This window comes from Pseudorasbora parva, chromosome 13 (assembly GCF_024679245.1).
Source record: "Pseudorasbora parva isolate DD20220531a chromosome 13, ASM2467924v1, whole genome shotgun sequence".
NCBI lineage: Eukaryota > Metazoa > Chordata > Actinopteri > Cypriniformes > Gobionidae > Pseudorasbora > Pseudorasbora parva.
In genome coordinates, this window is record NC_090184.1 from 14,650,983 (window position 1) to 14,723,071 (window position 72,089).

The following is a 72,089-nucleotide window of genomic DNA, read 5'->3' on the forward strand; positions in this document are numbered from 1 at the left end:
TACGCATCTAGCACTTTCAGGCCCCAGAAACGATGTTAATTAACAAAGATTCGGGAGGAGGGCTTTCAGATAATTGACACAGGTGGATAGCACTCAGCTAATCAACGAGAGGTGCATATATATACACAGCAGTCTTACCTCCATTCTGTTGACAGTTTATCAGCACGGGCGGCATTTCCGACCATTCGCCCCGCCTGCCAGCCCCCTCACGCTGTCTACGGCTCCGCACGCCTCTTGAAGCAGTTCTACAAAGCTAAAATCTTTTTCTTTCAAAATTATAAGCTACCTCAAACCCCCTATTTGGGCCGCGTCGATCAGCATTCACGGTAAAAATAAACTTATGCTTTTCACGAGATGTAATCATTTCTTCGTCACGTTCACAAGTGCGTCTCTGTCTTCTAACCGATTGACAAAATCGTGGTGTGTTTAGAGCAGTACTCGGACAGCGTAAAGAGTGTACATCGCACAGACTTTCAACAGGGACAACAACAGTTCCTGTCTTTAAATGATGTGTACAGCAGCAAGCTTTTCTTGCGATCTCGCCGCCTCTTTATAAGTTACTACAGTACAGACGGTCACTTTCACACACGAGAAGTGTAAACACCATGGACGCGCATGCAGTTGCCGTGGTGATGAACAACAAACTTGCTGGTAAAGCAAAACGTATCGCGAGGCTTAATCGTTAAAATAACGGCAACGTAAACAACGCTTATTTTACCAAACAATCAGCCACTATTGGAATCAGCTGATAATCATTGCTTTGATTCAATACTTCCCAGCTGACGCTCACAAGCTCGGTCACAGCGTGACCATACTCTCGTTTGCGACTATGAACAGATGTGTGCGATCCATACAATGTAATTAGTGGGCACTTGAGCGTTCACGTTTCAAAAAACTGAACGTGGCACTGTTGTGTGTTCTACTAGCTTGCAAGTTTTTCAGAATGCTTCAGAGCACTTTGGATATTTATGCAAATCTCCTTATGAACAATTACATTATTTTATTAACATGATTTATATCGTCATATTTTGTATACAGTTGTAAGGCTGTATTCCATGTCCCTCATGAATTTTAATGAGTATCTTGCAATATAAGGCATATAGGCCTACATTTCAAAATAAGAGTCTCATCTTTTAGCCAAATCAAATTCCGATGCAGTATTGTCCCGTTTAACACCGTGAAGCTGCTTTGAAACAATCGTCATCGTAAAAGTGCTAAATAAATAAAGTTGATTTATCGATTGATTGATCTGGTTACACAACGTGTTTCCCATTTGTCCATCTAATTTTTTCTCTCATTTTTCTCCTACAGGAGATCAGTTTTTCTGGCTAATTTTCTCCACCAGCAGTGCTGTTCCTCTGCTCCCACAGGAATTAAGTTTCTAACTAATTTTCTCCATTGCAGCAGCAGTGCTGTTTCCTCTGCTCCCGCAGGAGCTCAGTTTCTCTGAATAATTTTCTCCACTGCACCAGCAGTGCTGTTCCCTCTGCTCCCATAGGAGCTCAGTTTCTCTGGTTATTTTTATCCGCGGCTACAGCAGTGCTGTTCCTTCCGCTCCCGGAGGAGCTCAGTTTCTCTAACTAATTTTCTCCACTGCACCAGCAGTGCTGTTCCCTCTGCTTCCGCAGGAGCTCAGTTTCTCTAACTAATTTTCTCCACTGCACCAGCAGTGCTGTTTCCTCTGCTCCCGCAGGAGCTCAGTTTCTCTGGTTATTTTCTCCACGGCTACAGCAGTGCTGTTCCCTTTGCTCCCGCAGGAGCTCAGTTTCTCTAACTAACTTTCTCCACTGCACCAGCAGTGCTGTTCCCTCTGCTCCCGCAGGAGCTCAGTTTCTCTAACTAATTTTCTCCACTGCACCAGCAGTGCCGTTTCCTCTGCTCCCGCAGGAGCTCAGTTTCTCTGGCTAATTTCACCACTGCTGCAGCAGTGCTGTTCCCTCTGCTCCCGCAGGAGCTCAGTTTCTCTAACTAATTTTCTCCACTGCACCAGCAGTGCTGTTCCCTCTGCTCCCGCAGTAGCTCAGTTTCTCTGAATAACTTTCTCCACTGCACCAGCAGTGCTGTTCCCTCTGCTCCCGTAGAAGCCCAGTTTTCTCTGGCTAATTCGTGTCTTTGAGAGCAGAGGAGACACAACATAAAATCCAACAGTTCAAAACGTGAATTTCTAGCCCTGCTTGGCCATTTAAACTTTGCAATGCACATCGTTCCGCAGGTTCGCCCCTTCATATCGCATCTCGTCTCGCTCGCGTCCTCCGTCCAAGCGCTAGAAGATCCCATCTCCATAACCCAAGCATGTCATGGCGATCTCAGGTTATGGTTAATATTTCTAATTCATTGGAAAGCCTTCTCTATTTTGCTATAGCTATCTCGTTTCGTGCCCCATCGATATATAATTGTTCACAGGCGCTACCCCCTCAATCGGTTTGGGGGATTTTATCAAGGTAGTTGGTTCGCTTCTCCATGGTCACCGGAGCTCAGGACATGACAGTCCTTAGCACTATTCAAGCTTTAACAGCTCATAGTACCAGCTTTCCCGTGGGAGAAATAATGGGCCACTAAAAGCATTTTTAAGGGCATTGCAACAACGACACAATGGTGCATTACATAAATTAAATCCATTCCTATGCATCTGCTATGATGCCATTTTTTAAGGTGCCTCGTTTGTGATCAATATTATAATATTATTATATTGCGAACATTTATAATATATTTAGTAACATATATTCATAATTGCTAAACACGTCCCTGGATCAGAAACTATGTTGCTGACTCCCTGTCTTGCTTTCTATTTCAGAAATTCAGGACGCTGGCTCCAGAGGCAGACAAATTCCCAACTCCAGTACCTCACTATTCGCAACTAATATTCCCGTAACCCACCCGCTAAGACCCCTCCTCAATGCATCGCTCGATGCCATCCTCCAAGTGATGTCTCCTAGGACCCTCCAATCCTATGTGACCGCTTGGAGAAATTTTAGAGCATTCCACATCTCCTACAACATACCGTTCCCCGATTTTACTCTCCTTTTAATCACCTCGGTTATTTCCCACCTCAATACTATAAAAGGCCTCTGTCGGGTCCATTAAAGGTTACCTGAGCGGCATTCAGTTTTCCACAAACTGATGTATGGCGCTCCTTCTCAGGAGATAAATAACTCTCAAACCTCCCTCGTGATCAAGGGATTCAAAAATCTCAGCCCACCTGTCCCGACACCAGACAACCTATAACATTAGACATCCTCAACAAATGTATCCGTACCCTACGCACAGGCTACCAACCTCTCAATACCGCCCGGACACTCGATTCCAAATTTATCCTTGCCTTTTCTCGGGTTTTTCAGATGCTCAGAACTCGCTATCACTTCAAAATTCGACCCTAAAAGCCATCTCACCATCTCAGACTTATCAGTACTAGATGGAGAAACAATCTCCATTGGAGAAATTCCCAAGCTGCCGAAGCAATTAATCTCCCAGTCAAACACTCATGCTGTTCTTTCATGTTTTTCAGTGAGTCCCCGGGAAGTTCCCACGCAGCACAAAAGAGAGTGGAATGTTCCCACACAGCACAAAAGAGAGTGGAATGTTTCCACGCAGCACGAAAGAGTGGAATGTTTCCACGCAGCACGAAAGAGTGGAATGTTTCCGAGCAGCACGAAAGAGTGGAATGTTTCCGAGCAGCACGAAAGAGTGGAATGTTTCCACGCAGCACGAAAGAGTGGAATGTTTCCACGCAGCACGAAAGAGTGGAATGTTTCCGAGCAGCACGAAAGAGTGGAATGTTTCCGAGCAGCACGAAAGAGTGGAAAGTTTCCACGAAGCGTGAAAGAGTGGAAAGTTTCCACGAAGCGTGAAAGAGTGGAAAGTTTCCACGAAGCGTGAAAGAGTGGAAAGTTTCCACGAAGCGTGAAAGAGTGGAAAGTTTCCACGAAGCGTGAAAGAGTGGAAAGTTTCCGAGCAGCACGAAAGAGTGGAAAGTTTCCACGAAGCGTGAAAGAGTGGAAAGTTTCCACGAAGCGTGAAAGAGTGGAAAGTTTCCACGAAGCGTGAAAGAGTGGAAAGTTTCCACGAAGCGTGAAAGAGTGGAAAGTTTCCACGAAGCGTGAAAGAGTGGAAAGTTTCCACGAAGCGTGAAAGAGTGGAAAGTTTCCACGAAGCTTGAAAGAGTGGAAAGTTTCCACGAAGCGTGAAAGAGTGGAAAGTTTCCACGAAGCGTGAAAGAGTGGAAAGTTTCCACGTAGCGTGAAAGAGTGGAAAGTTTCCACGTAGCGTGAAAGAGTGGAAAGTTTCCACGTAGCGTGAAAGAGTGGAAAGTTTCCACGTAGCGTGAAAGAGTGGAAAGTTTCCACGTAGCGTGAAAGAGTGGAAAGTTTCCACGTAGCGTGAAAGAGTGGAAAGTTTCCACGTAGCGTGAAAGAGTGGAAAGTTTCCACGAAGCGTGAAAGAGTGGAAAGTTTCCACGAAGCGTGAAAGAGTGGAAAGTTTCCACGAAGCGTGAAAGAGTGGAAAGTTTCCACGCAGTAAGGAAAATTTTTTATTGTTGTTGTTTCTCTCATGTTTCTCTTTTCCCATTTTTCTTCTTTTAGACAATCTACCACCTACGCACACCAAACCAACATCAGGGGCCCCCTGGTCAAGCAACCGGGCCCTTTCCCGAATGCCAGCCCGCCAAGCTCAGCTTTTTGGGGGGTAATTAGCCAGGCGGCTGTCCTATGCTCTCTGCATTTTGGGGGGTACTCTGGGTTCGGGCCAAGTTCGAGCTCGAATCCCTCCCCCCGGACAGCACGCCAAATACGCATTTATATTACTCTATATAATTATATGTAAGTGTGAACTCGTGAAACGATGTTAATTAACAAAGATTCGGGAGGAGGGCTTTCAGATAATTGACACAGGTGGATAGCACTCAGCTAATCAACGAGAGGTGCATATATATACACAGCAGTCTTACCTCCATTCTGTTGACAGTTTATCAGCATCCCTCCTCCACCCCTTCTCCACATTTTGCTCTTTTAGTTCTAACCACTTACACGAAGGGGGGGGTACTCTGGGTTCGGGCCAAGTTCGAGCTCGAATCCCTCCCCCCGGACAGCACGCCAAATACGCATTTATATTACTCTATATAATTATATGTAAGTGTGAACTCGTGAAAGGTAGTAAAGACATCGAGGTAATTAATGTGACTCGTAAGCCTAGTTCACACTGCCCGATTTTAGCCCCGATTTTGACTCGCCGACAGGTTTTGAGAATCGCCGACGAGTCGCCCGTGAGATAGTTGGCATGCTAAATATCTGGACCTGTCGGCGATTCAAACTCCTGCTGTGTGAAATGAGTTCGGACTGAAAATTACATCGGCGATGACCGACAGCCAAGAGAGTGAGATATAGGGCAGCTGGAGGTTCAGGGAGGAGTTATAGAGCTTTCAATAGATATATTTACAATTCTTTCAAACAGAAAAAAACCCCAAACATTTGCACATCCAGCCGAAGCAGCCGCACATTGCAAAGTTAATTATTTATTTCAAACTCTCTTTGCAGAACACAATCCTTGCTCCCTCTGTCTCTCCAACAATTTCCTCCACCATAATCTTTTTTCTCTAATAATATTTTCTCTCATAATCTCTAATAACAATTCCAAGTGTTGCATGAGAACTCTGGTCTGACGCACGTGTGATCTCGCGTTGTTTACTTCTCACATTTCACGTGTAGTTGGGAAACGTAGTTTGCACACCGGAGAGAGAGAGCGTTGTCGGCGACTGTTCCTCCTGTATAGTCATGCAGTGTGAACTCATCTGCTGTCGATCCATCAGTCAGTGTGAACTCAGCAGTGACTGAATGCTACTCCAGATAGTTATGCAGTGTGAATAGAGCAGTGACCCGACGAGTTTGAAAATCGGGCAGTCTGAACTAGGCTTTAGGGTGTTTTCACACTTGGTTCTTTTTCAGGGGTTAATGTGACTTTTGACCCATATGCGACACTCCAAACAAGCTCAGACCCCTTTAAAGAGACCCAAACTGAGACCATCTTGGGAGGTGTTCTGGGTTCGATCTCATCTTATGCTACGGTTAGCTAAAAACACACAATCTGAACACAAAACGCCCTGGGCTTATTTGATTTTTCTCCTTTCACGAATTCCACTGTTTTGTCATCAGATGCCTTCATACAAATCGGCTGTTCATCATGGCTGCTTCTTCTGGAAAATCTCTACAAATTATTTGTTCACAACTTGCTATTTCAACTGCTTCCGAACTATGTAAGAGAGACGCGGCTTCACATGTTCATTGTGAAGTTTCACATAAACATTGGCATTACTACAAATCTTTGCAAACAAATATCTTGGTTACAGAGGCACAGACAATGTAAGTGAATGGGATCAAATGTTGAAGGCCATGGGGTCAGCCATCAAACACTGAACTATCCAAAAAGCAACAGTATGAACACAAAGGGGTCTGAGACACATTCCTACTAAAGTGCACCAAAAAAAGGAACTCTTTCAGGTACAGGGACACCGTGAACATAAAGAGAACTGGGTCCATTTTCATTTGGTTTACCTCTTGGTCCACATTAAATTTGGTTCAAATTTGGTTGTTTTAAAGAGGACCGAAGTGTGAAAACACCCTTAACCCCCATAATTTACCACTTTATTTACAACATAGTCATCTATAACACATTCACGAGAGCACCACGACTCCTGGGTGTTGGTATTTGAGTAGGCTGTCAATGGAAGGACAGAAACTCTTCTCATGTTTTACAAAGAGGAATACAAGACTTATGGGTTTGGAACAACATGAAGGTGTGTAATTAATGACACTATTTACATTTTGGGGTAAATTAACCCTTTAATATTATGGGCCCTGTCATTCACCAGGTGCAATGTGACGCCAGGCAAGTGTTTTTGGCTATAGTTTCAGCCCAACACAGTTATGTGTGGGGGTGTGCTGGTCTAGAAAAGAGGTTTGTTCAGGTGCATTGTTGGCGTGTTGCTAATTGGAGACAGCTGAAAATGACTGTGCCATTGACGAACAAAAGCCTGGTCTAAAGTCAATAGCGCAGTATTTTTCATTTAAAGGGCACATTAGTAATATGCGCCTATAGGCGGGTGCACAATGCGTATACACTCTGCTTATTACACACACAGGAACTCGTAGCACACAAAAATGCCAAATATTATAAATAAAAGGATTACACTATGGAAAAGTGATCAGTATTTCCACTTGCAAATTCTGCCATGCAAATAGCGAATCCGCTATGGTGCAAGCACAACTGTCTTTTAAAGGGAATGAGAGATGAGACATTAACATTAAACATTAAAGGTTGTATTTACCTTGTTTTTGTTTGGTGCTAACACTGTTGTCTCCTCTGACAAAAAAAAAAAAAAAAAAAAAACGTAAAAAAAACATTACTTGGCATAATTGGGTGAAATTTTTATCAATGCACTTTTTTATAATTATATATATATATATATACTCTTTACCTAGATTATTGTGTAAAAATGCATGCCAGTGTCTGAATAATGAGAATTTCTGAATAGCAATATCTGGTGTACGGAAATCACCCCGATCATTTATGTGTGTGCATTACCCTCATGTTCTCAAATGTTCTGTATTTGGCCATATATCTGAAAGGCGGCATTCTGTTTGATCAGTTCAGATGGTGCATAGCATTGGATTTGATTTCTTTAAGCAGTGTTTATTTATGCAGCTTGCCTTCCCCTCAGCCTTCTACCAGTCTATTTATCAGTCACGAATTCACACAAATGTACAGCAGTGCCTTTAGGAACTAAACTGGACAGTGGGGTATTTTCAGAATGGCATTGCAGTTATATTTCCTCACTAGCAACATTTTAAAGGCAGGAAACACAGACCAGCTTTACAAGCAAAACATATTTTCACAGGCTGGGGCTGTGTTTCCCAAAAGCATTGTAAGCCTAAATAGATCATAAAACCATTGGCAACAATGCTCTCTATGATCTACTTAAACTTACGATGGTTTGGGAAACAAAGCCCAGATTCACTGCTCTTCTTTTGTAGTGGTTAAAGGGATAGTTCACCCAAAAATGAACATTTACTCAACCTTATGCTGTTCCAAACTCATGAATGAAAGGGGAAGGTTGCCAGAAGTGATGATACTACTACTACTACTTCTACTACTACTACTACAACTACTACAACTACTTTTACTACTATCATTACTAAAAAACAAATAAACATTAATTATATCATAATCAATTTTAGTCAAGCTTATCTGAATTCATATGATTCAGTTGTGATGATGGAAGTCTAAACTTTGAGATATTTGCTTAAAGGGATTGTTACGGTGGGCCAGTAGTGCAGAACACAACAGAATTTTAAAAAGCATACATAAGTTCACAACACAAAGCCACAATACAATGAAATCAAGCTACAACACAACGAAAAAGCCACAACACAAATAAATCAAGCCACAACATAATGGAATCAAACCACAACACAACGGAATCAAGCCAAAACGCATCGAAAAAGCCACAACATATTGGAAATGCTCCCGACCAGTAGGGTGCTCTCAGGTTGTGGTAAAGTTAGTTTGACCCCACTTTATATTAGGTGGCCTTAAGTACTATGTACTTACATCAAAACAATGTACTTACTGTGTTCAGATTGTATTGCAAAGACCTTTTGCCGATATTGAGGTGGAATACGGGTAGAGTTAGGGACAGGTGTGGTGGTGTAGGTAAGTTTAAGGGTAGGGTTGGGTGTAAGGGAAGTGCCAACTGTGTAATTACAAATGTATAAATTAATTACAGACGTAATCACATGCAGGTATTTTTTAAAATGTAAGTACAATGTAAAAACATGTAAGTACACAATAAGTGCTTAAGAGAAATAACGTTGCAAAGTTCACTCGTGTTTATTCAGAGCTCTCAGATACAAACAAAATAAACTTGTGCTCTCGACAACTTGGTACAATAACACTTTCTCAGCAACCTTTCCCCAGCTCTCCGTCTGTCTCTCGACTGCCAGTGCTGCAGCCGCTGCTTGCGCCCGCCTCGCTAAGCCACTCCCCCTCCGCCCCGTAATCTCATTTCAAATGCAAAGATGTCAGCCAATCCCAACAGTGGGTGTTTTCACTGAAGACTCACAGCAGACACGCCCCTTGAAAGAAAAATAGAAAAAAAAAGCCTTTCATTTCTAAATTGTGACATTTTTTATGTAAAAACCATACTAACAATATAAGTACACCACAGGAAACATTAAAAAGAAGTAAATAAATATCCATGCCATGGGGCCTTTAAGTAGGGGGACATGCCTGGCACTGCAAGATTTGAGTCCCTGGCGACGTAGTGTTACTTATGGTAGCCTTTGTTACTTTGGTCCCTGCTCTCTGCATTCTCTCATTCACTAGGTTCCTCTCGTGTGGTTCTGGGATTTTTGCTCACCGTTCTTGTGATCATTTTGCCTTCATGGGGTGAGATCTTGCGTGGAGCCCCAGAGTGAGGGAAATTATCAGTGGTCTTGTATGTCTTCCATTTTCTAATAATTGCTCCCACAGTTGATTTCTTCACATCAGGCTGCTTATCTATTGTAGATTCAGGCTTCTCAGCCTGGTGTAGGTCTACCAATTTGTTTCTGGTGTCCTTTGACAGCTCTTTAGTCTTGGCCATAGTGGAGTTTAGAGTCTGACGGTTTGAGGTTGTGGAAAGGTGTCTTTTATACTGATAACGGGTTCAAAAAGGTGCCCTTAATACAGGTAACTAGTGGAGGACAGAGGAGCCTCTTAAAGAAGAAGTTATTTATCAAATACTTATTTTCCACCATAATATACAAATAATAATAATAATAAATTACATTTTATATAGCACTTTTCTAGGCACTCAAAGCGTTTTACATAGAAGGGGGAATCTCCTCAACCTGTCACGATTCTCTGAAAGAGGACTCAAATGCAGGAATGAGTGATCAGGGGTTTATTGACATAACAGATGATGAAGACAGGGAATGGTGAGGAGGAGCACACAGTCCAAACAGTGGCAGATAAGGAACACAATAGCAGGCAGAAAGAGCAACCACTATAACCAGCTCCAGTAGATTGTAGACTGGAGAGCAGAACTGTCAGAGCACAGCAAGACCAGAGGAAACCAGCGATGGCTAGGCAGGAATCCTAGGGCAATGCAATCAGGTATCTCAGGAAACACACCAAACTGCTGCTAGACCAATAGAACAGGCTGCCAGGGAAGCTCTGCTTGCAGGACAGAAATTAGAGACACAGGAAACAAGGCAGGACCAAACAGCAGTACTCACATATAGCCTAACAGCACACGTAGGCACAACAAATAACGAACCAGCAACACATGAGGGAAAAAGCACACATTATAAAGGGAGCAGAGGACATGAGGAACAGGTGAACACACTCAGACAACCAAGGAGCAGGGAAGGGTGAGCACACTCAGATAAGGAACAGGTGAGCACACAATTAGTGAAACAAGGACTAAACAAGGGGGTGTGGAAACAGGAAACAAGGAGGTGGGACACAAGGAGCACAGGGCAAACACAAACTAAGACAGAGACATGTGTTCAAGCACAACACAAACAAAGACACACTAAACAGAGACAAAATAGACAGAGCTGTCAGAGGAGAACCCTGACAGTACCCCCCATCCAATGGACGCCTCCAGGCGTCCAAACCAGGCATCGAAATCCCCGATGACACCAACTGGGGGGGCAGGTGGGGCATAAACATTGAAGTCCCAAACTGGCCAGGGAACACAGAAGGAAAGGAGGGGCGGGTGGGAATAGAACCGGGCAAAATATTACTGGCTGGATTGGGAGGTGCTGGCTTAGGGAAACCATAACCAGAAAACACAGAGGGTGGGAAGGGGGGGGTGGGAACTTGACTGGGGAGACCCTTCGATACAGGGAATGGCCTAACGGGTCTGGGTTTCCAACTGGGCTTGGTAGATTCAGGGGAAATGACAGAATATGTAAAGGCTCCTGAAACAGACTCTAGGACTTCAGGGACCGACACAGTCTTAGGGATTAAACCTTGATTGGGGAAGGACTTGGGAGTGAACTCAGGGGCCATGGCCAGACTGGCAGGAAGGGTGTGTGTCAGGGGAATGAGTTCGGGAGAGACATAGACGGCCTCAGGCACTGACACAGAACCGTGCCCTGTGGCTGCAGGGATAGCTACTGGACTTAACTCTGGGGTGCCCTTGGGGACTGCAGAGATGCCCTCAATGGCCTCAGGAACAGATCTTGGGCTTGACTCGGAAAGGTCAGTCTGGGCTGCACTGGCGTTCTCTGGGACAGACTTGGGAGCGCCCTCCTGGGCCGCACTGGCCGGCTCGGGGACTGACTCTGTAGCGGTCTCCTGGGCTTGACTGGCAGGCACTGGGACGGCCACCTCTGAAGCGGGCTCTGGGACGGCCACCTCTGAAGCGGGCTCTGGGACGGCCACCTCTGAAGCGGGCTCTGGGACAGAAGGCGAAGCCCTCACTGGATTTGGAACAGGAGATGGAGCCGACACTGGACTACGCTTAGGGGCTGGAGCCTCTTGATTCAGGCCCTCCTGGAAAAATGGGCTAGGGACCCCTAGAAGGGCACCTGACCTGCCAATATAGGCCCTCCTCTTCCTCCACCTGCGAGGGCATGACAATTTGTACTCGACTGCGCTCTCGGCAGCGGGCTCGGGGACTGCGCTCTCGGCAGCGGGCCCGGGGACTGCGCTCTCGGCAGCGGGCCCGGGGACTGCGCTCTCGGCAGCGGGCCCGGGGACTGCGCTCTCGGCAGCGGGCCCGGGGACTGCGCTCTCGGCAGCGGGCCCGGGGACTGCGCTCTCGGCAGCGGGCCCGGGGACTGCGCTCTCGGCAGCGGGCCCGGGGACTGCGCTCTCGGCAGCGGGCTCGGGGACTGCGCTCTCGGCAGCGGGCTCGGGGACTGCGCTCTCCGGAAAATTTAACTCTGTAGCCAGGACAGGCTTGACCAAAACTTGTGTGGCCTTGATAAGACCTGCAAGACATTTAGAGAAAGCCTCAGCAGCACTGTCAATGGGCAGCTTGGGGACGGCCTCTGTGAATATTACAGGAATGGCAGAAATGGTCTCTGAGGGCATGACCTGACTGGTAACTGGCTTAAAAGCTTTCACAGGACTTGATACCGCTGGAGCTAGAGAATGGAGAATAGTAGGCTGCTTTGCACAGGCCTTTTTCTTCTTACGCTTTCGTCGGGTTGACCCTGTGTGCTTGACTGCCTCTGTAGTATCTGCAGCCAACTCGGCCAACCCAGGCAGGATAGCGGTGACCTTCATCGACTCAGTAACTGAAATAGGCCTGGCAGACTCTGAAGTAAACGGAACAGATCTAATTGACTCAGGGACAACACTTGACTTGCCTGACTCAGGAATAATCTTGGCAGACACCGGAAAACCAGAGGTTGATTTGGGAGACTCTGAAGTGGCTGGAACGGCCATAATTGTCTGAGGCGCAAGTGCGGTTGACTTGATTGGTTCTTGAATAACAGAGGTAGACAGGTCTGGTTCAAGAATGGCAGAACGTGACTTGGACTTAGTGACTGCAACTAACCTGGTTGCCTGGGAGAAGATAGCAGTTGGCTTGACTGGCTCTGGGGTAGCCAGAGCAGTCTCAGATGACTCCGTGGTAGGGGTGATGGACTGGACCACCTTTCTCTCTCTGGACCGTAGTCTCTTGGTAGAGGCCAGGAGAGGATCATGAACATGACGTGACAGCCGGGGAAGAGTGGAGAGTTTCCTGCAAGTAGATTCAGATGGAATTGGCATACCTCCATGACAGCGAAGACAAAGGTACCGGGAGAAACCCCAGAAATCTAGACTCCTGAGAGAATCCATCTCCCATGCAGGCAGGGGGTCATCTAAGCAGGTGTTAAATATGTCCTTGAGCGCAGCATCATTATAATCTAGCCCCACAGCCATGGTCCAGAAAAACTGGGCAAAACCCCCTATACCCAAGCCCTCCTGGCGAAGAGCAGACAGGCATCGATGGCGGGCCACTCTCTCCCGGAGGTTAGCAGGTGGCAGGATTCTGATACTCATTCTGCTGAGTCCAATGCTGGCTGGTTCGTTCTGTCACGATTCTCTGAAAGAGGACTCAAATGCAGGAATGAGTGATCAGGGGTTTATTGACATAACAGATGATGAAGACAGGGAATGGTGAGGAGGAGCACACAGTCCAAACAGTGGCAGATAAGGAACACAATAGCAGGCAGAAAGAGCAACCACTATAACCAGCTCCAGTAGATTGTAGACTGGAGAGCAGAACTGTCAGAGCACAGCAAGACCAGAGGAAACCAGCGATGGCTAGGCAGGAATCCTAGGGCAATGCAATCAGGTATCTCAGGAAACACACCAAACTGCTGCTAGACCAATAGAACAGGCTGCCAGGGAAGCTCTGCTTGCAGGACAGAAATTAGAGACACAGGAAACAAGGCAGGACCAAACAGCAGTACTCACATATAGCCTAACAGCACACGTAGGCACAACAAATAACGAACCAGCAACACATGAGGGAAAAAGCACACATTATAAAGGGAGCAGAGGACATGAGGAACAGGTGAACACACTCAGACAACCAAGGAGCAGGGAAGGGTGAGCACACTCAGATAAGGAACAGGTGAGCACACAATTAGTGAAACAAGGACTAAACAAGGGGGTGTGGAAACAGGAAACAAGGAGGTGGGACACAAGGAGCACAGGGCAAACACAAACTAAGACAGAGACATGTGTTCAAGCACAACACAAACAAAGACACACTAAACAGAGACAAAATAGACAGAGCTGTTAGAGGAGAACCCTGACAGTACCTCCCATCCAATGGACGCCTCCAGGCGTCCAAACCAGGCATCGAAATCCCCGATGACACCAACTGGGGGGGCAGGTGGGGCATAAACATTGAAGTCCCAAACTGGCCAGGGAACACAGAAGGAAAGGAGGGGCGGGTGGGAATAGAACCGGGCAAAATATTACTGGCTGGATTGGGAGGTGCTGGCTTAGGGAAACCATAACCAGAAAACACAGAGGGTGGGAAGGGGGGGGTGGGAACTTGACTGGGGAGACCCTTCGATACAGGGAATGGCCTAACGGGTCTGGGTTTCCAACTGGGCTTGGTAGATTCAGGGGAAATGACAGAATATGTAAAGGCTCCTGAAACAGACTCTAGGACTTCAGGGACCGACACAGTCTTAGGGATTAAACCTTGATTGGGGAAGGACTTGGGAGTGAACTCAGGGGCCATGGCCAGACTGGCAGGAAGGGTGTGTGTCAGGGGAATGAGTTCGGGAGAGACATAGACGGCCTCAGGCACTGACACAGAACCGTGCCCTGTGGCTGCAGGGATAGCTACTGGACTTAACTCTGGGGTGCCCTTGGGGACTGCAGAGATGCCCTCAATGGCCTCAGGAACAGATCTTGGGCTTGACTCGGAAAGGTCAGTCTGGGCTGCACTGGCGTTCTCTGGGACAGACTTGGGAGCGCCCTCCTGGGCCGCACTGGCCGGCTCGGGGACTGACTCTGTAGCGGTCTCCTGGGCTTGACTGGCAGGCACTGGGACGGCCACCTCTGAAGCGGGCTCTGGGACGGCCACCTCTGAAGCGGGCTCTGGGACGGCCACCTCTGAAGCGGGCTCTGGGACAGAAGGCGAAGCCCTCACTGGATTTGGAACAGGAGATGGAGCCGACACTGGACTACGCTTAGGGGCTGGAGCCTCTTGATTCAGGCCCTCCTGGAAAAATGGGCTAGGGACCCCTAGAAGGGCACCTGACCTGCCAATATAGGCCCTCCTCTTCCTCCACCTGCGAGGGCATGACAATTTGTACTCGACTGCGCTCTCGGCAGCGGGCTCGGGGACTGCGCTCTCGGCAGCGGGCTCGGGGACTGCGCTCTCGGCAGCGGGCCCGGGGACTGCGCTCTCGGCAGCGGGCCCGGGGACTGCGCTCTCGGCAGCGGGCCCGGGGACTGCGCTCTCGGCAGCGGGCCCGGGGACTGCGCTCTCGGCAGCGGGCCCGGGGACTGCGCTCTCGGCAGCGGGCCCGGGGACTGCGCTCTCGGCAGCGGGCCCGGGGACTGCGCTCTCGGCAGCGGGCCCGGGGACTGCGCTCTCGGCAGCGGGCCCGGGGACTGCGCTCTCGGCAGCGGGCCCGGGGACTGCGCTCTCGGCAGCGGGCCCGGGGACTGCGCTCTCGGCAGCGGGCCCGGGGACTGCGCTCTCGGCAGCGGGCCCGGGGACTGCGCTCTCGGCAGCGGGCCCGGGGACTGCGCTCTCGGCAGCGGGCCCGGGGACTGCGCTCTCGGCAGCGGGCCCGGGGACTGCGCTCTCGGCAGCGGGCCCGGGGACTGCGCTCTCCGGAAAATTTAACTCTGTAGCCAGGACAGGCTTGACCAAAACTTGTGTGGCCTTGATAAGACCTGCAAGACATTTAGAGAAAGCCTCAGCAGCACTGTCAATGGGCAGCTTGGGGACGGCCTCTGTGAATATTACAGGAATGGCAGAAATGGTCTCTGAGGGCATGACCTGACTGGTAACTGGCTTAAAAGCTTTCACAGGACTTGATACCGCTGGAGCTAGAGAATGGAGAATAGTAGGCTGCTTTGCACAGGCCTTTTTCTTCTTACGCTTTCGTCGGGTTGACCCTGTGTGCTTGACTGCCTCTGTAGTATCTGCAGCCAACTCGGCCAACCCAGGCAGGATAGCGGTGACCTTCATCGACTCAGTAACTGAAATAGGCCTGGCAGACTCTGAAGTAAACGGAACAGATCTAATTGACTCAGGGACAACACTTGACTTGCCTGACTCAGGAATAATCTTGGCAGACACCGGAAAACCAGAGGTTGATTTGGGAGACTCTGAAGTGGCTGGAACGGCCATAATTGTCTGAGGCGCAAGTGCGGTTGACTTGATTGGTTCTTGAATAACAGAGGTAGACAGGTCTGGTTCAAGAATGGCAGAACGTGACTTGGACTTAGTGACTGCAACTAACCTGGTTGCCTGGGAGAAGATAGCAGTTGGCTTGACTGGCTCTGGGGTAGCCAGAGCAGTCTCAGATGACTCCGTGGTAGGGGTGATGGACTGGACCACCTTTCTCTCTCTGGACCGTAGTCTCTTGGTAGAGGCCAGGAGAGGATCATGAACATGACGTGACAGCCGGGGAAGAGTGGAGAGTTTCCTGCAAGTAGATTCAGATGGAATTGGCATACCTCCATGACAGCGAAGACAAAGGTACCGGGAGAAACCCCAGAAATCTAGACTCCTGAGAGAATCCATCTCCCATGCAGGCAGGGGGTCATCTAAGCAGGTGTTAAATATGTCCTTGAGCGCAGCATCATTATAATCTAGCCCCACAGCCATGGTCCAGAAAAACTGGGCAAAACCCCCTATACCCAAGCCCTCCTGGCGAAGAGCAGACAGGCATCGATGGCGGGCCACTCTCTCCCGGAGGTTAGCAGGTGGCAGGATTCTGATACTCATTCTGCTGAGTCCAATGCTGGCTGGTTCGTTCTGTCACGATTCTCTGAAAGAGGACTCAAATGCAGGAATGAGTGATCAGGGGTTTATTGACATAACAGATGATGAAGACAGGGAATGGTGAGGAGGAGCACACAGTCCAAACAGTGGCAGATAAGGAACACAATAGCAGGCAGAAAGAGCAACCACTATAACCAGCTCCAGTAGATTGTAGACTGGAGAGCAGAACTGTCAGAGCACAGCAAGACCAGAGGAAACCAGCGATGGCTAGGCAGGAATCCTAGGGCAATGCAATCAGGTATCTCAGGAAACACACCAAACTGCTGCTAGACCAATAGAACAGGCTGCCAGGGAAGCTCTGCTTGCAGGACAGAAATTAGAGACACAGGAAACAAGGCAGGACCAAACAGCAGTACTCACATATAGCCTAACAGCACACGTAGGCACAACAAATAACGAACCAGCAACACATGAGGGAAAAAGCACACATTATAAAGGGAGCAGAGGACATGAGGAACAGGTGAACACACTCAGACAACCAAGGAGCAGGGAAGGGTGAGCACACTCAGATAAGGAACAGGTGAGCACACAATTAGTGAAACAAGGACTAAACAAGGGGGTGTGGAAACAGGAAACAAGGAGGTGGGACACAAGGAGCACAGGGCAAACACAAACTAAGACAGAGACATGTGTTCAAGCACAACACAAACAAAGACACACTAAACAGAGACAAAATAGACAGAGCTGTCAGAGGAGAACCCTGACACAACCACCACCAATGGTTATAAATTCTGTAAAAAGCAGAAAATGTGATTTTTGTTTTGTTTTGTTGTAATTTTTTAGTTTTTGCTCCTCAGTCTGTCTCTTATAGTTGAGGTGTGCCTATGATGAAATTTACAGGCCCCTGTCATATTTTTAAGTGGGAGAACTTGCACAGTTGGTGGCTGACTAAATACTTTTTTGCCCCACTGTATAGTCAATTGCAATCGCTAAGAAAATACTGCTATTGTCACTTAGTGTAAATAGAATATATCACTATTTGTCACTTAGTGTAAATGGCATATATCGCGAAGACAATATATGCTATTTTCACTAAGTGTAATGTAAACTGCCCATGTGAATTAATAACATTTTTATAATGAATATTCATTAGTTATGCTATGATCCTAGAAAAGTGTATTGGGTAAAAGAATCTTTACTAATCCTTAATCATTTTCCAGGAAATAACTGGAAAAGTCATATACATTTGTGGGTGGGATCCCAGAAGAACATTCAGCTCTTCTGGAATCCTGATATAAAATGTATACAAACTAGGATTGTTGGAGAACAAATGTGGGCCATAAAGTCAAAAGTTTTTTTGTGTCTTTTTTTTCTTTGTTTCAAAAGCTCACAGGGAGTGTGTAGCCTATCTGCACTTCCTCTGAATGAGTGAATGTGTCACCGGTGGAGAGGAAAAAGGGTTGCTGTTGAGAATAGTGCTATGGTGTGGCACTGACTAGAGAGAATGAAAGTAAAATAATCTGTAAAAACAAAGGGAAAAAGGTTGTAAATTGAGATGAAAGCACAGTGGAAATCTTTCAACATTTGGTGAAAGAAAAACATGTGGATAACTAGGATAGAACAGGCAAGCTGCTTTGAACATGGCGATGTAACTGTATATTAATATTCTGAGAGTTTAGTAGGGGAGTTAAAATTAATCGGTGCAGTTAAGGTGAGGGTTAGGGTTAGGGTTATATAACCAGTGTTTTTTTCCATAAGTCTGCTATTTTAGCGATTGTTGTTTGTTAACTTGTTTAAAGTCACCCACTTCAACTAATATGGCGATAAGCCAGTGTGAACTGATGGGCTATTATTGTAAATATACCACTGTGTTTGATTTTGCTCAATGCTATGTAGAAAAAAAAACAAGATAATTGTAATAATTATATTATCACATGGTGAACCTATGATAACTCATGATTTCATAATATGATAATATTGCTTCTGGTTGTTCGCCAGAAAAAATGACAGAAAAAGGAAAACCGGACATAAGATTTTTCTGTGCACCAAGACACCACACATATCCTTATGTGACCGTATGAATGAGGTAAGGGTGGTGATTGACACTTATGTCCACCAATCAGTAGCGAGTATGTACTATTTAAAGGCTGATTGGCTTGAGCCTGGGATGCGTCACGTCCGTATCCTCCCCTTGTTGGTGGTTTGCTTCAGCGAGTCTAGGTATGTGCTGTTAGCATGTAGCATTTTGCTAACTTATTTTCCATTGTACTAATCATTTGCTTGTTGTACACCAGCCTGTCTTTTCATCAATTGTGTCTCTCCGTTGGATGCTGTTTTGGATGCGATTTCTGCCCTCCCTTCAGTTTACTAGTGATGGCCAAATGAAGCGTTTCAAAGCATTATTGCTTTCTGATACAATTGTGTCGAAAATGGTTCGTTACTCAAAGCTTCATTCAGATAGAAATTGCAGCACCATCTCCTGGTGAAGTAAATGTAATGCAACAAAGCTGACAACCATAAAATGCAAGTAGGCTTATGTTCACGCCCCGTTTGTTTACCGAGGCGATCGAAGCTGAAACAGTGTTAGTGCTGTGAAGCTCGTTTATGTAGGTACATTTTACAGAGACTGATGAATTTCATGTGTTCACCTTGATAATAAAACATTAATGATGTGTGCGTGTATAATTATTTCTTTAGACAAGAAGATCAGACCAGCTTTAAAAAGCTGGAAACCATCACAGAAATTCTATTGGTTTCTATTAAAATGCCAATAGGAACCGTGGCTTTTACAATTTAAACCACTACAGATTTTTTTTTTCTTTGTGTGTGGGACATATTCCATTAGGATGTAATGCCCCCACCAATAGAACCCAACACATATCAGAAGAGACCCGCAGAGACCACAATAATTCCCATTACAACCAATAAAATTCCCATGAAAACCATTAAATGCAATAGAATTTCAGTAAAAGAGTTTGCTGTTTATTTTTGTGTTGTTTTATTTATTTATATATTTTTTAGCATGGTAATATCATACAGAAATACAGCCGGCAGGTTTCAAACCTGTCAACACTGATTGGGCTGTCAAAGCAGTCAGGTGGTTCACTACAGGAGTGAAGCAGTTTGTTTGCTTCAGAAGGCATTTTCACGTGACTAGTGACGTAATGATACAAGCTCCGAAGCAGTGGTTCATTTCAAGGACCGTTCGAGTTTGAAGCAAGCTTCGGAGCATCGGTGTCAGACGTAACATCACTACAGTTTACTGGCGGGTTATTTGAAGGCTGTGTATCCTGAGTGGTGAACTGATTGTAAAACTCATCTATCCGTGTTGGGTAAGTTTTGTTGGGTTTACCGGGTGGGGAATTTGGGCATGTGATGCGCGATTTATACTAATCTTGTTTGTTTGTATTTATATAGGATTCTCCCTTTCGTCTTGGCTGTTTATTACAGCCCGGTTTTTCCTTCGTTGCGTGCCGTACTAACAACATCGGATTACAATTATTTAGGGGGACTTCTGCTGCTGCCTCTGGTTTCTGTGATTTAGTTTTAAATCATATCATTTTTTTGGGTTACTTTGGGTTGGAGGATCGTGCTGTTGTTGGAGCTGGCCCAAGGTCAACGTGGGCGCTCCTTTCTGAGACCTGTCCCCCAAACTTTTAATGAGTTTTCGTTGTTTTCCTTTTCAAGATTTGTATGTTGTCACCTGTACTGTGCTGTGGTGACTGTTGACCATCGTTTATGGTGGAATTGTGACTTTGTCTTTTATTCATTTGTTTGTGAGACTTATTTTGTTTATGATTTTTTTTTTCAGGAGCTGGGGTCCCGACACGGGTGAATGATCTTTGTGGTGGTGGTGGTGGTGCTGCTACAACGTTTGCCGTGTGACACTTCTGAAGTGTACGAGTGTGTGATCTGAGTTCACGGTGGTGTGGAAGTGTGATTTTTGGATTACTAGTGTAGCAATCACTCCGTTGGGTAACCCCAGCCCTGTAATTAATTATATTCTATTTAGTTTTATTTGGAAATTGTGTAACTGGGTTTTGTTTAACTTTTCTTGTCCGTTTGTGTCAATTTGTTGTATTGTCACCAGAGAGAGTGCTGTTATGAATGGCACATATCAGAGCTGATTTTAAGTGATTTGTTTATCTTGAATTCAATTTGTTAATAAAACTTTTGTATTTTTATATGATGCCCACGTTTTCCTGCCCACATTTCTTTATAAGAGTCGAACCTGTGTGACCTAATAACAAATTGTGGGGTTTAATTCTATTTCCTGGGTGAAACCCTCCCAGGTGGCGTAGTCACATTTTCTATAAATAGTTAAACTTGAGCTTGTGTGTGTCAAGCTGTACAGTTCTCCCCGGCCCCGCCACATTCACAACTACAAATTTGGCTGTCAATTGGGTGTCCCCATCAATAACTGCTCATGATAAATTTTATGTTTATTGTCCCCCCAACTGTTGGATGAAATTTTAGCCCATACCTGTGACGATTCACACTACTAGAGTTGCATTCAAGTACTAAGCCATCAAGGTCTTTTCAAACTAGTGACAATTCATTTAAAATAATATTAATATAAAATCAGAAAATTAATAATTATATTATTAGAATATTTATATTCTAATCAATGATGAATCTGGATTTAAATTAAACCCTTTTTCTTCATCTTTTTTTTCTCTCAAAATCTTGAATTACAGGTTATAGCGCTCATCATCACTTTGGGACTTTTTGTGTGAGGGAGCAATTTAGAGGATAGCTGTTACGGTACATGGACAGGAGTTGCACATCGATGAGAGTCGTTTGAATCCGGGCCTCAACGAGTATAATGACGTAAATGTGGTCTCTCTGCAAACTGAGTTCAAGATGGTTGCAAGCCTGTTCAAATTGAGCACAAACAGAGATCGAATAAAGGCAAAATGGTCACACTGTGTAAATGTTGGAGAGAATGGCACTGCTCAGAGTGTTACTTCATTCTGTGGGAGCTTTCCTTTAAACTAAACTCTTTTTATTTGCTACGTCTGCCTTGCTTATCTACATTTTAAAGTCAGAAAATAATTCCATATGCAAACTATTTGTTTTTAGGTTATGTGCATGGGCTGTTCAGGGATATTAAAGCATTTTTTTGTGGTATAGGGTATAATGTTTGTAATGACATATTCTAAGAGCCCCATCCAGGTTGCGTTTTGGCAATTATGATTATTGTTGATGATGATAAATGATGTGCATGAGAATGTTTTGGATGGTAATGTGAGGAGTCTAGAATATGATTTCCTTATGTGATATGACCCTGCTGAAACTGAAGTTGCTCATGTGAGGGTGCAGCTGGCTTTGTGATTAAAGTTGTTGTGGTCATTGCATGTCCGCTCAAGGAGATCCGGTTTACTGGCTAGGATGGGACTGTGAAGTTCCTGCGGTGGCAAGTGGTGAAATATGTAGAATTTTTTGGGGGAAACAAGAAATAGATGTTGCCAAACAAAACCATATTAAGGAACAATATTGACAAGTGTCTAGACACCATATATTGTTTGTATCACTGACACCTATTCTCAGCCTCAGATGACTGTTCCAAAGTTTAGGTGCTAAATAGGAAAAGGATTAACCGCCTGCAGTTGATTTTGATATTCTCTGTATTATCAACTGGCCAGAATTTTGTGACCATGATAAACATGATGGATAATGCATTAAGAGCTCGCTCAAGTACTGGGGAGTCAAACCATTTAATGCTTTGTAAGTAATTAGATTACATTTATACGATCATAGGGAGCCAGTAACCACCCAGTAGATCATTACAATAATCTAGCCTTGAGCTCATGAATGCATGAATTCACTCTTTAGTCATTTGCATTGAAAGCAAATGTATCTTTTTATTTTTATTTTATTTTACAAGTGACATTTGAAAGATTTTGTGAATTTTTTTTAAGAATAAGACCAGAGTTATCTATCTGTCCCTGATGTGCCTTCATGGCATTTGTTAAGTCCATTGCCAAAATGATCAGGAGATTTACAATGGCAAACAAAAGCTTTAACCTTCTTCAGTTTGTACATTTCCTACTGTACCCAGGTACTGTTTTTCATATATTTGATCGTTACAGATTTATACCTCTTTTGGAGAATATTTTTAAAGCAGGTTTTCTGTTGGTCTTATTAATTTGACCTTCCACAATGTAAGGCCTTAAAATCTCACATTTAATAATGACATTGCATTAGGGGCCTGTGATTTCTGTGATGCAAAAAAGTGGATGAAATTGCAGAATCCATTCATAAAATTCCATAGGAATTTACTGTATTATGTCACGAAATTTGTAAAATTTAGAATGAAAGGGACATAAAGGTTCACCCAAAAATGTAAATTCTGTCATTATTTACTCAACCTAATGCCGTACCAAACCTGTAAGACTTCTGTTCATCATATCAAGTGAATGAGTCTCTTCAGATTTTTTTTTAAAATAATTTTGAAGCGTCCACGTTGCTTAGACTGTCAACGGAGGTATATAAATCTTTCTGATTTCATTAAAAATATATTCAGTTGTGTACTGAAGATTAATACAATTTGTATTTAACCATTAAAGCAGAGTCTAGAAAAATTAAAAACAGATTAATCTTATAAAATTATATATATATATATTTTACAAGAGTTTACAAGATTTTATAGGGCCATACATTGAACTGCAAAATTACATTGCATGCATTGCAAAAAGTTATGTTCTTTCTCAGCATATTTTGTTCATCAGTACAAATTTAAAACATCCTTAGATCAAGTTAGATCAACATACATTTACTTGACATCCAAAATGAAGACATTAAAGGCCCTATTTTAACAATCTAAAACGCAAGTGTCAAAGCGCGAAGTGCAAGTAACTTTGTGGGCGGGTCTCGGCGCTGTTACTATTTTCCCGGCGGGATAAATGGCTCTTGTGCCCGGCGCAAACCTAAAATGGGTTGGTCTTCAGTAGCTTCGTTATTCATAGGTGTGGTTTGGGCGTAACGTGAATAAACCAATTTAGAGCGTCATCCAACATTCCCTTTAAAAGCAGGTGCGCAAGTTCCATTATGGATTGCTATTATTATGGCGTATTTACCAGGCGCATGCCAGGAGCGGTTCACAGCCGAGGAGATTGATGTTCTTGTAAGAGCAGTGAAAGACAGAGAAGTTGTGTCGTATGGGAATGGGAGAAACCCACCCAAAATATTGTCAGTTAAACAGGCGTCGGTTAAACAGTTTTTTCAGTTATTCAGTCGATTTTTTTTTTTTTTTTTTTTTTTTTTCTGGTTCTTGACGGACAAACCAATTTGTCAGATGTCCTAATATACATATATGTCTTGTCACTATTGGGCAAACAGGTCTGATCCTTAATTACTACAATTAGCCTGAATAATTTGTAAGCTAGATTTATGCCTATTTTTTCACATCTTCGTGGCACACCACAACGATTTCCGTCATCTCGTGTTAATATGTTTTTTTGGTAAATTTTGGCTAATATGAATTTATGAATTGCAAAAATAACTGTTGCATCTGTGTAGATTACATGACACATGCGTTGTTGTACAAAGTCATTTGCGCTGGGTGCAAGATAGGGCCCATTGTCTTGTTTTCTGAGAAATTGAACAAAATTATGTAAGTTTATGCTTAAAACAAGAACAAATATCATCTATATGAAAATGACTTGCTTTTGAATTAAGTTAATTTGAATTAAGTATTATGTAATAATAATGTTTTTTATTATTTTAATTTAAATTTTTTTATGTATAATATTATAAAGTAAAGCATTCCGTCAAAACACCAGCCAAGAAGATCATCAGCCTAACCAAGCTGGTTATCAGCTGGTCGGCCAGCTGGACAAGTTCCCAAATCCCTCTCAAACCCTCAAAACATGCTAGCTTAGACTGGTTTGTGCTAGTTCTGGCACCCGTCGAGTAAACAGCTCCTTTATTCTCTTCATTCTTGCCGCTGAAGTGCCTCCTTTATTTTAGTTCCCTGAACACCCTCATTCGAGTCCTGCTAATCAATTGAGGCATCGTTTCTTGTGGAAAAAAGCAAGGTTGGACAAAATAACTTTTTCCATTTTATACTGACTCTCAACATTAGCTAACTCTTGGTTGCTGTTACAGTTGAGAAGTTTGATTAAAATTAACACCAAATATTTGTATTTTTACAGCGTTGTTGAGACTTTATGTACTGTCTGAGCTGTCAAAATAACCTGAATGTTTTTGCACAGGGCTTACTGGATGGCCTGTGCCATGTTCTTTTTCATACACTGCAGACGTTACCTAGGCTAGTGATCAAGGCTTGCATTAGGGAGTCAAGTTGGGATGGATGGAGAAGAAAGATGTGTTTACTTTCCAGTCTGCCGTCAAAACCCTGATGCCATCATCAGTGGTGTCTGGCTTCAACATCATTCCTGTCCATCAGCCAGGCCTACGTACTCCACCCTTATTAGACGGATACACACACACATGTACACAAACTGTTTACCTCTTTTTCTGGCCCCTCGCATCCCACCCTGGTTTGTTTCTCTGAATTCACCCGTGAGCCAGCCTTTAGATGTGATAAACCATTAATAATGCATTTAAGCAACACTGACAAAACATGCCTTTATTGGTAAAAGACAGAGGCTTCTTTGATTGGCCAAACCCATGAAGGGCTTTTCCTACAAATGTCCACTCCTGTGGGACGTGAGGACGTGAGGTCCCTTTGAGTGGACAGAGGATGCTGTCATATGTATGTGTGTTGTGTGAGGGAGAGGTGGGGTGCGTTATTCCATCAAAGTGGTCTCTTTATGTAGTTAAGCAATGTGGACCCAACCTTGTCTACGGTCTACAAAGCAAGCACAAACATATGCCAATGACATCCACTTGCCTAGATAGTTATTAATTGTGGCACTTATTAAACTAACATGACGTATTTTCAAATAATCTAAATAACTGAGCTAAATTGTCCTGTTGAAGGATAACATAAGGTGCAGCCTCCGGTGACCACAGTGTCAGATCAATTGAAAGAGTGTGCGAGAGAGACTAGTGTGTTTGCTGTGTAAAGCGACTAACAAATTTACCAAAATATGTCATCTTCAACCATGACACCTCTGACACAGCTTTGACTCTGTTTAAAAGAGCCGTGGACGGAGGTATTATATTAAAAGTAACAGATTTTAAAGGGGTCATGAACTGCGTTGTTCATTTCCTGTGGGGCAATAATAATGCTAGTATGATCTTTACATCAACAATTTCGCCACGCATTTTTCCTATGATGATTTTAGCTTCTGATTTGAACACTCTGTTTGAAGGGGCGTGTCTGATTTGAGACTTCAGTGTGAACACCCAGTGCTGTGATTGGCTGACATCTTTGCATATTAAATAAGTATTTCTACTTATAGAAACAATGTCAAGTTGGCGGTTTAGTCAGTTGTTTGATTTAATGACACATAGACAAAGAACATCTTATTGTACGTGAATCATTACATATTAGAAATCACCATGGTATGAAATCGGGAATTAGAATTAACACGGTTACTTACATGTTGTTGTGGCAATACTGAAAAGCCCATATCTTAAATTCAGATTTCAAAGCTTGCACTAAAATGGCTGACTGACTTACCAAAGAATCCACAGTGAAGTGTACCAAATACAAATAAATAATGTTCAACTGAGACATTGACATTGTCAAAAATAAATAACCAGATTCCTAGCATTCGGCCGCATGTCCACCAAAGCGTTTTTTTCACGCTGCTGGCTGGCGTTTTCAATTGTTTTCAATGAGAGCAACGCGCTTTTAGAACGCCTGGAGCACACCGAGGCGCTGAGCGAGTATTTCACGCTCATGCGCTGAACTCTCAGCGTTTTTTACTGGTCGCCGAGAGTTGAAGAATGTTCAACTTTGAGTAAAACGCAGCGCTCATCACTGTCACTTTTCACCTAGCCGTCCAATCACAGTGGAGGAGGGGCAGGACAAACACAACACAGACCAACTGCCACATTCTGCGTGTCATCATCAGATGACAACAAGCAAATAATAACGGAATAAAATAATTTAAAACAAAAGCCAGAGCAAATACTTTACATTGTATCTGCTTATATAGAATCAATACAGGAACAAAATATCTGTGAAATTAGAAAGACTTGCGCGGATTTTCCGTATCATAACAACAAGCAGAGTCTCAACTGAGGAGAAAAAACACTGCCTGCCAAAACGCTCTCAAGCGCTCACAGCGAGGCGTTTTCAGCAGAGCGCCTAGCTTTTTCAGCTGGCTAAAAACGCTTTGGTGGACACACGGCCTTAGGATCCTTTGGAAGGTAATGTTATTTTAAGTGCAGTGATCTTGTTTCTCTCCGCCTCATCTCACTAACATGCTAGTGATGATGAAGAAGATTATTACAATTTGTTCTGCAAAGGTCTTTAGTTGCAGTATTACATCATAGATAGGAACATTCCACAACGAGTCCTTCGCTGGGCTTGGTTGGAATAAAAGCTGTTTTGGACTAACAGTTCTGAAACTTACAGGATATTCTTATAGTAATAATATGGTGACCTCTTAAATCTCAAAAGCTCAAGGAAAACTTGATTTCTCAGTTTATTACCCCTTTTACTTTATATGATGGTCCCATTAACCCTCAAATGTATGATTGTTTCACCAATCATTATTACATATTCGGGTTATTAGGGACCCACAGCGATCTATAATAAGGATTGATCTCTAACTGGCACAGTAGTAATAAACTCTCCTTATATTTTAATAACTATTACAGAATATTTAATTAGAACATATCTGGTTACCATTTGGAAGGGTTATATTTGATGCTTTTTACCATCATCACTGTCATCATCAGAGCTAATTTCCCCAGTAGCTACATTCGCTATCTGGCTCATATAATAACAATCTATATCGTTTACAACGTCTTCAAAATTAATATTTTGATCGCTGACATCTTCACCAGTGACACTAATATTTTATTTTCTACAGCTAATGCTCTGCAGTAAATCGCTGGGCCATTTCAAGTTTTGCTGATAATACTTGTTATTCTTTTGTTTTATGTCTGCAGTAATTGAGTAAAACAGCACGTCATCACTGAGCATTATACATCAGTGGTTCTCAAACCTGTTCCGGACTACCACTAGCACTGCAAATGTTGTATGTCTCCCTATATCTGACAGACCCATTTCAAGTCTTACAGTCTCTAATGAGGAGCTCATGAGTTTAATCATTTGTGACAGATAAGGGAGACATACAAAATGTGCAGGGCTGGTAGTACTTCAGGACAGGTTTGAGAATGTCTTGGTTACTTGTATAACCCTCATTCCCTGAAGATAGGCATGCTATGACCATCCTTCAACTCAATCAGGCGAAGGTGTTCAGAAACATTGTGACACAGGGCACAGGGGCAGTGCTGACCCCACACTCATGCAAGGGCTGCATGCGGCTACCGACCTCGCCTTGTGGGTGACAAAGGTTACTGCATGCTCTCTCGGTCAGGTGATGTCCACTGCTGTGGTCAAGGAACATCATCTATGGCTCAAGGATATTGCCCCACAGTTATTTGTCCGCACAAAAGGAGAATGAGCCGATTTTAACCATATTCTACCCCGGCAGGCCACTTCTGCTCCCACCCAGCCGCCGGCACAGACGCCTCTTCCTGCTCCCCATCGGGGCTGCCCTCCTGCGGCTCATGTCCCTCCCCCTCCTGTCCAGCCCCAGCAGTAGCCTACAGTAAGCCAGGGTGTGGAGGAGGTTGCAGGAGGGCCCATTTCGTTCAGTATATTCACTCAGTGTTTAGTAGAAGCACCCTTTTGATCTAATGAAGCCATGAGTCTTTTTGGGAAAGATGCATCGAGTTTTCCACACCTGGATTTGAGGATACTCTGCCATTCCTCCTTGCAGATCCTCTCCAGTTCTGTCAGGTTGGATGGTAATCATTGGTGGACAGCCATTTTCAGGTCTTTCTAGAGATGCTCAATTGGGATTAAGTCAGAGCTCTGGCTGGGCCATTCAAGAACAGCCACTGAGTTGTTGTGAACCCACTCCTTCGTTATTTTTGGTGTGTGCTTAGATTCATTGTCTTGTTGAAAGTTTGGCCCAGTCTGAGGTCTTGAGGATTCTGGAGAAGGTTTTCATTCAGGATATCCCTGTACTTGGCCACATTCATCTTTCTCTTGATTGCAACCAGTCATCCTGTCCCTACAGCTGAAATACACCCCGCAGCATGATGCTGCCACCACTATGCTTCACTGTTGGGACTGTATTGGACAGGGGATATTTTTCTCCACACATATCATTTAGAATTAAGGCCAAAAAGTTCTATATTGAAAATCTATGGCCTTCTGCTTTAAATATATAATAATAAATACGGTTATATATATATATATATATATATATATATATATATATATATATATATATATATATATATATATATATATATATATATATATATATATATATAGGTTGCTAGAGACCCTATACACTGTCTACAAAATATGAATTAGAAAATATTATTATTATTATTATTATTATTATTTTCTTATTATAATATTATGAATTGTTTGAGGTCTGGGAAGGTTGATGTCTAGCATAAAAAATGTAATGAGGGGTAGTGAATGATGTCCTGGATCAATAAAGACCCGGGGTATGCGTTTAAGTGTCTTGGCAACCTTTTATTTATTATGTATTTTTTAATAATTTTCTAATGCCTTCTATGTATAATTTTATTATGTTGCCCTTGAGACCCAGACGTTCAAATTATTAAAATTATTATAAAATAATATATACACATGAATTGCCAATTTCTTTGCATAAATTGAAAATGAATTTCAATTTATGCAAAGATTGACATAAAATTAGTATCACATACAATTCTATCTATCCAAGCCTTACATTTTCTTCTCTTTAATGTAATTTCCATTACTATCATTTCCATAACAGAATGATATTAATCACAATACATGTGGTAATGTTGTCTATGTAGGTGGAAATTTCTATGTGCGTACAGTTCTGAGATTATCTAGTAAATTAGGCAACTGAATTATAACTATGTTAACTTAAGGGTTGGGTGCTCCGTTTTGTAATTAGTGCCTAAAACAGGCATCTAGTTGGCTGGTTTGAGCTGGTTCACAATAGCACCTAAATGCTGTAGGGAGAGGAGGGTGGTTGTAACATGTCAACCTCACATACTGTTACTCACCCCAGTTGTTTTACAGAACAGTTTAGAAAAACATCTACGTGTTTTTTTTTTTTTTTTTTTTTGATTATCAGATTTGATACATCAGGCTTTTTTCTTTGCCCTATCATAGGAAAATACAGAGCTCATACTTGAGGATGAGTTTATTCAAACTGCTCAAACATATTTAATTTGGTGCAGATGCGGATATTTATATGGCCAAAAGGTAAAGTGGCATTCTGATAGCTTACAATAAATCAAATGAGATCTTTAACAGTATACCAGACTAATTACTTGCATGCAAAATGCTTACAAATATAAGTTATCACTCTATATCTCTTAGTAGGATGATATTTAAATGCTTAGTTTTATAATAAAGCTAGTTTTTTAATGCAATGCAATGCAATACAATTAATGATTAGGAGATTTGTAAATAAATGTTCCTCAAAAGCCTGATGAATATTTCATATTCATATTTGAACTTGAAAGATTATGTATGGTTCAGTTCAGTTCAGTCTTTATTCATTTCCCGAAAAAGCAATTTGGTTGCAGCAAACAAGCATACACATAAAAACATAACACAGTGTCACACACACACACACACACACACACACACACACACACACACACACACACACACACACACACACACACACACACACACACACACACACCTATACGGGTTTATGTGGTTTATGAGGACACTTCAGCCCAAACCAGTTTTTTGGTGTATTACAGGGACACCCCTTTCCACTTGCTCTACAGTGATGTGGAGGGTATCAAAAATTTTGTTTTGAGCCAAACAACACAGATTTCTCTTCAGAATTTGTATACACACAACACAACTTATAATATTACCACCTGACAATATACATAATTATGAGGACACATAATTAAGTGTCTAAGCCCCGCCTATGACAAAAAACGAAATTATAAGGACAGTGGATACACAACACACATAAATGACATTAATGTGTATTAGAGGGACAAACATGAATTAATGGGACATTGCAATACACAAACACAAACGTGAAGGCATTGTGCATTAAAAGGACACACCTGATTTATGAGGACAAATGAACACAGTACTGAGACTGCAAACACATCCACACCTGTGGGTCATACTCCAACACACAACCATTCTAAACTATGATATTCTGATATCTGAATATGCAACTATGTCTTTTACACTGTACTGCTATTTGTGTGATCACATGACCTTTAAACAGACATGAGGACATACGACAGTGCACACCTTCAGAGAACAAGAAGTTTATTAGTGCTCGTTTACAACATTACAGCTGTTGCCCTGACAATATTACATAAATCACAAGATACTTAAAACCTCTCATAAACATAATTAACAAAAATTGCTGAAAATAAATTAAAGGGTCCCCCCTCATGTTTTTTTCTAAACCTGTATGAGATTCTTTCTTCTGCTGAACACAAAGGAAGATATTTTGAAGAATGTGGGTGAGCAGACGGGTGACGGTAGCCATGAGTTCAATAGCACAGAAAAAACACTTCGGCAGACAATTTCAACATCCCTTTAAAGCTTTCAACAGAAGTTTAAGACATAGCCATACATTTGAACAAAACAGAATAAACAGCAGCGGCAACAGAAGAAAAAACAAACATGGGTAACACTTTATAATAACGTTCAGTTATAAGTTTAGATGATGAACTAAATCATTTACAAAACATAACTATACATTCATTAATGATTAATAAGTGATATGCTAACCATTAACAAATGTGCTGTTTATTATCAAAACAGATCAATAGTAGATGTTTGAGTTATTAGATGATGTACTATAATTAACACTTAAACATTATTGGAGTATTTATGTCAAACTTGTTTTAGTGTCATCTCAAACAATGGCTAATCTTGAACAAATGATGAACAGACTATTAGTAAATGATCAGTAATGTATTGATGAATCCAAGTTTTCAGCTGGTGTGTGTTCAACTGCACACACATGCTAAAGCAGCATCATTGAGAAGAGCCGTTCCAGTCAGGGGACTGCAGTGTGTTCTGAATCTCTGCAGTCCTCTGTGTGGGATCTGGGATAATGTGAAGCGGTTTAATGTCCTCTGACACACACATCAGGTGATGAGCAGAAGTGTCAGAGGTCGAACCCTCACCGGTCAGCACTTACACTAGTGTTCAACACCTACTACAGGTGATGTGGAACTCATTTACAACTCTTTCTGCATCCCCTAATCTAAAGTGTACACTACAATTGTATACACATCACTTGTATATGAATATATGGTATAGCATTCCACTAAAAATGAATGAATGTATTAACCAATAACTTATAAATTACTTATAACTGAATTAACAAAACAGTCATAAAATGTTAGCATACTACTAAGTCATTTATGAATGTCATGTTTTGTAAATGATTAGTTCATCATTATCTAATAACTTATAAGTGACTTATAACTGAACATTATTATAAAGTGTTACCAAACATTTAGCAAGTTTCATGTAAGCGATAATCCCTGATTCCTGACAAAGGCTCGCTGTTTTGCTGAAGCCGGACGCTCTGCAGTTTACCCGGTGAACTGTGCTCAGTTCTGCAGACTCCGCTGGAGGCCATATCTGCCGTTTTCTTCTTGCCTCGCCCCTTCAGAAGATTCAAGAATCCCTACAAAAGAGGAAAACAGATTCTTTAACCCATGGGGTGAAAACCACTTCCTTTCCTCCCAACTCGTCCCACTGTCCTCACCCTCATCTTTAGTCTAGAACTGATTAATAATCGGAGACAAAAGTGATGGGCTGCTGTTTGTTAAATACTTGTGTTTGTTGTGTGTGTGTGTGTGTGTGGCCTACACCTGGGTTATGAGGACGTGTTTTGTGAGGACACGTGACTTATGAGGACATTATCATAAGATGATGTTCCTGATGTTTTACTTGACTGAAGAACCTCAGTGTTGTGTGTGTGTGTGGCTTACACCTGGGTTATGAGGACACATGATTTATGAGGACATTATCATAAGATGATGTTCCTGATGTTTGACTTGACTGAAGAACTTCAGTGTTGTGTGTGTATGTGTGTGTGTGTGGCTTACACCTGGGTTATGAGGACACATGATTTATGAGGACATTATCATGAGATCATGTTCCTGATGTTTGGCCTGACTGAAGAAACTCAGTGTTGTGTGTGTGTGGCTTACACCTGGGTTATGAGGACACATGATTTATGAGGACATTATCATAAGATGATGTTCCTGATGTTTGACCTGACTGAAGAACCTCAGTGTTGTGTGTGTGTGTGTGTGGCTTACACCTGGGTTATGAGGACACATGATTTATGAGGACATTATCATAAGATGATGTTCCTGATGTTTGGCCTGACTGAAGAACCTTAGTGTTGTGTGTGTGTGTGTGTGTGTGTGGCTTACACCTGGGTTATAAGGACACATGATTTATGAGGACATTATCATAAGATGATGTTCCTGATGTTTGGCCTGACTGAAGAACCTCAGTGTTGTGTGTGTGTGTGTGGCTTACACCTGGGTTATGAGGACACGTGATTTATGAGGACATTCTCATAAGATGATGTTCCTGATGTTTGACCTGACTGAAGAACCTCAGTGTTGTGTGTGTGTGTGTGTGGCTTACACCTGGGTTATGAGGACACATGATTTATGAGGACATTATCATAAGATGATGTTCCTGATGTTTGGCCTGACTGAAGAACCACAGTGTTGTGTGTGTGTGTGTGTGTGGCTTACACCTGGGTTATGAGGACACATGATTTATAAGGACATTCTCATAAGATGATGTTCCTGATGTCTGACTTGACTGAAGAACCTTAGTGTTGTGTGTGTGTGTGTGTGTGTGTGGCTTACACCTGGGTTATAAGGACACATGATTTATGAGGACATTCTCATAAGATGATGTTCCTGATGTTTGACCTGACTGAAGAACCTCAGTGTTGTGTGTGTGTGTGTGTGGCTTACACCTGGGTTATGAGGACACATGATTTATGAGGACATTATCATAAGATGATGTTCCTGATGTTTGGCCTGACTGAAGAACCTTAGTGTTGTGTGTGTGTGTGTGTGTGTGTGTGGCTTACACCTGGGTTATGAGGACACATGATTTATAAGGACATTATCATAAGATGATGTTCCTGATGTTTGGCCTGACTGAAGAACCTCAGTGTTGTGTGTGTGTGTGTGTGTGGCTTACACCTGGGTTATGAGGACACATGATTTATGAGGACATTATCATAAGATGATGTTCCTGATGTTTGGCCTGACTGAAGAACCTTAGTGTTGTGTGTGTGTGTGTGTGTGTGTGTGGCTTACACCTGGGTTATAAGGACACATGATTTATGAGGACATTATCATAAGATGATGTTCCTGATGTTTGGCCTGACTGAAGAACCTCAGTGTTGTGTGTGTGTGTGTGGCTTACACCTGGGTTATGAGGACACGTGATTTATGAGGACATTATCATAAGATGATGTTCCTGATGTTTGGCCTGACTGAAGAACCTCAGTGTTGTGTGTGTGTGTGTGTGTGGCTTACACCTGGGTTATGAGGACACGTGATTTATAAGGACATTCTCATAAGATGATGTTCCTGATGTCTGACTTGACTGAAGAACCTTAGTGTTGTGTGTGTGTGTGTGTGTGTGTGTGGCTTACACCTGGGTTATAAGGACACATGATTTATGAGGACATTCTCATAAGATGATGTTCCTGATGTTTGACTTGACTGAAGAATTCCAGTGTTGTGTGTGTGTGTGTGTGTGTGTGTGGCTTACACCTGGGTTATGAGGACACGTGATTTATGAGGACATTATCATAAGATGATGTTCCTGATGTTTGACTTGACTGAAGAACCCCAGTGTATGTGTGTGTATGTGTGTGTGTGGCTTACACCTGGGTTATGAGGACACATGATTTATGAGGACTTTATCATAAGATGATGTTCCTGATGTTTGACCTGACTGAAGAACCTCAGTGTTGTGTGTGTGTGTGTGTGGCTTACACCTGGGTTATGAGGACACATGATTTATGAGGACATTATCATAAGATGATGTTCCTGATGTTTGACCTGACTGAAGAACCTCAGTGTTGTGTGTGTGTGTGTGGCTTACACCTGGGTTATGAGGACACGTGATTTATGAGGACATTATCATAAGATGATGTTCCTGATGTTTGACTTGACTGAAGAACCCCGGTTTTGTGTGTGTATGTGTGTGTGTGTGGCTTACACCTGGGTTATGAGGACACATGATTTATGAGGACATTATCATAAGATGATGTTCCTGATGTTTGACTTGACTGAAGAACCTCAGTTTTGTGTGTGTGTGTGTGTGGCTTATACCTGGGTTATGAGGACACATGATTTATGAGGACATTATCATAAGATGATGTTCCTGATGTTTGACTTGACTGAAGAACCCCGGTTTTGTGTGTGTATGTGTGTGTGTGTGTGGCTTACACCTGGGTTATGAGGACACATGATTTATGAGGACATTATCATAAGATGATGTTCCTGATGTTTGGCCTGACTGAAGAACCTCAGTGTTGTGTGTGTGTGTGGCTTACACCTGGGTTATGAGGACACATGATTTATGAGGACATTATCATAAGATGATGTTCCTGATGTTTGACTTGATTGAAGAACCTCAGTGTTGTGTGTGTGAGTGTGTGTGTGTGGCTTACACCTGGGTTATGAGGACACATGATTTATGAGGACATTATCATAAGATGATGTTCCTGATGTTTGACTTGACTGAAGAACCCCAGTGTTGTGTGTGTATGTGTGTGTGTGGCTTACACCTGGGTTATGAGGACACATGATTTATAAGGACATTCTCATAAGATGATGTTCCTGATGTTTGACCTGACTGAAGAACCTCAGTGTTGTGTGTGTGTGTGTGGCTTACACCTGGGTTATGAGGACACATGATTTATGAGGACATTCTCATAAGACGATGTTCCTGATGTTAGACTTGACTGAAGAACCCCAGTGTTGTGTGTGTATGTGTGTGTGTGTGGCTTACACCTGGGTTATGAGGACACATGATTTATGAGGACATTCTCATAAGACGATGTTCCTGATGTTAGACTTGACTGAAGAACCTCAGTTTTGTGTGTGTGTGTGTGTGTGGCTTACACCTGGGTTATGAGGACACATGATTTATGAGGACATTATCATAAGATGATGTTCCTGATGTTTGACCTGACTGAAGAACCTCAGTGTTGTGTGGGTGTGTGGCTTACACATGGGTTATGAGGACACGTGATTTATGAGGACATTATCATAAGATGATGTTCCTGATGTTTGACTTGACTGAAGAACCCCGGTTTTGTGTGTGTATGTGTGTGTGTGTGGCTTACACCTGGGTTATGAGGACACATGATTTATGAGGACATTATCATAAGATGATGTTCCTGATGTTTGACTTGACTGAAGAACCTCAGTTTTGTGTGTGTGTGTGTGTGGCTTACACCTGGGTTATGAGGACACATGATTTATGAGGACATTATCATAAGATGATGTTCCTGATGTTTGACTTGACTGAAGAACCCCGGTTTTGTGTGTGTATGTGTGTGTGTGTGTGGCTTACACCTGGGTTATGAGGACACATGATTTATAAGGACATTCTCATAAGATGATGTTCCTGATGTTTGGCCTGACTGAAGAACCTCAGTGTTGTGTGTGTGTGTGTGTGGCTTACACCTGGGTTATGAGGACACATGATTTATGAGGACATTATCATAAGATGATGTTCCTGATGTTTGGCCTGACTGAAGAACCTTAGTGTTGTGTGTGTGTGGCTTACACCTGGGTTATGAGGACACGTGATTTATGAGGACATTATCATAAGATGATGTTCCTGATGTTTGACTTGATTGAAGAACCTCAGTGTTGTGTGTGTGAGTGTGTGTGTGTGGCTTACACCTGGGTTATGAGAACACATGATTTATGAGGACATTATCATAAGATGATGTTCCTGATGTTTGACTTGATTGAAGAACCTCAGTGTTGTGTGTGTGTGTGTGTGTGTGTGGCTTACACCTGGGTTATGAGGACACGTGTTTTGTGAGGACATTATCATAAGATGATGTTCCTGATGTTTGACTTGACTGAAGAACCCCAGTGTTGTGTGTGTATGTGTGTGTGTGTGGCTTACACCTGGGTTATGAGGACACATGATTTATGAGGACATTATCATAAGATGATGTTCCTGATGTTTGACTTGACTGAAGAACCCCAGTGTTGTGTGTGTATGTGTGTGTGTGTGGCTTACACCTGGGTTATGAGGACACATGATTTATAAGGACATTCTCATAAGATGATGTTCCTGATGTTTGACCTGACTGAAGAACCTCAGTGTTGTGTGTGTGTGTGTGTGGCTTACACCTGGGTTATGAGGACACATGATTTATGAGGACATTATCATAAGATGATGTTCCTGATGTTTGACTTGACTGAAGAACCTCAGTTGTGTGTGTGTGTGTGTGGCTTACACCTGGGTTATGAGGACACATGATTTATGAGGACATTATCATAAAATTATGTTTCTGATGTTTGACCTGACTGAAGAACCTCAGTGTTGTGTGTGTGTGTGTGTGTGTGGCTTACACCTGGGTTGTGAGGACACGTGATTTATGAGGACATCATCATAAGATGATGTTCCTGATGTTTGACTTGACTGAAGAACCTCAGTGTTGTGTGCGTGTGTGGCTTACACCTAGGTTGTGAGGACACGTGATTTATGAGGACATTATCATAAGATGATGTTCCTGATGTTTGACTTGACTGAAGAACCCCAGTGTTGTGTGTGTGTGGCTTACACCTGGGTTATGAGGACACGTAATTACGGGGATATGGAATAACACACTTGAACACAACTCATGGTTGACTCAAAGTGCTGTCCAATACACATGAAGACAAACATAATAGAAAGAGAACACAAACAATACAGTAGATAAGTTATACCTGGTTAAAAGCTAACCCTAACCCTAATTATATGTAGTAAAAAGTTACAGTTAACCTCTAGTCTGGCTAACTCTGACCCTGATCATAACAGAAGTAGGTAGTAAAAAGTTATAGTTAACCTCTAGTCTGGCTAACCCTGACCCTGATCATAACAGAAGTAGGTAGTAAAAGTTATAGTTAACCTCTAGTCTGGCTAACCCTAACCCTGATCATAACAGAAGTAGGTAGTAAAAGTTATAGTAGACCTCTAGTCTGGCTAACCCTGACCCTGATCATAACAGAAGTAGGTAGTAAAAGTTATAGTTAACCTCTAGTCTGGCTAACCCTGACCCTGATCATAACAGAAGTAGGTAGTAAAAGTTATAGTAGACCTATAGTCTGACTAACCCTAACCCTGATCATGACAGAAGTAGGTAGTAAAAGTTATAGTTAACCTCTAGTCTGGCTAACCCTAACCCTGATCATAACCGAAGTAGGTAGTAAAAGTTATTGTTAACCTCTAGTCTGGCTAACCCTAATCCCGATCATAACAGAAGTAGGTAGTAAAAGTTATAGTAGACCTCTAGTCTGGCTAACCCTGACCCTGATCATAACAGAAGTAGGTAGTAAAAGTTATAGTAGACCTCTAGTCTGGCTAACCCTAACCCTGATCATAACAGAAGTAGGTAGTAAAAGTTATAGTTAACCTCTAGTCTGGCTAACCCTAACCCTGATCATAACAGAAGTAGGTAGTAAAAGTTATAGTAGACCTATAGTCTGGCTAACCCTAACCCTGATCATGACAGAAGTAGGTAGTAAAAGTTATAGTTAACCTCTAGTCTGGCTAACCCTGACCCTGATCATAACAGAAGTAGGTAGTAAAAGTTATAGTTAACCTCTAGTCTGGCTAACCCTGACCCTGATCATAACAGAAGTAGGTAGTAAAAGTTATAGTAGACCTATAGTCTGACTAACCCTAACCCTGATCATGACAGAAGTAGGTAGTAAAAGTTATAGTTAACCTCTAGTCTGGCTAACCCTAACCCTGATCATAACCGAAGTAGGTAGTAAAAGTTATTGTTAACCTCTAGTCTGGCTAACCCTAATCCCGATCATAACAGAAGTAGGTAGTAAAAGTTATAGTAGACCTCTAGTCTGGCTAACCCTGACCCTGATCATAACAGAAGTAGGTAGTAAAAGTTATAGTAGACCTCTAGTCTGGCTAACCCTAACCCTGATCATAACAGAAGTAGGTAGTAAAAGTTATAGTTAACCTCTAGTCTGGCTAACCCTAACCCTGATCATAACAGAAGTAGGTAGTAAAAGTTATAGTAGACCTATAGTCTGGCTAACCCTAACCCTGATCATGACAGAAGTAGGTAGTAAAAGTTATAGTTAACCTCTAGTCTGGCTAACCCTAACCCTGATCATAACCGAAGTAGGTAGTAAAAGTTATAGTAGACCTATAGTCTGGCTAACCCTAACCCTGATCATGACAGAAGTAGGTAGTAAAAGTTATAGTTAACCTCTAGTCTGGCTAACCCTAACCCTGATCATAACCGAAGTAGGTAGTAAAAGTTATTGTTAACCTCTAGTCTGGCTAACCCTAATCCTGATCATAACAGAAGTAGGTAGTAAAAGTTATAGTTAACCTCTAGTCTGGCTAACCCTGACCCTGATCATGACAGAAGTAGGTAGTAAAAGTTATAGTTAACCTCTAGTCTGGCTAACCCTAACCCTGATCATAACCGAAGTAGGTAGTAAAAGTTATTGTTAACCTCTAGTCTGGCTAACCCTAATCCTGATCATAACAGAAGTAGGTAGTAAAAGTTATAGTTAACCTCTAGTCTGGCTAACCCTGACCCTGATCATAACAGAAGTAGGTAGTAAAAGTTATAGTTAACCTCTAGTCTGGCTAACCCTAACCCTGATCATAACAGAAGTAGGTAGTAAAAGTTATCGTTAACCTCTAGTCTGGCTAACCCTGACCCTGATCATGACAGAAGTAGGTAGTAAAAGTTATAGTTTACCTCTAGTCTGGCTAACCCTAACCCTGATCATAACAGAAGTAGGTAGTAAAAGTTATCGTTAACCTCTAGTCTGGCTAACCCTGACCCTGATCATAACAGAAGTAGGTAGTAAAAGTTATAGTTAACCTCTAGTCTGGCTAACGCTAACCCTGATCATAACAGAAGTAGGTAGTAAAAGTTATCGTTAACCTCTAGTCTGGCTAACCCTAACCCTGATCATAACAGAAGTAGGTAGTAAAAGTTATCGTTAACCTCTAGTCTGGCTAACCCTGACCCTGATCATAACAGAAGTAGGTAGTAAAAGTTATAGTTAACCTCTAGTCTGGCTAACCCTAACCCTGATCATAACAGAAGTAGGTAGTAAAAGTTATCGTTAACCTATAGTCCGGCGGCCCGCCACATTCTAATCTGCCCCGATTTTACCAGATTTTAGTTTGACTGACAGATGCTTTGCCAAAGCAATTGAGTAAAACACAACTTCAAAGAAACTGAAAAAAAAATATGTTTGGTTTATTATGAAACTGATAATGAACCAAAAATTAAATTTTTTACATTGCTGAAATGAAATAAGTATTCTGTTTCTACATATTTATGTAAAAGAGAAGCGCACACTTTGCTCATGCAAACAGCTTCTGATCTGGTGTTTTCAGCGTATCAGGTCACAGTAACACACACACACAACACTGAGGTTCTTCAGTCAAGTCAAACATCAGGAACATCATCTTATGAGAATGTCCTCACCAATCATGTGTCCTCATAACCCAGGTGTAAGCCACACACACACAACACTGGGGTTCTTCAGTCAAGTCAAACATCAGGAACATCATCTTATGATAATGTCCTCATAAATCATGTGTCCTCATAACCCAGGTGTAAGCCACACACACACACACAACACTGAGGTTCTTCAGTCAGGTCAAACATCAGGAACATCATCTTATGATAATGTCCTTATAAATCATGTGTCCTCACAACCCAGGTGTAAGCCACACACACACATACACACACAACACTGAGGTTCTTCAGTCAGGTCAAACATCAGGAACATCATCTTATGAGAATGTCCTTATAAATCATGTGTCCTCACAACCCAGGTGTAAGCCACACACACACACACACACAACACTGGGGTTCTTCAGTCAAGTCAAACATCAGGAACATCATCTTATGAGAATGTCCTCATAAATCATGTGTCCTCATAACCCAGGTGTAAGCCACACACACACACACACACACACAACACTGAGGTTCTTCAGTCAAGTCAAACATCAGGAACATCATCTTATGAGAATGTCCTCATAAATCATGTGTCCTCATAACCCAGGTGTAAGCCACACACACACACACAACACTGAGGTTCTTCAGTCAAGTCAAACATCAGGAACATCATCTTATGAGAATGTCCTCATAAATCATGTGTCCTCACAACCCAGGTGTAAGCCACACACACACACACACACACAACACTGAGGTTCTTCAGTCAAGTCAGACATCAGGAACATCTTCTTATGATAAGGTCCTCACAAAACGTGTAAGCCACACACACCTGACATACTGTGATGCATTTAAAGTCAGGAACATTACCTTGGATAATATGAATCTTTAAAATAATCTTACAAATGCTAAATAGGTTATGTAAAGTTTACAGTACCGTGCATTTCCTTGGCCACTCAGAATCGCCGTAATTGTGTGATATCTTCACCAGGACAGATGCTCCTTACAGCAAATAGGCAAACGTGAAGTTTTTCTATCCACACGGATCGTCTTCATCCAGTTGTTTGGATTCATATGTTCAGAGATTACAAGTCATCCAAAGGGAACTGTCATCTCGGGCTGATCAACACTAAATAAATGACAATTCAACTTTCAATTAAGAATTCTTATTCCTGTTAGACACAAAAAAAGACAATATCAGTGATGAAAATCTAATATCATCAAATATATTCTTTGTGATCACCAATCATTTAATAGTTTAATAGCGTTTGGTATTAAGATGTGTTTTGGACAATCGGATCAAAAGTGGATGATGCTCAACACAGGTGTAAATGGGGTTTAAAACATTTTGAGCTTGTCAACTTTCAACCACTTCCAGAAGTTGGAAAACTCATTCGACCAGATTGCTTTCGTAGTGTAACGTCTGTGTGGTTGAATGTGTTCGAACAGTCACAAAAGACTGCCTGCTCTCCGCTGAATGACCTAATGTGGAAACTAGAGATGCTTCGATACCAGTATCGGTATCAGCCCAAAATACCAGAGAAAGATGAAATAAATGCATCTAATTAACAGAATATTAAACAAAATTAAATATCCATACTATAGCTGCTGTGCACAAGCTGATGAGTGAAACACGCAGAGTGGATTGAGCTGACGTTTTTCACAGACATCGCTGAAAATTATGGCCCATAATTACACAGACTTCTGTTTCATGCACTTGACTGCTAACCCACTCACCAGGACACATTTGGATTAAAAATACATTGTATATGCAAATAAAAAAAGGTTGAAGGTTACATTACATTTTAATATAAGATGTAAAATTTTTATTTGACATAAGAAGACACAGATATGACAGTTAATACATTTAAAAATACTGTTCACCTCTGGCTTTGTTGATCAGTTATTTTAGGGTTTTGATCTTCTCTTGAGTCTTTGACTAGGCTAGGCATTAAGGGTGTGAACCTACACTGGTCTCACGGTTCGGTTCGATTCGATTATGATTATCATGCCATCGATTCGGTTCGATAACACGATTCAGCACACTGCACTGACGATGCACTTCATCCTCATGTATATAATTTTGTCAGTCAGTTATATGAACTGAACCTTTTATTTTACCTGCTCAAAGAAAACACACTTCTTTAATGTATCAAACATGAAACAAAACGTAAAAACATAAAACGTTTTGTGACCAAATGTAAATAAATCGTTTTGATAAATCAGATATATCTAATCTGTAAAAATGCATGAAATGACCAGGTGTAAACATGCCCTTTAAGAACTCGAACGTTGATATAATTAGATTTTTGGCTGAGCTGGGTCCACCTTGTCACTGACAGGCGTTAACAGCTCACGATGAAAATGGCTAACGTGGTTTCTCAAGTTAGTGGTATTACCCCATGCACATTTTATTTGTGCGTGACATAATTTACACACAGCATGTGTGTTCTCCAGGTCGTGCTTACCAGGTTGTTCAAAAAATCCGAAATGTGCCCAGATGTTTGCTTTTAAAATAGTTGGAGCATTTTTAACTACTCACACTCGTGTCTCGCCTCCCTCTGCCTTTATATGCTACCGCGACAATGCACATACACGACAAATGATGGCAGAAAAGCGACAGTACATTATAATAGGTTATGGTCTATTACTGAACTGATACCGAATCGTCCTTGTCTGCATCGCGATGCATCAAAAAAACAAATAATTTCGACAGCCCAACTAGGCATGTTTCCTATTAATTGTCCTAGGAACCTCTAAGTTTATTTTAATTTTTGTGTATTTTGTATTACTCTATAATGTTGTAGTTGAAGGTTATTTAAAAATATACAAAACAGGCCAAAAGTTTGGACACGCTACTATTTGTAATGTTTTTGAAAGAAGTTTCTTCTGCTCATCAAGCCTGCATTTATTTGATCAAAAATACAGAACAAAAATTAATATTGTGATATATTATTACAATTTAAAATATTTGTTTTTCAATGTATTCTACTTTAAATGATCATTTATTTCTGTGATCAAAGCTGATTTTTCAGGATGGTTCCTCCAGTCTTCAGTGATCATGATCCTTCAGAAATCATTCTCATATTCTAATTTATTATGAGTGTTGGAAACAGTTCTGCTGACTAATATATTTGATGAATAAAAGGTTCAAAAGAACTGCATTTATTCAAAATAAAAACATATTTTCAAATAATATAAATCTCCTTTACTATCACTTTTTATCAATTTAACACATCCTTGCTGAATAAAATTATTGATTTATTAAAAAAAAGAAATAAAAAATGACTGACCCCAAATGACTGACCAGTATTGTATACAGTTGTTACAAACGATTTCTATTTTTAAAACATTTGCTTCTTTTTTTTATTTTTATTTTTTTTACTTTTTATTCATCAAAGTATTATAAAAACATATCACAGGTTATGAAATAATATTAGTCAGCAGAACTGTTTCCAACACTCATAATGAATCCTCATCTGAGAATGATTTCTGAAGGATCATGATCACTGAAGACTGGAGGAATGATCCGGAAAATACAGCTCTGATCACAGAAATAAATCATCATTTAAAGTAGAATAAATTGAAAAACAAATATTTTAAATTGTAATAATATATCACAATATTAATTTTTTTCTGTATTTTTGATCAAATAAATGCAGGGTTGATGAGCAGAAGAAACTTCTTTCAAAAACATTACAAATAGTAATGTGTCCAAACTTTTGGCCTGTACTATATATATATTGAGCCCTGCAAATATAGGGAGTTACTTTCAAGTCCTGCCTCTTTTGTTATAAAATTAAGTTGTTATGGGGAAAAATAATGTCTAAAATAAAGTCTGGCCCACCAGGAATTTCAATGGGCCCACCCTGCATCTCAAAGCTGGAGCCGGGCCTGTGATACAGCAATAGCATGAACAGTGGAAGTAACTGTAGCTCCTATAATACAGTTTAACAGGCATAATTAGGCATGCAAATAACTGAAGGATATCTATTTGCTAAGCCAACTCAATTTGATTCATATTCTTTTGGTTTCTCTATTCATTATTTTTAAAAATGAAAAATGCAATGAAAATACAAGTTATTGGTACTATTGGTAAGTTGGAAGTTCGTTCTGGAAAAGTGGTATCAGTTCAGTTCTAGCGTAAACATTACAGGACGTGTGCAAGACAGTCAGCTAATTACCCAAGTTACCCAAGAGAAAAAACGTAGAGCACAATGTTCTCTCTCACCATTTCTTGATTTCTGACACATTCACAGTGTTCGGCTGGTCTCCGGTCACGTTCATGTGTAAATTGCGTGAGATAATTTTTGTCCATTAGAACAAAAGACCCGAAAAAGCCCATACATTTACTCACCCATACACCCTCCCTTTGAAGAAACCAGGACAGAAGTGGTTGAAAATGAATAAAAGAGACTGACTAAAACACCAAGTGTAAACGGGAATGTGTGTCCCTCATCTACTTGAGATCCGATCGACCAAAACGCATCTTAATACCAGGTGTAAATTAGGGATGCACAATTTATTGCCACCATATCGTTATCATCCAATAAATGGACATTATTAATGTTAACGTTATCAATCCGATATGAAAATTATGCCGATATATATAAGCTGATAGATCATGTAATTTTCCTTCAGCCGAGACACTTCAGATGCGTAGTATTCATCATGATGGTTTTGAATTGCTTGATATGATTGGAATCACTTTTTTTTAAATGTAATGTAAGGGGGGGCTTACATTAGCTTACATTGTTGCAGCCATTAAAATAGTTCAGTTTTGTTTTTAATGTCAAAGTAGTTATATTTTGTTTCGTTTCATTGTTAAGTTAATTTAGAAAAATGTTTAGAGCAATTTTTTGTTTGTTAAATTAAAGTTTACATTTTTTTAAGTGACGACCAAGCGGCCAGTGGCCAACAGTGAGTAAAACGCATGTTTAATCAATTTAGCCTCTCAAATCAACTATTGACTTGTCTTGCCTATAATAAAATCCATAGATTTAAAACACTTCAAGTATCACAATGTTAGTTAATTTAGCCTACTATAATATTACCTCCACATTAAAAAGGCATTTTTGACGAGCTGAGGCAGGCTGATGCTGCTCGCAACGGCACTCACAAACAAAACGAGCTAAACAATCTAAACAAATACAAAAATAAAAGAACATGCAGTTTGTATTATACCTTACACCTCTGCAAAATGAATATAAATCAGATCTTAAATTCCCACGGTATAGCCTATATTTAACGGAGTTCACAGCAACGAAAGCAAAAGATTCAAGATGCATTTTATTCAGCAGCTCAAAGACCGCAAAATGAAAGAGCGAAGCACTGGTAAGATCATTTATTAATTTTTATTGAAGATGATTGTGTTTTTGAGCATCTAAGACTTAGACTACGACTATTTGCGTTGGCTTGCTTTACCCTTTTGCGGCGATGCGTGTTGCAGCTCCATCATATCTATCTGACTACAACCTATAGCCCATAACACGCTCTCACACACATTTATTATTTTAACCATTTGCCAGGAGTAAAATTTACACGTGGTTTAAGATACCTGGTCAGAGAAAATGAATGAAGAAATCATTTGTAAAAAGGCCCTAACTCTAGCAGCTGCTGAAGAAACGCGCGCTGCTGCTGGCGCTGGACTCTTTAACCCTGAGCGAGCATGTCTTGACAGTCGAGTAAGCTATCATGGTCTCATGATGTTTCCACCAGTGCAGCACATCTCATTGTTCCTTTTAATTAATCAAATAAATATAAAACAAATGAGAAGCCTAAAAAGGTCCGAAGCCCGGCCCACATTTAGGTATGACGTGAAAATTAGCCCGAAGTCCGGCCCTAGGGGCGTAAAAAAGTCGGGCTCTGCTCTAGTGTGAATCTAGGTTCTATTGTTGAGCTATACTGTATGTTCTGCTGTTTGCACAATAAAATAAAAACGTGAAAAAAGTATTTTTAACGGGTCACAGATACTCGTCGGTTGTATTTTTATGTAATGCTAATTCAATGTTATAATCTTATCAGTTAACTGTTAATAATCGATTAATAAGCATCGCTTGTCGGTCGGGAAAATTAACCGAAATGAGCATCCCTAGTAGAGAGGTTTATATAAAGGGGTTTGAGTGATCAATTATCAGTATTTACATTTCTCTCCGATATGGCAGGAAATTAATGTGGAGGATTTGAACTGTGAAGATGATTGACGGCAGTTTAAACTGTGATATGATGCACATAAGTAAGCAACAGAGTCCGTTAAAGATAATAAAGTAGTATGTCCCAAAACTTGCATACTCTTCTGCTACACACTCAAAAGGATATACTTTTGTTCACAAAAAGAGTATACTTTTAGGACGTAGTATAAGTAGGCGAATTGGGACGCAGCGTATGTCTTTTGGAATTAAAGTGCGCAGTGAACTGCCTTGAAACTCGAGCTGGCGCCGGCTGTTCTTCCCTGCCAAAAAACAGAATGGGTCACGTGACCTCCAGAGCTCTATAGGATGCGTTTGGTTCAGTTAATTAACGTTGGAGTAAAGCGCTTTATAGTACCGTTGATCATCTTTAGCTTCAGCATGTACTGCTCAAACAGTGATGCACAACATTAATAACTACTGGGACTGTCCTATACATAACATTACACTAAGAACACTCTTGTAATAAAATGCTGTTAATTCTTTGGGATTAGATGTTGTGTTTCAGTGCGTTGTTGCAGAAGGGCAATTCTACAACAGGAGTTACACAGATTAGCATGTAACTTAGTCAAAGCTTCACTTGAGCATTTGCGTAATTTTTTGCAGATATAAGCAATATAGCGTGTTTCATTGAGTTAATAACCCGCAGCACATCATTGTACGAGTGATCATCTTAATCTTTAGCGCACGCTCTGTAGCAATGCACAACATTAATAACATATGATTGGGGTTGTCATATTACATTATAATAGTATACACTAATGTAATAAGTTGTAAAGTCTTCGGGTTTAGTTGTTGTGTTTCATAGGAAGAGCGCTATTCTGACTACATAACTTAGATCATCTGTGTGTGATTTTGTGCAAATATAAGTTGCAATACCATGTTGATTTTGTTCAAATATCTGCATTATCGTATACAGGATGTGTTCTGTTGAGTAAATAACCTGGTAGCGACGTGGAGACTTATCCATGGCACATGCATTTTGATTCTTTATAGCCTAAGTCATGCTGGCCAATGACTTGTTTGCATTATTTAGTTTTTTTTTTTTGTTAGGCAGTGGGTGTTTTTGGTAACACTTTACAATGAGGTCTCATTTGTTAATGCATTAACTAACATGAACTAATATAAAGCAATAACCTTTGTTAATGGTAGTTATGTTGAATGAAAATGTTGAGATTAACATGAACTAAGGTTCATAAATCCTGTAGAAGCATTATTCATTCATTGGTGGATCATGTTAACTGATGATAATAAAATCAAACCTTATTGTAAAGTGGTACAATTTGTTTTATTATACAGAATTGGCCATAGGAGTGTAAAACTAATTTTAAAAGTTAAGGAATCTTACACTAGTACAAACTGTACTCCATATGTTTGATTTATGTTAAAGTGTTTGGGATATGGCTTTTTTTTTATGGTGAGCCTTTAGTTTTTGTAATCAGGTGCTCAAAGTATATAAAAATTTGTATTTAGGTATAGGTCAATATATTGGTTATTTATATCGGCTTTCTGATATAAATAATTATCATTATCGGGCAAAATGTTCATATCGGTGCATCCCTATTGTAAACAAGGCCATAATTACAAACTTACATACACATCAAACACTTACCAGAGGAGTTTTCCATCATAATGAAGCTCAAAGACGAACACTTTCAGAGCGTCATAAAGATATGTTCTTTGCCTCCGCTCTCATTCTTCTTTGCTTATGAGTCTTGTCTGTATTCCAGCAGGAAATCTGCCTTCTCAAACTCAGTACAACTGAACAACAGAAGAAAAACATCACTGTAAACAACATATGTATCTGGCACAGCTTTATTAAACAAAATATTTTCACATAAACTTAGCTCTATCAGACCATTCTCTCTTCTGAAGGGAAAACTGTACAGCCTCCTCCAGCGCATTATCTGATGTGTCTGCTGTCATAAAGAAAAACATCTATAATTATGACCATTGCATTTAATTTAACATTATTCAGCAAGATTGTTTTCATTATAAACATTAATACTTACAGTTCTATTGGTACAGAGTATATTTTATTACATTCAGGAGGAATAAAAGCATATATTGATTTCCTAGTTTCTTAAAAATGATAATAATAGTAACTTTAAACTGAGCTAACATCAAACTACAGTACTATTTACAGTAGCATGTCAGGATACTTTATCCCCTTCACAGATTGTAGTCATGACAACGCATTGTTACGATGGCTAGACTGATGTATGTGCTCAAAATAAGTTATTTACAATTATATTGGAATCTAAAACAAGTTAAATATGACAAGCATCTCTGATTCTCTCCTTACAGTCTGGGATCAGAATGACTCTATGCTAGCCCCGTTAGCATCAGGTGCTAGTTGCTTTCTGACTGTAAAACGAGCAGAAAATACCTTATAAAACACACACAAACAAGCCAAAATGAGCCACAAGCGATTAAACAGCAGATTAACTTACCTTTCTTTTAATAGTTGCTTCAAACAGGTCCAAATCACAGAAGTTTTCTCAGGTGGTTTCAATCCGGTCCAAACAGGAAATTAACCGATTATATGATATTATAATATATTTAAGGATTACATTTCATCGAGGGATCACTCTACGTTAAAAAATATATTTGACAGTTCATCAATTGTAGACAATAATGCTTAAATAATGAGTAAATTACATAAATCCACTTGTATAAGGAAACTAGATGTACACACTGGGTCTGAGAAATTCCGACATTATGAGGACTTCAGGCGGTCAGCCAATCAGAAGCTCCGATTCCTTACACGAGAGTGAATATTTATGAGGGGTGCAGTACCGCAGACCCACGTCCAGGGGCGCTGTCTCGATACACAGCTGATACACAAAATCAGGTCTATGTGAATTATAAGGACTTTAGCTGAAATTCTGGATTTTAGCTCCCCCTATGTATAGAAACACTTCTACACTGTTAGAATTATGAGGACATCGGCCCTGTCCTCATAATTCAAAATGTCCTCATAATGTGGCGTGTATTCAGGTGAAATGTCCCCGTAATACACATAGGCGCACACACACACACACACACACACACACACACACACACACACACACACAGGGGAAAAAAGGGTACAAAATACATTTACCTAGAACTTTACAGCTGAGGGGACAAAGGAATTTTTAAACCTATTTGTTTTACTCCACACAGTTCTATACCGGCTACCAGACGGGCGAAGATGAAACTCAGAAAACAAAGGATTAGAAACATCTAACAAAATGTTCTCGGCTTTACCCAAAGCCTGTCTACTTGTTAACTTGTTAATCGTTCAGGTGACAAAAGGCATGAATATTGTCAACATTTTTTTTCCAGTAAAGTTTTGATCATGTTGATCATTTAGACGCCTTAGAAATTTTAATATCACAGAGACTGCAGCCTATTTGGAGTTTATAACACAGACCTCCTTTACTTGGTTTTACAGCCACCAGTGACTAATTACTATAATTCTCTTCAGATGTTTTTCTTCTGCACTGCTGTAAAGTACTGTTAAAGATATAGGTTAACCAAGGCACTTGGTGTGGGTATTCCCTTGTGATGGAGGCCCCGTAGAAGGGCAGAGGGCTCTTATCTCTGTCTGTGTGGGAGGTGATTAGCTGGGTGTCTGACAGCTTGTTGGGTTCTCCGGACTCCAACTCCGCCTGTGGTTCAACCGTGATAATTATCCACCAAATGGGACCAAACCAGCATGTCCACCTCAGTGTGTCGACTGCGCCTCATTGCAGTATTAGTGTGTAAGTGTGTCAATGGCACTTTTCAGCATAAAAACTGAACCACTCTAAGCTGTGGGAAGCATTAATAATTGTCAATGAATCGACCACATCCTGCTTAAGCTGTTTTTGGTGTCCCGCGCTCTAACCTGATAGCCCTCTATGTAGCCGCATTGTTTGTTTTACAAACGTGCCCTTTTATGGCCTGCACTTATAGGCTACTGCTGAATTATTTCCTCAGTGTTTTCCTATTACAAGCCCCAAATGATTACAAGTCCCTTATGAAAATACACACTCAAATGGACACATTCTCGGGCTTAGTCCTACATTTTTCAAACATATAGTTTGTGGTGCTGGCCCCTTCATTTTATCAGTACACTAAGTACAATTACGCAACTGTTCCGGTCCTCCAATCTGATTAGCCATTCCAAGACTGCTGATATTTAGATGTTTCGCTGTTTGTGTCATCAGCTTGTCTTTGTTTGCATCATTCTAGACTAGAGTACAGCGGAGTGGAAGTGTTTTTGTTGTTGTTGTTGTTTTTTATTTAGGGCTGTCAAAGTTAATATGTTACATTAATAAATTCATTAAATACACTAATCAGCCATAACACTATGACAACCTTCCTATTGTGTTGGTCCACCCAAACAGCCTTGACCTGTCTAAGCATTTGGAGAAATTTCGGGAATGAGGCCACATTTGGAGGCCAACACCTTAAACTCGTTGTGCTTCTCAAACCATTCCTGATCCATTTTTGCTTTTGGCCGGGCACATTATCCTGCTGAAAGAGGCCACAGCCACCAGGCAATACCATGGGTGTACATGCTCTGTAACAATGTTTAGGTAGGTGGTACATCCAGATGGATGACAGGACCCAACGATTGCCCAAAGCATCACACTGCCTCCGCCAGCTTGCCTTCTTCCCATAGTGCATCCTGGTGCCATGTGTTCCCCAGGTAAGTGACACACACGCACCCGGCCATCCTCATCATGTAAAAGAAAACATGATTCATCAGACAAGGGGTTCTTCCATTGTGCCGTGGTCCAGTTCTAATGGTCAGTGTTGGCGCTTTTGGCGGTGGACAGGGGTCAGCATGGGCACCCTGACTGTTCTGCGGCTATGCTGCCCCCTAAGCAACAAACTGCCGTACACTGTGTATTCTGACACCTTTCAATCAACCTGCATTAACTTTTTGAGAATTTTGAGCTACAGTAGCTCGTCTGTTTGATCGGACCACACGGGCCAGCCTTCTCTCCCCATGTGCATTAATGAGCCTTGGCCATGTCACTGGTTCACCAGTGCATCACTTTTAATAGATACTGACCACTGCAGACCGGGAACACCCCACAAGAGCTGCAGTTTTGGAGATGTCTAGCCATCACAATTTGGCCCTTGTCAAACTAGCTCAAATTCTTATGCTTGCCCATTTTTCCTGCTTCTACGCAAAATGTTCACTTGCTGCCTGAATATATCCCACCTACATTTACATTTACATTTAATCATTTAGCAGACGCTTTTATCTAAAGCGACTTACAAAAAAGGGTAGAGCAATAGAAGCAATGAAACAAACAAGGCCAACAACCTGTAAGAGCTGTAAAAAGTCTCAGTTAACATTACATTACACATTACACAAACTTTTTTTTTTTTGGGCAAACAAAAAATTTAAATAGATAGTTAAGTACTAACAGGTGTCGTGGTCAAGAGATAATCCATGTTATTCACTCAGCCTGATGCCTTATCAGTGTGTGTTGTAATGCATAATTTATTGACATATTAAAAACCAACTCAGCATATACAGTAGTTTATACTGTATATGCCTAGCTCTAGGAAAATATATGTTGTTGTCATCTATTTAAATGTTCTTAAAACAAATTGTTAACAATTTTGTATTCATATTACGTAATTGTGCTTGGAGTCAATTGTTTTATTTGTGATAACGCACAAACAGTTTTGACCAGGCTGTCATGCAAAGAAATTATGAACGCATTTAAAACTTTTTTTAATAAAATAATAATAATAATAATAATACAAATAAAAATAAATAATAATAATAATAATAATAATAATAATAATAATAATAATAATAATAATAATAAACTTATTATTTAATAACTTATGTTGTCATTGTATGCATTTTCCTGTGAGCTTTTTGTTTTTCTATGAATTTTTTATTTTAAAAAATTTGCATAGTAAAATAAAACCTGAAGCTGTAATTCCGTGGGGGGAACTTTTTTCAGTTTATCTTTCACAATTTGTATCTTTCTTTGTAAATAAAATATATACAATATTGTTTAAAGTTTTTAATTTTTAAAGGCTTTTCTTTTTTTCGAAATTATAATGCATCACATTTATTTTCAACACTGATGATAATAATAATATAAAAAATTCAGCACCAAATTAAGTGATGGCTGAAAATGTTAAGCTTTGCCATCAAAGGAATGAATTACATTTTAAAATGTTTTAAATTTGTAACAATAGGTTACCAATGTCAATATTTTAGATTATATATGTATTTTATGTATAATATTTTTTATATTAATTGCCATATATATAATGTATACATTCAAAGAGCAAGATTATTCTCAGGGAGCTTTGGAAACTTCCGACACAGTTTCCCTGGCATTATTTGTGCTATATTTGTCTAGTGTTCATGGGCAGAGCAGGGTTTGTTATCTTTGCTTCACCTTAGGTCTAGCTTACTCTCCGCTGTGTGTTTTGTCTGGTTTGTTTTGATTGTTTGAATCAGTGTGAGGTCCCTTCAACAGAATCTAAATAGACATCAGCATGTTATTCCTAGACCCGTTTATTTTATTGCAATAGTAAGACTGTTAAGCAACACTGCATGTATAGTAATTCGGTCAAGCGTACGCATAGCCGAGAGTGGAAATGTTTTTGCCTTCCGTTTGGTAGGGATTCAGTTTTGGTGTACAGCGATGATCTCTGGCGCCGGCTCCTGCATGCTGTAATGAGCTTTCAGAGTTGCTGATTGCAGATAAGCTTCCAAAAAAGAGGGGAAAAAAATTCAGTGAGGGGCAGAAACAAATACAAGAAAAGGGCCAATGTTCCAAGATAATTTGTATTTGATTTTATATAATTAAATGATTTGCAGATTAGATGCACATCATCCATCTTGGCCTTTGCAGAATTGTCGTCAATCACAGGAATAAATTACATTTTAAAATATGTTAACATAAGATGCACAATAACCGGCCAAGCAGAATTGTCATCAACCTACCCCATACCCTAGTTCTACCACTCTTTGGATGGCTTGTGTTCATACAAACCTCAAACTTTATTGGAGTGCACATGGACCGTAACCCAAACCACGTTCATGCAGACTCGCTAGCATGCATTCCTAGTACAACAGACACTGGTCTTCACCAAAAGCTTCTCATGGCCTGTGGTCTTCTAATACACGCAAGTGTTTTCACAGCTAACTCCAATATGGGCCAAGAATAGGCCCATGGGAACTCCATGGCTTGCTGTGTTTTGCTTGAAAAGATCTGAACCTGCAGCCACAGGAATGCAGCCCTGCTGGTTAACGCTTCAGCAGCATCCAGGAGACAGTGGAGAAGAGATGGGAAAGGTGAAAAAAGGGAGAGTTTAAAAAAACCATGTCAAGTTGAAGGACATCATGGCAAAAGCTCTGTTTAGACAGAGGAGCAAAAAGGAAGAGAGACGGCGAGAGAGACAGTGAGTATGACTGATTGCATCTGCCCGCTTTACTTTGCAGCGGTACATTGCTCGCATTTCAAAACAGTAGATGCAGGCGCAAGACGCAAGCATGGACATGTTTCTGTGCTTCTGCTGTTAAAAATGGATTTTTAGTTTTCTGTTAATCCTCTTCAGCCCTAAACCACAGAATTTGTGTGATATTTTTAGATTATTAGTTTACCAGTCTGTCTCTACCCCTTTCTTTCTCTGATATTAGGGAAAAAACTGTCCCTTTAAGACACTGACATTTGTTCTGTAACCATGCCAGCCAATATTCATGAAGTAGAATAAACTGTTTGATTTTTCATATAGCTGATTATTAATCTATTGAATGTTACATTAATTGCTGTCTTTCAGATCTAGAAATGATTTTGGATATTGTTGGATATTGGATATTGTTGATTGTTGTCATTTATCCTACAATACATTAACACTTAGACATCCTGTTATATAACATCTATGTGATGTAAAAGATAATGTGATTCATCACCTTCTTCCACTGCTCCGTGGTCCAGTTCTGATGCTCACGTGCGCCCACAGTTCACTCTTTTGGCAGTGAACAGGGGTCAGCATGTGTACCCTGACTGGTCTGCGGCCATGCAGCCCCATATGCAACAAACTGCGATGCACTATATATTCTGACACCTTTCTATCAGAACCAGCATTTCCAGCATCACCTTCTTGAGCACTCTAAGCTACAGTATCTCATCTGTTTGATCAGACAACACGGGCCAGCTTTCGCTCGTTTCAGTCAGTTTCAGTCAATCTCATTTCAATCTTGAGTACCTATAGAGTAGTATTGCATCCTTCATATCTCCGAAAAGTCTTTAGTTTTATTATATTTATAAAAGAAATATAGGCTGTACCGAGTCTTTCCGGAAAAAAACGAGCGCCTGGAGGCGTATCGTGTGGGCGGAGCTAAAGAATGACGAGTGCGAACAAAGCGGTGACGTCCTCAAGCGTGGAGGAACCCATGGCTATCGATCTCAGCTAATAGATATATGATCCAGAATCAAATTCGGAGGCTGAAATAAATTGAACAGGAGAAACAGCAACAGCAGGACGTCCGTCTCTGTGGTATGTACTGGATTTAGTCAACATTTGTGTGTTTTTTCTCGCAGTTTATGAGGACATGATTCGGTTTATGGACTATTGTATGCAACTAAACCTTAGCAGTAGCAAGCAAAACGGTTTTGCACGTCAGACTAGTGTAACGTTATACATAGAACAACAATGGAGTAACCGTTAGCGCATTTGAATGACGAAGCACCCGATCGTGCCGTTTACTGATGTTTACTCACGTGATGATAGCCAACAGCACAGACATTTGAAGCAGTTTTACTCACCGGCTGCTTCCAAAGCAGGACTGAACCTTTATCGCTGGGACCGCTCCGTCAAAAACATACTTCTTTGGTAACTGTTGATTTTGTGAAGTCCTGTGACAGCAGTGACCGTGGAAATCCACTTTGCGACGCGACTGAAGCGATGTTGTGAAGCTTCCCGTCATTTCTGCGTTCAAATCGGTTCAAATGCAGCGCTGCCTTCCCGGAATGCTGTGCTGAAGCGTTGAAGTCTCTTGATGTCACCCATAGGAATAAAGTGGAGCGCGGCGCGGACTATAACGACGACTGGATCTGCACCTGAGAGAGTGTTTATGGGCGTTCATTACGGCCCATACAAGGACCTTCCGCTCTATTACCGTCAAGCCGACCCATACTCAAAAAAAAACTCTCCGAAACTTGTGAGAAACCGGAAGGAGTATTTTTGACACAGAAATACTCCATCAAACGTCCAACATTAGTTTTTGAAACTTTGTCTATGTTTAGGATGGGAATCCAAGTCTTTAACAGTGTAAAAAGCTCAGTATTCATGAAACAGCATTTCACCCCCCCTTTAATAGATACTGACCACTGCAGACCGAGAACACCCCACAAGAGCTGCAGTTCTGAGATGCTGTGACCCAGTCATCTAACCATCACAGTTTGTCAAACTCCCTCAAATCCTTACAATTGCTCATTTTTCCTGCTTCTAACACATCAACTTTAAGGACAAAATGTTAATTTGCTGCCTAATATATCCCACCCACTAACAGGAGCCCTGATGAAGAGATAATCATTATTATTCACTTCACATTTCAGTGTATGCAGACATGGGCAAGACAATCTGCTGAACTTCTGATCCAAACTGAGCATCATGGGGATGAATGGGGAAGAAAATTGACTTTGAACGTGCCGTGGTTTTTGGTGCCAGACGGCTAGTCTGAGTATTTTAGAAATGACTGAGGTCTGCAGACGAGCATATATCTGAACGCACAACACGATGAACCTTGAAGCAGATGGGCTACAGCGGCTGAAGAACATTCTTGCCACTCCTGTCAGCTTAGAACAGGAAACTGAGGCTACAATTGTGCTGGCCCACCACAACTGACAATAGTGCATTGGGAAAAAAAAACATTGCCTGGTCTGATGAGTCTCAATTTGTGCAGCAATGTTCAGATGGTAGGGTCAGAATTTGGTGTAAACAACATTCAATCATAGATTAATTCAATAGTCTTGTATCATCTCTTCAGGCTATTGGTGGTAGTGCAATGGTGTGGGGACATTTTCTTTACACACTCTGGCCTTCTTAGCACCAATTGAGCATATGTTTAAATGCCACAGCCTACTTGACCACTGTTGCTGACCATGTATGTTGGAGGGCCCTTTATGACCACAGTGTTAACATCTTATGATGGCTACTCCTAGCAGAATAACGCACAGTCTCATAAAGCTTAAATAATCTCAAACTGGTTTCTTGAACATGACAATGAGTTCACTATACTCAAATGGCCTCCACAGTCACCAGATCTCAATCCAATAGAACACCTTTGGTATGAGGTGGGACAGCTGTATGATGCTATCATGTCAATATTTCTACCAGAAAGACTCGGGAGAATAAATACTGTGACAATTATCCATTTACTAACAACCCAGCAAGCAATTGAGTACTTTGGTGTAGCTCGCAATCTGAGGGTCAGGACTCTGCATATCCTGCCTGAAGACGAAGCCGACTCCCCTGTGAGGTATGGAAGGGACCCTCCTGGTTGTGGTGGGGTGGATGTAAGGAAAGATTTGACTTGGATGTGGTGGGGAGGATGGCGGTGAATTGGAGCGTCAGCATCTGCAAACTCAGACCTGAGTAAGTACCGATCTTTCATACCCAAGTATTAGAATGTGATAGATAAAAAAGTTGAAGTGACGTAACAATTAAGTCTTCCCGGCAGAACGGGAAGCTTTCGTGGACCAAATATCTCTGAGGAATGTTTCCAGCACCCTTTAGAATCTATGCCACAGATAATTAAGACAGTTCCAAGGGCAACTTAATATAGAAAATAGTTTTGATTTATTTTAGTACTCCAAGTTGAACTTATTTCAGTTTAAGTTATTTAACATTTAAAAAATTCAGTTTAGGTTTTTTATTTATTTATTATATCTTTTTTAAATCTATGTGTAGATTTTGTATTTTTCAAAATCACCAAGATGAATAGCATTTGTGTTAACAATGTTTTTGATGGACTTGTTACAGTATATCAAAGAAACCTCAACAGACACATTGCAACATACAGTATCAATTGTTGTTCAAGTTTTCTTTGGCAGATATGAAAAGGATGCTGGTGGAGAGCAGTGATGTCATGCCTGATAATTCCCTTCAGATTCCGAACACATTCAGAGTCTTGACTTCATGGACTTTGACCTAAAACCCTAACAGTTAAAATGTGTCTAATGACTTACTCATGTGTCCTCATCAATATCATAATTGCACTAAGCGAAACCAACATCATCTTATTTCCTGTATCCATTTTTTTGTGTGTCTGGATATACAGTGTCTCCGCAGACCATTTTTCAGTTTAGCCAGTGATGTCATCCTCCAGTGACGCACCTGAAGGTGGAATTGGTGGGACACAGATAATTAGTCTTTTAGCTAGGATTACTCAGTGCTCATTAGGCAGGACATCTTCTGTTGCTGGCCTGCAATAAGATTAAGTGTTAGTGAGACGTTTATCACTAAAACTAATTGTCCATTTATCGCCAGGGTCAGTCTTCAGTCTCCGTCTATAAAAAGTGTGCTTTGCCAAAAAGGGAAGGCAAGTGGAGGTGTCGTAAAGATTCATGTTGCCATGTGCTTAAATTCCGTTAAAAACCCATTGACACTTCCCTTAAGATGACTTTGCCATTGGAGGTCAACAATCAGCTGTGCGCATAAATCAAACAAGAGATGTCCACAAAGCGAGCCAAGAACAAGCTAATGTTTCACTCTAATGAGCACTTATGGCAATATGATATTGGACTCTTGTCTGGACACAACTCATCTCTCAATGAAGTTGAGCTTTAAAAGGGGTCCTGGAAGGATTACCGTAAGACTTTTGTCAGCAGTGGCACTTTGAAATAAAGCACAGTAACATTCTATTCACATCGCTTGTGAAACTTTAAATAACCTCCCCAAAACAACATTATCGGATGTAATACCACCCAAAAAGGACAGTCTACCTTGGGTGACTTTATTTCTCGTTAATGTGACTTTACTAAGTATGTCACAATTTGTTTCCCCCATGACAATTTAGGGATTTTCAAACTGGGCTCCAGGGAGCCACAAGAAGGTTCTAGGTGGTCCGCTGAAACGCTAAGACTAAAATGCCATCTGTTTTTAACAATTGATAACTAAACATCAGTTTAATAAAATAAAATAAAAATAATAATATTGACATCCATAGTACACCGATCAGGCATAACAGTATGACCTAATTGTGTTGGTCCCCCTTTTGCTGCCAAAACAGCCCTGACCCATCAAGGCATGGACTATACTAGACCCCTGAAGGTGTGCTGTGTTATCTGGCACTTAGATGTTAGCAACATATCAGTCCTGTAAATTGTAAGGTGTGGCCTCCATTGATCAAACTTGTTTGTTCAGCACATCCCACAGAGGCTCGATTCAGATTAAGGGGAATTTGGAGGCCAAGACAACAACTCACACTCCTTGTTGTGCTCTTCAAACCATTCCTGAACCACTTTTGCTTTGTGGCAGGGCGCACTATCCTGCTGAAAGAGGCCGCAGGCGATACACTGTGTATTCAGAGACCTTTCTATCAGCATTAACTTCTTGAGCAGTTTGAGCTACAATAGCTCATCTGTTTGATCGAACCACACTGGCCAGCCTTCGCTCCCCACGTGCATCAATGAGCCTTGGCCACCAATGACCCTGTCGCCGGTTCACCACTGCTGCTTCCTTGGACCACTTTTGATAGATACTGACCACTGCAGACAGGGACATCCCACAAGAGCTGCAGTTTTGCAGAAGCTCTGACCCATTCGTCTAGCATCACAATTTGGTCAAACTCACTCAAATCCTTACAGTTGCCCATTTTTTCTGCTTCTAAAACATCAACTTTGAGGACAAAATGTTCACTTGCTGCTTTATATATTCCACTTGTTAACAGGTGCCGTGATGAAGCGATGATCAGTGTTATTCACTTCACATGTCAGTGGTCATTGTTATGCCTGATTGGTGTATGTGTCAGTGTAATAAATAGGGGAAAACAAACATACTTTTCATATTATATTACACATATTTATTTATTTGTGCATGTGGGTCGGTAGGATTTTAAAATATTTCTTAAATATTTTTAAAAGTCTCATCAACTCATCAACAGAAAAGTAAATGATTTTACTTTATTTTAACAGATTCTTGCTAAATAAAACTATTATTCTTTAAAACAAAAATTATAAATAAATTAATCTGACCCCAAACTTTTGAACGGGTGTAGACAGTTTTGTATGCAGACACTTTCTGGCCATGATAAGTTGTATTGACCAGATTTTATGCATTGTATTTATGCATTAGTCAATAGTCAATAATAAAAATAAAAAATAAAACGCCAAACAAAAAACCTGTGTCTAATTAAACAGTTCAGTGCCTAATCTGTTAGTGTCTGGTTACTAGATCCCATCTCTGTACACAGATGTTCAGTGCTTTCCCACTGCACAGCAGCCCTCTGAGAGAACTGATTAGAGTCAGCTGGTTTCGGAAATACGTCCCTTTTAATATACTGCTTTAATGATGCCAGATACCATGGTGCCGCTGAATGGGACAGTTTGAGCCAAGAGGAAGTTGTTCATTGAGATATCAGACGGATGACTTTTACCCTTTATGGTGGTGCAACCACATATAAGTCATATAGACATAGACTAACCTCTTGTGCATGTTAGTGTTGGCCATTGTTTTTAAGCAAGTGTTTTCAGAGAGAAAAGGGAAGTATGGTTGAAATTAAGTCCCTGAAGTGTTTTTTGTTTACGCTGCTGGCCATTTCCTGTTCCTGTTTTGTGTCCTGTACACCTTTTTACTTTAGTCAGTGTTGTTGTTATTATCTGAGGTGCATGGGACTCTAAAATGTGTTTTGACTAATTTGTTCCTGTTGGGAAAAGAGGATCAGTCAGTAAGCAGCATATCCTTAATTAGCACTTTGGTTATTTTTGCAATGGAAAATCCTGAGAAGAGAAGACTAACACTTGTGAGACAATCTCCTTGCATTACACTGACAGTTCCTTTGGTCCAGAGGTATTGATTAAAGTTCAAGTGTGTTATTAGTGTGATGTTTAATTTGCAATGACAATTATAAGTAAGCCACTTGTAATGCCAAGTGCACACTATTACATGGCCTAAGCACATTTAAAGACTGTCGTGTTTTCTGTCGTATTAATTGCATACCAGGTGCATCAATTTCAATCATTCTGCCTCCTGACTGAAGCTACAATTATGACATTTTTCAGACACATTAATGGTAGAGTTTATTCATGATAATGTAATGAGGAGAAACTTACAGAGAAGTAATTCTTCACTGATTTGTGCAGAACGCTTGTGTTTTGCTGCAGTGGGTTTCACAAAAGCACACACTTAAAGCAAGTTTGCATCCTTGGACGGAAACTATAGATTAATGTTAATGAAAAACGTAACAAAAACTAAATTAAAACATTTTCTTTAACTGAAATAAAAAAAGAAAAGACTGAACGCTACTTTGAAACTACATTGAAATACAAAATAAAATGACAACAAATGAATTCTAAAGTGTATTATAAAATGTAAAATCGTAACATGGCCAGACTTCATTAAACGTGGAAATGCCACTAGATAGAACCGAGAAAACTAACACTGTTCAGCATATTTCAACAATATCAATAAATATATTAATGTTTTGCAACTTTGGTGTAAAATATTACAAATAATAACAAATATACTGAAAAACTGAAAGTTATATGTTATTTTATTACCATAACTCTATTATATGTTTTGTTAATATTTTGAATACTATTTTAATTTTATATTTTCTTATCTTATTTTAATTTTAAAGGTTTAGTAATTTTGTTGTGCTTTTGTCATTTTTATTGGTTGTTTTTAATTATTAGTTAAATTTGTCATGAACTGGCTTTTAATTTTTTTTATACTGTTGTCTGAGGTCAACTAATGACGTTTGTGTGGTTTTTACATTTAAAAAAAGTAATAGGCTATTTTCTACACTGGTTTTGAAGCTATCTCCTGAACACTGGTTTTGATGGGCGTGCTGCACTGGAGACTTGGAAGTAAACACTCACGGCTAGAATTGGATAATATTTGCATATTTAATGAGCTTAAATTCCCCTGTAAGTTCAGGAGAGAGAGGAGAGATTGAGGGAGGAGCGGCAACCAGAAGGTTTTTATCAAACAAACACAATGATTTATTTCTCACCCACCTGCGATTTGATTGAACTATCACTTTATATTACACATAGCCCACAAGATCGGATGATATAAGTGCGAACCGCACACACACACACATACATGTGCGTGCGCCACCCTTCAGTTATCAACGAGAGAGAGACAGAATAGCGGAACAAGAACGGAATATTATAAGATTCATCAGCCTGCCGGGCTTTGCGAGCCCGCTAGCTGCTTAGTTGTCATTTTTATTTAGTTTAAATATATATAATACATATATAAACCGATTATACATATATATATAATAATTTATATAAATATATATAATACATATATAACCAAAAATGCTCAGACACTGTACAAATATAAATAATAGATAACATATCAAATATAGATAAAGATTATAGATTGTGACAAACGTCCCGAGCCTCAATCAGCGTCACCCTGGAAACACCTGCGTCTGCACCGCTCATCACGGGCTGAGCGGTCACAGCTGCTTCTCATCCGGTCCCAGTCATATAAGCGGCGAAGATGGACAGCAAGGTGAGAGATGTCTCCAGAAAACTCGGCTAACTCTTTTCTCTACTATTTACTCAGAGAGCAGCGTGTGACCGCCAGCCCACCACCGCAAGAGGTGACCACGGACCCACACTGCCCTGCACCCGGAACACAGCGCCGAGAGCGACCAGCCGAGCACCGAGCACAACCGACTTCGCCACTTTTCACCAAATACTCCATAAAATCCACCCTTCGGGGAACTCACCTGCACTATTGTGTCGGGTGCTTCTTCACCCCGTCACAAGATATAGAATATAGATAACATATCAAATGTTGAAAGTGAGACATTTTGAAATGTAATGCAAAATATTGGCTAATTTTGGATTTCATGAGAGCTACACATTCCCAAAAAGTTGGGACAGGTAGCGTTAAAAGGCTGGAAAAGTTAAATGTACATAAAAGGAACAGCTGGAGGACCAATTTGAAACTTATAAAGTCCATTGGCAACATGATTGGGTATAAAAAGAGCCTCTCAGAGTTGCGGTGTCTGTCAGAGTGGCAGTGTATCTCGGAATCAAGATGGGCAGAGGATCACCAATTTCCCTAATGTTGCGGCGAAAAATAATGAAGCAATATCAGAAAGAAGTTTCTCAGAGAAAAATTGCAAAGAGTTTGAAGTTATCATCATCATCATCATCTAGTACTATCATCATAATATCATCCAGAGATTCAGAGAATCTGGAACAATCTCTGTGCGTAAAGGCCCTTTTTCACACTGGACGCGTAACGAAAAAGCGAAGCGAATAAGCAAATATTTCGCGTCAAAACCATTCACATCAGCCGCGACACGAATTTGTGACATTTCAGAGCTCCAATATTCCAAAACATTTGTGGTGACAGCTGAGAAAACATGGACACTTCATCATTCAGTGAAGATGAGCTTTTCATTTTATTTAAAAGACCGAAAAGAAGGTTTTGGGTGCACCCAGTCGTACAAGAACAGAGAGTTTGAAGGGGAGTATGCTAAATTAATCTTGTAACTAACAGGAGCTAAAACTTTATCATAGCCGGTTCTGCACTTTCTTTCTAAAGTCTGTGGGACAATTTGAGGAGTTCCTCCAGAGGCAGAAGCAGCGCATCCGACGAGACAAATACACACTTCAGGAATCAATCGATCCAGAAAGCGATTGATTTCTGTTGAGTCACAGTTCAGTTGAGTCACAATGCAATCATTTAAGTGCCACAGACATACTGATGGCAACACATTTCCTTTCCATATTCACGGACACAAGGTTTAGAAAAAATTAAATAAAAATTAACGATTTATAAAAGTTTTTTTGGGGGGCCAAGGTTAAATTAAAATGGGCTATGGCAAAGAAGTCTGTATCTCTGATGGTATGGGGTTGCATGTGTGTGTGTGGCTTACACATCTGGAAAGGCACCATCAATGCTGAAAGGTATATCCATGTTCTAGAACAACAAATACTCCCAACCAACATCGTCTCTTTCAGGGAATACCTTGCGTTTTCCAACATGACAATGCCAGACCACATACTGCATCAATTACAACATCATAGCTGCATTGAAGAAGGATCCAGGTACTGAAATGGCCAGACTGCAGTCCAGCACTTTCACCCATAGAAAACATTTGGAGGATCATAAAGAGGAAGATGCGACAAAGAAGACCTAAGACAGTTGAGCAACTAGAAGCCTGTATTAGACAAGAATGGGACAACATTCCTATTCATAAACTTGAGCAACTTGTCTTCTCAGTCCCTAGACGTTTGCAGACTGTTATAAAAAGAAGAGGGAATGCCACACAGTGGTAAACATGGCATTATCACAGCTTTTTTGAGATGTGTTGATGCCATGAAATTTAAAATAAACTTATGTTTCCCTTAAAATGATTTATTTTCTCAGTTTAAACATTTGATATCTCATCTATGTTGTATTCTGAATAAAATATTGAAATTTAAAAATTTGTCACAACTTTTTGTAATCGGGTTTTTGTGTGTGTATGTGTGTGTGTGTGTGTGTGTGTGTGTGTGTGTGTGTGTGTGTGTGTATAATAGTAATAATAATAATAATAATAATAATAATAATAATAATAATAGATTTTATTTATAATGCACTTTTCCAGGGCCGGCTCTAGCTCTTTGGTTGCCCTAGGCGAGATGGAGTTTTGCGCCCCCCACCCCAACCCACTCACTTTTATCGTCTCTATTCTAATTCAGCACGTCTGTTTTCCTAGGCCTACCCCTAACTGAGAAGCACTTATTATTAAACACGTTCGACGCTTTATTTCCACTTTTCAAACATTTTCTCACTTTTTATTGAAAATAAATGCCTTTCCGATCTGATATGTGATGGGAAAAGGGAATAGAGCGAGTGTGGTAAAAGGCAGGATCGAACCTCCGATTGATCTGCATCAAATCTTTATGCTAGTGCGTCTTACCACTACACCACAGCCACTATAAAGAAGTTGATGAACCCAGCATATTTGTGTTTAATGTAAATAATATGGTATCTATCGTTAGGCTGCTCCAGTAAAAAAAAAAACGAGAGGCCGTATTTATTTCCTTCCGACGCCCACGTAGAGAGCGTTTGTACTTTTTATAACTAACGTGCATACGTTATCCATATTCATAACGAACTGGACTTTTGATATTTAAATGACATCCATGTAGGTTATTGTAGATTATTGTCAGTGAAGTTATGTTTGCAATACGTAACGTTATAGTAATTATGTAGAAAACTAGCAAGTGATAGCTTAGTGACAATATTAATAATATTTATAAAATAAATATTAGTTGATAAGATTGATACTAAGTAATTTTTTGATTTGTTTGACATCTTATTGGCTGAGATAAGAAGACTAACCTCTATACTGGGCTTTCTTTCGATTTTATTCCTTTCTCTTTTTCTCTTTTTCCGTCCCTGTGCACCCGCGGGTTTAGGCGCCTCATTTTTGATGAACGCGCAAGATGAGCACTTGCCTGACCTAACGCCTGAACTAATAATCAATAATCACCATCAATTCAATCCAATAATCAGGTTGATAAGTAATTAAACGTGTGGCTGAGGGGGCGCCCTATGATGATTATGTTTCATGAACATTATGTTGTATTTCGCTTGTTCCGATTATATGCTTAATGGGATTGGGAAGTAATGGGCGGCACTGGAGCGCGCTCGCGCCCCTAACACAATTGTCGCCCTAGGCGACCGCCTAGCTCGCCTATAGCAAACGCCGGCCCTGCACTTTTCATTCCGAAGAATCTCAAAGTGCAACAAAGGGAAAAAATAGAATAAAAATAACAAAACAAAACAATGAATAACAAGTAAGAATGAATACTACAAACAATCAACCAACACAGAAAACAGAACAGAAACAGAGCTGATGGTGAACAGAAACAGAGCTGATGGTGAACAGAAACAGAGCTGATGGTGAAGAGAAACAGAGCTGATGGTGAACAGAAACAGAGCTGATGGTGAACAGAAACAGAGCTGATGGTGAAGAGAAACAGAGCTGATGGTGAACAGAAACAGAGCTGATGGTGAACAGAAACAGAGCTGATGGTGAAGAGAAACAGAGCTGATGGTGAACAGAAACAGAGCTGATGGTGAACAGAAACAGAGCTGATGGTGAACAGAAACAGAGCTGATGGTGAACAGAAACAGAGCTGATGGTGAAGAGAAACAGAGCTGATGGTGAACAGAAACAAAGCTGATGGTGAACAGAAACAGAGCTGATGGTGAACAGAAACAAAGCTGATGGTGAACAGAAACAGAGCTTATGGTGAACAGAAAACAGAGCTGATGGTGAACAGAAACAGAGCTGATGGTGAACAGAAACAGAGCTGATGGTGAACAGAAAACAGAGCTGATGGTGAACAGAAACAAAGCTGATGGTGAACAGAAAACAGCTGATGGTGAATAGAAACAGAGCTGATGGTGAACAGAAACAGAGCTGATGGTGAACAGAAACAGAGCTGATGGTGGAAGTCTATGTTAGCTCCGCAGCACACTGTGGTCCACTCCATGTTTTAAATTTCTCCCAGCGGCAGTGTCCTGATGACATCGTCGAGGCATGACAGCTGAAAACCAGATGATGGGTCTTCATGACGATTCAAACGATGGGGATCGCCACAGTACCATGCAGGAGGCAGAACATTTTTCCGGGCACTTCTGTGGACACACCAGGGTCGGCGCAGAAGTCCAAGCCGCTCCACCGCCGCAATGCAGGACGGAACAGCGGCGCAGCCGAGAAGCGGAACATCCCAACATCATGCCGGACGCCGATGACGATGGCCCGGATGACGCTAGCCCGGTGCAAACTTCAGCCACCATGCAGCTCAAGCCCAAGGGAGACCACCAGTGAGCAGCGGCGAGCAACATCAAATGTCCTTCAAACCAGAACCAACCGCAGCAATTCAAACATAAACATTAACGTTAGAGAAGCGGTGGAAAACGGCGAAGAGACGAACAACGTCCTCTCAGTGGCTGCCAGCAATCAGCAACAGTCCCAATTGTAGCTCTGACTGTTAGACTAGTCACAAACATAAGAAAATAAAATAAAATCTAAATCTAATAGTACAGTAACATGATTTGTGGGTGGAGAAGCGGCGAACAGACAACGCCAGCGTCCTCTCCCCCACGTTGCCTAGCAACCCACTATATATATTTATTTTTTTATTATTTTATGGAAGTTTGTTTAAATAAAACATTTTAAAAGATAATTGCGAATGTTATCTCAACAAATCAGATTTTTGTGTGTGTGTGATAGAAACTCACTATTGCAAATTATGTGAAAATATGAGATATAAAGTAACACGCAATTGGAGTTTATTTTTTTTTTTACATAATTACAAAATATAATTCCAAGAAAAAAGTCAGAATTGTGTGATAAAAGTCACAATTATTATTATTATTATAATTATTATTATTATTATTATTATTATTATTATTATTATTTTATTTTTTTTCATTTATTTAATTATATTTAGTGCCACTAGTGGTGCACACTTCACCTTTAGTTAAGTGTCATTTTGAGCAGCTTTGATGAAGACATATGGACTTGTCTAGCAAAAAAGAGGAATGACCAATTCAGTAGTGCTTAAATTCCAGTGATCATCCATATGGTGTCTACTGTCAAGGTTTTAAATCGCCTGTGGTTTACTCTATCTCATATATCACTCTCACTAATCTTACAGACAGACAGGCAGACAGATCCATCCTGAACACATCATCTTACACACAAGCAACTTACTAGTGTGTGTGTGTGGTTCAGGTATACCCTGTGTTATAGGAACAAAATGTCCCCACGAAGTTCAATCTTTGAGAAATCTATGGACATTTCTGGTCCCCATGAGGAAGACTAAGTGATGTATTCTTTTGAAAATGTAAGAATGAAGAAAGCTTTCTGTGATAGGTAGGTTAAGGGTTATGAGGTAGAATATACATTTGTATAAAAACCATTGTCTATGGAAAGTCCCTACAAAACGTACGTGTGTGTGTGCGTGTGCCTGCACCTTGTGGTCATTGATTCTCAAAGATGTGGGCCCTGACAGAGTCACTGAACAGATGTGAAGTGTAGACAAATATTTGTCAGGGAGATGTCAGGGAGATTTTTCCATGCTGGGATTAGCATTGCAGCTAAAACGGTCAGCCAAGCCATGGAAGCAAGTAACTGGACACCACCCTTTAGACTAAAAAAAAAAAGAATGTAAAGAGAAAGTAAATGAGTACCTATGTGAGAAGCAGCACTTGGTGAACAGCAGGATTATCCCATAATGCCCTGCCTTTGTCAAATGCCACTTTGTCTTGATGAGGCAGCTCAAGCATTTCTCAAAGTTTCTAGATGTGGTCTGAGGAAATGGCAACTAGCTTAAGATGAGCTGTGAGAGAGTTGTTTTAACATCAACATGGAAAAACACCTTTCTACTTAAGCATTACACCCACGGTTCAGGCTTGTAATAACATTTGAGCCACGTTACCCTCTCATTGCGAGTAGCTGTCATCTTTGAGCAGAGAAGGTTTTTGATGTGGAGGTGCAGAGACTGCAGAGCGTGTAATAGGAGACCTACAGAACTACATCTCCATCAACACGTATAAAACACCTGGAGAAACACTCACTCAAACTGCTGTAAGAAGATTAATGGGTTCACAGCTCGAACCACAAAATTTTAGCATCGTATTAAACAGATTTCTGTTGACAATGGCTTTAAAAGCAACTATTACTTTGCTTCTGCATTCTAGTCTAATATTTCATGGTCATGTACAAAAAATATTATAATTTTAATGGTAAAATACTGTACAAAAGCTACTTTAAAGGGATCCCATGGTGTTGAGACTTGTATGGCTTAATATAACATAAATGATGTCTCTTACTGAATTATGTGGTAGAAAACCCATGAAAGATCTACGTTATTTAAAAAATCGATTTTATATTTGGACCATGGGCGGCGCCATTTTGTTTGCGTTCTAGGTTGATGACGTAGAGTGGTTGAACTCCTCAATCAGCTGGCGTTACCCGTAGCTATTTTTACCACAACGCAACTCGAAAATTGTTTAAGAGTTAAACAAAACAAATGAATTGCTTTGTAATTGTACTTAAAACACACTCAAACATACATGTGCACACAAACTCACCTACACAAGTCACAAACAGATCGGCGGGCGCGCACACACACACCTGACTGCTCTGTCTCAATCGCATGCATCATCACCAAAACATCCTGCCTCTCTTCCTCACGTTACTTTATCCCATCGTCCTACCTAGATATTTCCCTCTGCTGGTCACATTAGGCATTATAGTTAATCTACTATCAACAGTCTATCTAGGGAACAGGATGTGTTGAACAGGATATCAACAAAGGGAATAGATTGAGGGTTATGTATGCGCGCGCAGTGCGTGCGTGTGTGTGTGTGTTCGCGCCGATCTGTTGGGCTGGGTGTGTGTTCGCGCCGATCTGTTGGTGTGTGTGTGTGTTGCTGTGTTCGCGCCGATCTGTTGGGGTGTGTGTGAGTCTGTGTGAGAGAGAGAGTTTGTGTGCACATGTATGTTTGAGTGCGTGAAGTCGGACAGCTGTTGTAAATCGGCTGTACACTCGTTATTGCGGTGAACGTGAGACTGAATGACTGCACTCGAACATGTCCACTATGGTGTCGGACAACACTACAAATGTCCGTCCCTTCAAATAATGCCCTATTTAAGGGTATAGGGTCGATTTCAGATTCAGCCCCTGTCGTGGAGACTGAGCAGCCCAACATCTCGATTGAGACAGAGCCTGTCGTGTGCGCGCCCGCCGATCTGTTTGTGACTTGTGTAGGTGAGTTTGTGTGCACATGTATGTTTGAGTGTGTTTTAAGTATAATTACAAAGGAATTCATTGGTTTTGTTTAACTCTGAAACAATTTTCGAGTTGCGTTGTGGTAAAAATAGCTACGGGTAACGCCAGCTGATTGAGGAGTTCAACCACTCTACGTCATCAACCTAGAACGCAAACAAAATGGCGCCGCCCATGGTCCAAATATAAAATCGATTTTTAAAATAACGTAGATCTTTCATGGGTTTTCTACTACATAATTCAGTAAGAGACATCATTTATGTTATATTAAGCCATACAAGTCTCAACACCAGGGGATCCCTTTAAAAATGATTAATGGAAAGTTCCCTTACTATATATGCATGGTTATAGGATGAAAAAATGTAATATATTGAACTCTACAAGATTTATACAGTTTTAAAAAAAATCTAACATTTCATGTAATTATTATTATTATTATTATTATTATTATTATTATTATTATTATTATTATTATTATTATTATTAAATTATGTTTTTGGTGGTGAAAAAAAAAAGTCTTGTAATTTTTTGGCATCAGTATGAAGCTGGTTCTCATTAGTCAAGATAAAGTCAAGTCACCTCTATTTCTTTACAGCGCTTTATATAATAAAGATGCTCGGTAACATTTTATAATAACGGCATGAAGCATTAGAAGTAAATAGTTAAATCATCATTTATAAAGCATTAATAGACAGTATTAAGCAGTTTATAAATTTAGATCTAAAAGCTTTGTTATTGATTTACAAGCATGTCCATAATGTGTTTAATACTTTTATTTTTGTACTTTATTAATGATCAATTTATCATTTGTTCAATTAAATTTGACATTATTTACAAACCAACTATTTAAATGTACATTTACACCATTTAGACATAATGGTGATAGTTTTTCAGTGTGTTAATAAATGCTTTATTAATATGCATTCCCATTGTAATTCATGATAATTCAGGTAGTTATAAAACATTTACTAGTTGTTGTCAGTTAACTATTTCGTGAGCTTATCTAAAGTGAGTGCGATTTATGCCTCGTAAAGGTTTTACAAAGGATATTTAAATCTTAAGGCTTGGTTATCTCCTAAACAAATGAAGGAAGCAAACACAACACAGAGTGATACAGAACACAGAAATATTAATTTCAAGCTGCAAGAAATTAAACTGTACAACTGTGTACTTGGTATAACATGGAAAATAAACCTCTGCAATATCACTCAAAAATGAACTAAACAAGCAACACAATGAAAAAATTAAAAATAATAATAAATTAAGTATAAATAAAAAAGTAACAAAAAACAAAATAACTGAGCCTTTAAATCTCTGTTGTAAAAGCTTTGGAAAAATAGTTAACTGAAAACTGCTAAATCTGTTATAACTACTTGAATTAATCATGAACTACAGTAGAAATACATGCTAATGTAGAATTGAAATAATCAACGGTATCTGCAATTGAACAAAGACATTTATTAACCCTAACCCACCCTCTTTCTTACCAGAAGGGCCATTTGGAATTTCTAAAGACAACGATATGCTGAAGGCATTTAGTCCAAAATGTGTCACACCTTGGGGGAACTTATAATTACCTGATTGGTCAGTTTAAATGTCTTATGTTTGGGTTTCAGTCACATGGTCAAGAAAAGGATAAAAGAAGATTGTCGCTGTTGCTCTGGCTCTGGCTCTTGATTATCTGGCTCTCACTTCTTGTGGCCTGCTCTCTGGCTCTTCCTTTCGCTGGGGCTTCTTTACTCTGGCTCTTTCTCTCTTCTCTTGTCTACATCCTCTCTCTCTCTCACTCTCTCTCACTTTATATCCCTCAGGTAACATTCATGCTGGGTACAAAAAATGGTATACGTTTTTATCATCTCATACATCTACTTCATAACTATTTTAAGTGTAACCATAACCAGATTTTGTCATCAAATTATTTCAATTACAAATGATTTGCTAACTAGTTTTGATTCGGTATTGACTTTGAAGTGCTACATATTACAGTACAATATAGTCACATTATAGCAACGCTCTCCCCCGTTTTTTTTTTTTTTTTTATTGTAACTGCGTTTATTTCTGTTGTTGGTATAAGTTGCAGTGGGTGGTAATAGATGAGAAATCGAGAAAAGTTATCTACCATCTTGGTGATAACGTTTCTTTAGTCTTACGGCAATCCTGCAGCCTGAATAACTGTATGCGATCCACCCTTACATTAAAAGTGCATTCATTAACACACTGAGTAACTATATATATATATATATATATATATATATATATATATATATATATATATATATATATATATATATATATATATATATATATATATATATGTATAAACATTTTCAATATAAAAAAAAAACATTTAAATTGAGTATCAATCATTCACTTACACTGTAAAAAAAATTCTCCAATTGAAATTTTTTCAGTTGCAGGCCAAATTAAGATTCTGTGAATTGATGCAGTTTAATTCACAGAAATTAAATTCGCCCAACTGAAAAATTTAGATGTGATCAGTCACTTGAAAATGTTCAATTGGAGACCGGATTTTTTTTTTTTTTTTACAGTGTACATTTTCTAAATTATCTCATGAACCCCTGAAACCAAC

At 40.5% G+C, this 72,089-nt stretch overlaps 1 protein-coding gene and 1 long non-coding RNA gene across 3 annotated transcripts; both read right to left on the reverse strand.

The window, feature by feature from the left end:
• Positions 1-13,562: 13,562 nt before the first annotated feature.
• Positions 13,563-17,061, reverse strand: LOC137039290 (calphotin-like). Its single transcript, XM_067414642.1, has 5 exons — positions 16,880-17,061; positions 15,251-16,739; positions 13,966-14,719; positions 13,803-13,903; positions 13,563-13,706 (listed from the first exon to the last, which is right to left on the reverse strand). Exons 2-5 carry the CDS (start codon positions 16,460-16,462, stop codon positions 13,563-13,565), a joined length of 2,211 nt encoding a protein of 736 aa, XP_067270743.1. The 5' UTR covers positions 16,463-16,739; positions 16,880-17,061.
• A 13,835-nt stretch (positions 17,062-30,896) lies between these two features.
• Positions 30,897-49,540, reverse strand: LOC137038093 (uncharacterized). 2 transcript variants are annotated; one of them, XR_010897374.1, is made up of 5 exons: positions 48,944-49,540; positions 48,349-48,409; positions 48,103-48,251; positions 41,240-41,431; positions 30,897-32,259 (listed from the first exon to the last, which is right to left on the reverse strand). It is a non-coding gene; the product is annotated as an uncharacterized lncRNA (long non-coding RNA). The 2 variants fall into 2 exon arrangements; XR_010897373.1 differs by having other exon boundaries at positions 41,240-41,474.
• Positions 49,541-72,089: the final 22,549 nt, after the last annotated feature.

Coding starts and splice junctions, on each gene's coding strand:
- LOC137039290 (XM_067414642.1), bottom strand. CDS start 16,462: ATGAGTATCAGAATCCTGCCACCTGCTAACCTCCGGGAGAGAGTGGCC. Junction 14,720..15,250: donor GGCCCGCTGCCGAGAGCGCA/GTCCCCGGGCCC, acceptor CCATTTTTCCAG/GAGGGCCTGAATCAAGAGGC. Junction 13,904..13,965: donor AGCACCTCCCAATCCAGCCA/GTAATATTTTGC, acceptor TTCCCTGGCCAG/TTTGGGACTTCAATGTTTAT.